General features: G+C 34.1%; 5 protein-coding genes across 11 annotated transcripts in view; 1 reads left to right on the top strand and 4 right to left on the bottom strand.

Annotated features, from left to right (window-relative positions):
- The window catches only part of LOC115447651 (integrin alpha-PS1), a 79,703-nt gene extending 76,394 nt beyond the window's left edge, over positions 1–3,309 (bottom strand). For both annotated transcript variants that reach the window (XM_030174820.2, XM_030174821.2), the window contains exon 1: positions 2,863–3,309. In XM_030174820.2, the coding sequence (XP_030030680.1) occupies positions 2,863–3,035 (173 nt within the window). In that variant the 5' untranslated portion in view covers positions 3,036–3,309. The remainder of the gene's footprint in view (positions 1–2,862) is intronic.
- A 1,642-nt stretch (positions 3,310–4,951) lies between these two features.
- Positions 4,952–14,784, bottom strand: LOC115447629. The gene is made up of 8 exons (XM_030174788.2): positions 14,582–14,784; positions 12,667–12,835; positions 11,061–11,147; positions 9,100–9,300; positions 6,939–7,208; positions 6,513–6,855; positions 6,173–6,429; positions 4,952–5,899 (listed from the first exon to the last, which is right to left on the bottom strand). The coding sequence occupies exons 2-8, from the start codon at positions 12,814–12,816 to the stop codon at positions 5,567–5,569; spliced, it is 1,641 nt and encodes a 546-aa protein (XP_030030648.1). The 5' UTR covers positions 12,817–12,835; positions 14,582–14,784; the 3' UTR covers positions 4,952–5,566.
- A 9,911-nt stretch (positions 14,785–24,695) lies between these two features.
- On the bottom strand, positions 24,696–37,675 carry LOC115447637 (HEAT repeat-containing protein 6). 2 transcript variants are annotated; one of them, XM_030174801.1, is made up of 16 exons: positions 37,361–37,675; positions 37,037–37,285; positions 36,643–36,897; positions 36,214–36,423; positions 35,591–35,875; positions 34,990–35,201; positions 34,595–34,824; positions 33,611–33,918; positions 33,207–33,414; positions 32,821–32,984; positions 32,386–32,508; positions 31,636–31,760; positions 30,252–30,339; positions 28,679–28,903; positions 27,304–27,519; positions 24,696–25,577 (listed from the first exon to the last, which is right to left on the bottom strand). In XM_030174801.1, the coding sequence occupies exons 1-16, from the start codon at positions 37,511–37,513 to the stop codon at positions 25,320–25,322; spliced, it is 3,309 nt and encodes a 1,102-aa protein (XP_030030661.1). In that variant the 5' UTR covers positions 37,514–37,675; the 3' UTR covers positions 24,696–25,319. The 2 variants fall into 2 exon arrangements, with proteins under 2 accessions (XP_030030661.1, XP_037294572.1); XM_037438675.1 differs by lacking the exon at positions 24,696–25,577 and having other exon boundaries at positions 27,402–27,519; positions 28,683–28,903.
- Positions 37,676–41,018: 3,343 nt separating this feature from the next.
- Positions 41,019–46,829, top strand: LOC115447633. 4 transcript variants are annotated; one of them, XM_030174794.1, is made up of 17 exons: positions 41,019–41,542; positions 42,005–42,231; positions 42,339–42,401; positions 42,541–42,755; positions 43,083–43,362; positions 43,449–43,567; positions 43,719–43,991; positions 44,115–44,242; positions 44,522–44,570; positions 44,642–44,734; positions 44,979–45,017; positions 45,170–45,202; positions 45,330–45,485; positions 45,709–45,903; positions 46,161–46,534; positions 46,600–46,661; positions 46,736–46,829. In XM_030174794.1, the coding sequence occupies exons 1-17, from the start codon at positions 41,248–41,250 to the stop codon at positions 46,754–46,756; spliced, it is 2,622 nt and encodes an 873-aa protein (XP_030030654.1). In that variant the 5' UTR covers positions 41,019–41,247; the 3' UTR covers positions 46,757–46,829. The 4 variants fall into 4 exon arrangements, with proteins under 4 accessions (XP_030030654.1, XP_030030653.1, XP_030030656.1 ...); XM_030174793.1 differs by having other exon boundaries at positions 46,600–46,829; XM_030174796.1 differs by lacking the exon at positions 45,330–45,485 and having other exon boundaries at positions 46,600–46,829.
- A 24-nt stretch (positions 46,830–46,853) lies between these two features.
- Positions 46,854–70,481, bottom strand: LOC115447634 (ATP-binding cassette sub-family B member 6, mitochondrial). 2 transcript variants are annotated; one of them, XM_030174798.2, is made up of 17 exons: positions 70,327–70,481; positions 69,735–69,891; positions 58,280–58,424; positions 57,273–57,472; positions 56,923–57,073; positions 54,990–55,161; positions 53,858–54,024; positions 53,193–53,430; positions 52,211–52,386; positions 51,899–51,968; positions 51,163–51,298; positions 49,694–49,901; positions 48,814–48,992; positions 48,322–48,436; positions 47,915–48,055; positions 47,621–47,742; positions 46,854–47,337 (listed from the first exon to the last, which is right to left on the bottom strand). In XM_030174798.2, the coding sequence occupies exons 2-17, from the start codon at positions 69,881–69,883 to the stop codon at positions 47,139–47,141; spliced, it is 2,568 nt and encodes an 855-aa protein (XP_030030658.1). In that variant the 5' UTR covers positions 69,884–69,891; positions 70,327–70,481; the 3' UTR covers positions 46,854–47,138. The 2 variants fall into 2 exon arrangements, with proteins under 2 accessions (XP_030030658.1, XP_030030659.1); XM_030174799.2 differs by lacking the exon at positions 70,327–70,481 and adding an exon at positions 70,099–70,117.
- Between the last annotated feature and the right edge of the window lie 1,608 nt (positions 70,482–72,089).

Genomic DNA, 72,089 nt, shown 5'->3' with positions numbered 1-72,089 from the left:
TAAATAAAGTACATAATATAAATTAACCAATAATTTAGATTCAGGCAAATTCTGGCTATAATAAATCAACGACACATTATAAATTCCCAACCTGTTACTTATAAGTGCATCATGAGCTTCTAAATTTCAGATGACGTCGATAATATTCGAAGTCAATCAGGTAAATACAGAGATTAAGATAACATTACGTCGAATCCGTACGTAATCTTGGACCCTGTATTGCTATCTATGGACAAATTACAACCGTGGCGATGAAATGAGTTGTAGTCCTACTTTGTAAGCATCACCGGCTTATCGAACCATACGTAGGAATTTGCAAACTCTCACACATAATATTTACTTTGTGATGTGTATGTAGTGTATGTAGGAGCGATGGTTGTGTATTAAAACAATTTTAAGGTCACACATAACAAAACAACAATGAAACAATTAATCGACAGACACCAGATAAATCAGTGGTACATACCGGAGGTAATTCATACATAGATTTGCTTATTTCTTATTTATTTACTATATACCATTGGAATAAAGTTGAAAAGTATAGATATTTATTATTTTTCACACTATATAAATTGTCTACGAAAAATAACAATAACGCGCCGGTGTCACGAGCCAAATGGCTTCAGCTGTTTTGGCGCCATTATGCAATGTTGCCAACACACACAAGATAAGATGAGGTAACTATTACGTGATGTAAAAAACACCAGCGTTAATAAATTAAGGAAGAGGGCCGAGATTGTCTGAAACTTTAGTGAATATCCAAACAAGCCAATAGATTATTCTTCAGACATATAATACTTGTTGGCAAAATTGCCAAGTAACTGTAATAAATTTTACGTGCCAAAATGTACCTTATTCCGCAAACTAAAGGACATTAACCTCAAACTATTTTGCGAACTCAAAAGCATTGATAAAGACATAGTGGGAGTGGGTCGAGGATATTTCGTGCCACCCATCGGGGGCGTTGGATTGCTTCCAGTTTACTGTTACATTGGAAAAGTCACGCTAAAAATGTTAACAACGCTGACTCATTTTAAGTTATTTTACAAGAATTCCGCGAAAATTAAATGTACACGCAAACAGTTGATAAACACTGAATCAGCATAGTACATAGATATCAAATACACTTAGTCTGGTAGTATTATAAAATGTTACAAGAGTAACAAAATAATGTTATGGAATATTCTATACGTAACATGAAGGTATAGAAACATTAACAACTAATTAGCCGACTATGACAACTTGATAAGATCATAACAAACTACTCTATATAGCGCTTGCAATTACAGTGAAGCTATACGCGTGGATGTTTACACATAGCTACTTAATATAAACGCATATATTATGCATCTAAATAACACCTTAAAAAAATTGACAACACACACTCTAGCCTTATCTTACTCCAATATACGTTTAGTGTAACATACTTCTCGGAGTGTGTTGCAAATTTATTTCCATTTCTACAACCCGCTCTGAAGAGTATCCCGACTAGTATTTAAACCGAGAAACTCCGTTACCTTCACATATAAGCCATAGGTTAATGAAGGAAATAATGAATAAAGTGTAAGATTTAAAAATGTTTATGAAATCTGTACCTCATAGTAGGTACATTACGCTGTTATCGAGAATCCGAAGACGTTATTATTTTAAGTGTCACTCACGTTGACAGACAATAGATATAAAACAATGAGATAGCTTGAAATAACTCATCGGCACTAGGTCAATTACTGGCGCCGACTACACTCGATTCACTACATTCTCTATTCGTATTTATTTTTATCGGACTTCAATTAAAATTGTCAATTGTTCAATGTATGCAGCAGCTCTACATAATGGTTTGTAGTTAATTTCTTTTAATAAGTTAAATAATATAATTGTTATGCAATTTTTTTTAAACTCGAGATTTATTATCAACTTTAATACCCGAAATTGTACTCTACATACAGCAAATTACATTTTTATGTAGTCAATTAAGTATCATGAATATTTATTTTTCTGATAATAATTCGACACAAAGATAATATAATGATTATAATAATTTCATAGTGCTATATCTGATAAAACAATTGTTACTGCATTATTCATTGAAATGTGGATAAAGTTTATGCATCGATCTGAACTTTTAAAATGCACCTAATTACATAATTAGATAATTATTAATTAAAGGAAACAAAAAAAGAATAGATTCTTGTGATTTAAATACAAAAAATGTACTGTTTACTTCGTTTATCTTCATTAATGTCTTATAAAACAATTGTTACTGCATAATTCATTGAAATATAAATAAAGTTTATGCATCATTCTGGACTCTTAAAATGCACCCAATTACCTTATTAGATAATTAATTAAAGGAAACAGAAAAAATAATACATTCTTGTGATTTAAATACAAAAAATGTACTGTTTACTTCGTTTATCTTCATTAACATTTTATGGAGCACCTCCTCGGTTTAATTAGCCGCCGCAATAATTAAGTTTTTATACGCATTCGCCTGTGTACTGACACAGGAAGATATCTTACACAAAATACCTAAATAATAATAAATCCTTAAATTGAAATTTAATATTTGTTTCATGAAAACACATTTGAAATACGTAATCTTGACTGAATTTTTTTATCAATTACAAAATTAAGTGGTTGTATAAAGTAAGTGGATATTATAAATTACAATAGCTCCGTAAACCGTTGATAAGAAATTCTGATAATTCCGATATGAAGTGCGAACACATATTCTATGATTACATTCACAGAAGTTTGATCGGCGGTGCGATACAGAGCACATGGAACGCCGCGACCTTCACATATGACATCACTACATCTTATTACTTAGATAAGTTTCATTAACAACATAAAACTACTTACCAACTCGTCTTTGTTCCATTTGCGATCGTCAAATGTTCAGCAACAGAGAATCCAAAGTATGAGCCGCTCTTTCCGAACTTTATCACAGGGATCCTCGGTTCCAGATTGAAACCGGTGACACTGTACAAAATACACAAAAATAACACACAACTACACCTAAATTTCGCAGCCATCGCGTACACAGTTCGCAATGTTGTCGTAGAACGTATCGGGTTATCGCACAAATTCACTGTCTCCCAGTTATAATTTGGCACATCGCGATATTCGTAGTAAATAGTTCGTGCCGCCAGCCTGTGACAACGGGACCCCCAGCGCGGTTGCCGTTCGCCGGCTGAGTATTCCCGCTAAACTTTACTCGTATCTTTGCTAGTACACAGTCACGACTCGTCAGTCGTCCTACACACGGTAGAGCGCCGGTGCTCGTGGTAGAGGCGACTGAACTCATAAAATCTTATGGAACGAGTGAATTGTATATAGTGACATCTACCGGCACGCAATATTTCATGATAAGGAAACTAAATAAGAGAACAGTCAGAACAGAACAACGCCATCTATTGTTATCAAAGTTTAGTAAATGGTAGAGCATAATTAATAATAATATCAAGGAGCTCTACAAGATAGCGCTACATTTTTTTAGCTTCTAACTGCTATTTTACTGCTTAATTAAGAATCAATGCAACGATATAACTAATATGAATGTGAACACCTAGTAAATAATGATACAGTATCATACTTACTATATAACAAACAATCAATTAAACTGTAAGGAAACTGCGCGTAAGCAAATTGATACATAAAGATATAACTAGTAACACTTTCTTTTATTTGTAAAAACAGAAAGCTAAAGAATTCTAGTGTGTGTTGTTGCAATGCCAAATTTAGACAATATATCTAAATAACATTTAAGACTATATACATACGTTGGTGTAATAACTTGCACATACCTACATGCAGTGTAAGCGGCTATACGACAGCGAGCTAACCTTCTTTACTTCAAACCACTTTCTACTATCAAGACCATAGGCGCAAATTTAGTCTAAAAACTTGTTAAGTAAGAACAGTACCGTAATATTAATATTATGTAATATGTTATCACTTTCAAGCGTTACATAAGTACCTAAGTACCTGATTGGAACATTATTTATTAAAGTTAAATTAAATTATTTAAGTATATGAATCCATAAAATGTTAAATACTGTTTAGATTCAGCAAAATGTTTACTCTATCAGTTCGTAATCCAGCTTTCATCAGAGAGGAACAGGCAAAAAATACTAGTGTAGTTCATTTCAAAATAGCACAAATATATTATAATGTAGGTACAGTGTATAATATAAGAATCAAAGCTGTTAATTTATTTAATTGCAAAATAATAAATTTTCATATCCCTTACAAGTGCAAAACTGTCACAAGAATCGTAATATGAATTTTTTTTACTATATATGTATGTACTATAAATTATAAGTATTAAGATATGGTAAGCAAAAAACAAAACCAAAAGAAATTATATTTTTTTTAATTAAAGAAGGTAAGTACTATTTATTATTTTTATTTCTGCATTCCTTGAATATGCTAATATACTTGTACCTAACTGAACTAATGTCCACATAAAATCACAATCCTTCAAATCAGCCGTATGCGTATGATACTACACCATATCGATTTTGAAAATCACGGTTAACGATGATTCAGTTCGTGATAACTGACAAAAAATTACCTGAACTGCGAATAATGAACCTTTATAAAGATTTTTTTAAGAAGTTACTTTATATTACGAAAACCGATGAATGGATTTGGATGAATTTATGTGTGAAACATATATACCTAGCTATTACATAGATCGAATTATGTAATAAAATATAGCCTACATTTTACCGCAGAATGATGCACCGGCGGCGCCGCGAACAAAACTTATATTTTGTGTATTTTTTCAAAACTACTAATTGTATTACAACTAATATATAATGTATTGTCTCAGGAAGAGGGATATAAAACATGCTCCAACAGCTCTTTTTATGTAACTAAAAACAAAATACGTTGTTTTGATGGGTATTAGCATTATAAGGTAAGGAATTATAAAAAAAACGCAGGCTCAATTTATTTATCTTTATTGGTAAAAATAGCATACTTAAAATGAAAATGCGAAGATAATATAATAGTCAGTTTTAATATAATTAATCTTCAATGTGACATGGATTCTAGTCTTTTACTACTCTCTCCAGGATATTCAATGAAAAGAATATTTACACATTGCATTTATTGATGTCACAACTTACGAGAGTTTCCATTTAAAATACTGATAATTCTTAAAATATAAGATCAAGTACGGAAGTATCTACGGTTTTAAACCTAACCCCCAAATGGATGTATTCATGAAATACAAGCTTTTAACAAAATAAATTACTGTGTAACTATAATCTTCCAAATGTTCGTGTCCTTGATACAGCAAAACGAGCTCAGATGGCAACAGCTCGTAAGAACAGCGCTTAGAAAGCGTTCAGCGCGAAGCTGAGAGGAGTTCGCAATCGAACTGCCAACTGCATCGGTCCAGCTAGATCTGACCGACTTCCGGTTGCAAACTCGTGACCAATCAATTGGCATTTGACGGAGCCTATGTCGCGCCAGGTAAGTGTTTATTTGGCGTTACAATACTCAGTGAAGCGAGCGCTATCACATGTATTGCAATACCATTCGAGCCGGACATAACTTAAGGCAGGGGATGGAAAGTCAGCTCGGTCTGTGAGTGGGCGAACAGCAGGTTGAGCTGCGAGTCCAAGCCCACGTTGAACACCTTCATCAACTTAGCTTCGGCTTGTCCCGGCTCCTTGCGCACCACGGCCACTCCCGACACCTTCATCAGATGCACTTCCAGGTCAGCCGAACCGCCGCCAGTAGTTGCTAACTTCACGTGGCAAGTGACGTCAACGTGAATGTACTTCTCTACGGCCTTTCCACGCTTCCCTGGAACTTCTACATACTCAGTCTTCTCTTCAACTTGCGGCAAATCAGCTCTAAACACGCTCGCTTCGCCTAACAAGCCCTGTAACAAAAATGTTTCATATAAATAAACATACATACCGAATATATTGCCAAGGTGAAATTATATTTCCTTGGCTAATGTCCAATGTAAATGCAATTAGAAATTGTCCTTCTGCCAAAATTGACATACATGAATAAAAATATAAAAACAAATCATCGAAAAATAACTATTTGAGTATTGAAACCCGCGTTGTACAATCTGGCTGAATGCCAGTTCATGGCGCCATAATATATTAAAGGGGTACATTCAAACGTACGATAGTTGAATACTTACTCCGTTTCCTGTGATTGTGAATTTCATTCCTGGTTGTATTGCGCGTGGTTCCATGCCAATGCCCTCGGGATGCGAGTCGGACCAGAAATAGTTTTCTGGGGCATTCAACGTGTCGGGTTTGAACGTAATACGTTTTCCGTAGCCCATTCCGATAGATTGCAACAGCAAGCTGCGTCCCTCGAAGAGATGGCGACGGCTGCCTGCTGGACGCACACGGTAGTGGAAACCAGGGATGATGCGAGGGTCAACATAAGTGCCTATAAACAAACAGAACCATTAATGTTCGAAATATAAATTTATCGCATAATTTTGTGATATCAATTACGCAATGAACACTCACCAATAGCAGGCAGTTCATATTTCTCAAGTCCAACAATACAATATTGGCATGGAATGTCTTTAATGTCACCGCCGTTGACAGTGATTCTTCTAGAAGAGGACTGGATGCCGGGCTTCAGTTCATAGCCCTTCTTCAGTTGCTTGATGCCGATGGCCACATTAATAACGCGTGTGACAGCGGCATTGCCTCTTCCTTTCTTCAAGATAGCTACACCGGTGACAGGCATCAGTTTCGTAGCACCGTCATTTTCGTACCACTCCACTTTACAGAGGGTGTTGATTTTCACTTTCTTATCAATAGAACCATCTTCATGCACTTTTTGGTCCAACTCAATTTGATTTTTCTATAAATAAAAATAGGTAATGTTATATATTTTCCAAATAAATTATAAATCCAACAAAACAACACTTCTAAAGCGATATTTACCTGCTGCTGAACTACTTCCAAAATGCCCTGAGGTTCATGGTTAGCATCGTAGATAGTAAATTTATCGCCGATCGAAACAGCCTCGATCTCAAACACAAAACCTTCAGGCCTGGAGTCAGTCCAGAAGTAATTATCATTTTCATTGAGCTTGGAGCCAACGGGTTCAAAAGTGAGTCGGCGAGCAAATCCGCGCCCAATCGACTGTAGGGTTAAAGCTTTTCCTCCAAACAAGTACCTCGGCTTCACTGATAGTGGGGGAGCGTCCACGGCCTGAAATATAAAAAATGATATAACATACTGCTCCGTTAAGACATCTACTATCAACAATTCCTATTCACCAGTTACTAACATCAAAATATTTAATAGGGGATTCGTTTATATTTCTACTATAATTATACTTTAATTTACAACAAACGTTATAAACTTGCTTTATTATTGACATTTTGTGGTCTGCTATGATTATTTTTTCATTTAAATTATAATATTTTATCTGTATGTTGAAAGTATTAATGAAAATTAGCACCCGTTTTAGTAATCGCAATCGTAAGACAAAATATTAGATATGAATGAAATCTTTATGAATATGTATTATGATCCCCAAATTGCATCAACTATGAAGCCTTTGCTGAGTCAATGAAAAAATAACCATATCAAAATCACAAAAGAAGTAACTTTCTTTTGCAAATATAATGACATGATTAAGATGGCGTAATGCCCTTATGAATGATACTTATGGTTTACCTATTGTTGACACAACATGCTGCCAGCCATGTCACTTTCGACCTGTCGGGTCACTGCGAGGTTCTTGAAGTTTGTATTGTGAACTCCGCTCTGGGCGGGGGTCTGAAAAACTGGACGATCCACATACCATCGCCTACAACGGCTAGTGCACATAACCAGGCGAAAGACACGCGCAACTTAACAGTGTTGATCGTTGATGATATTTTCATTCTGGAAATGTCAGCAACGGACACCGCTACTCATAGGACTACCCGGTGCTCTAATTGGACCAAACGAACTGGGCTACTGAAACCGACTAGCTGATGATCACGAATTGAATTCGAATTTTGAACTCAGGTCAGGGGAGCTAAAGTTCAGATATTTAGCAACTTTAAACATTTGTCTGTAAGATTGCCTTTACAATATTTTCTTGCATTATATACACCATCTACACAGTATTCAACTAACGAAAATATAAGCTATGAAAATTGTACACTCGTATGAAAATAAAGGTGACTTCCTCTAAAGTTTATGTATGTCGTTGTATTTACAATTGTGAAAATTCTAGAAAAGCGTATAATTTCATGACAACCTTACGCATCGTGCTTTTTTGCAGACTTCGTAACAGCTAATATTTATATTTGAATATTACAATTATTAAATCGTGTGTGGTTAGGAATATGGCACTTCACGAAGATCCTTATTTTTTTCTTTTTTTAATACTTTTAAATAAAATGAATAACCAATTATAAAAAAGTAACATATTTCAAGAATTTTCGCTTAGTCCATGAACATTTTCGTAAGATGCAGAAACTCACCATCCTCTTGATTCTGAAAAGGATAAAGCTTGCAAAAATGTTCTAATATAACCACAATCGATTCTCTTATTTCATCAATATTATAACGCGATAATAGCAATATCTAGCGAAATAGATTTAAATAACAATTAAATGAACCAACCATAATGTTTCACCTGAGAACACATAAACTATCTTATTTCCTTATAATATTTGCACGATATGTTTAAAGTTAGCTAATGGTATGGTCGAATATCAAACTCAAAACATGTGTGATCATCTTTTTTTAGCGTAATCGTTTTTTTCGTAGTCCAGTAGATTAGAATTTTGCCCGATTTTTATATGGATCTTCGAAGTTTTTCTGCTGTTTCAAAGTGGGTAAGCTCCACATAAATGAAACGAAAGCGATTCCAAACAATTTGCATAATATATGTCGATGGTTAAGCGAACATTCAAAGTTACGCGGTGAGGGATCGTCATGATTTTCGTAAAGCTTACAGCGTCAATGAAGACGAAAAGTAAATGGTTATACTCTCTGAACGCAATTCCAGAGTACAAACATGACTTTTGTTTGTATCTGACGATTTCTCACACAGTATGGTAGTGCGTTTATTTAAAACATGAAATTAAATTACTCGTCTCACCTGCATCGGCCTAACTTTGTATCTGAATCCGGTTCTGACTCGTGGATCAATGTAGACTCCGATAACTGGCATTTGGTGCGGCGCAGGTTGCGGCACTTTGTAAACCGCAGGCACGTCCCCGAGAGTGCTGGCATCTAGTAAAACCTCTTTTTCAAAACCGCTTCCCGTCCAGTAACTCTTGCACGGGATGTCGGGTTGCTCCTACGAAAAATTCGCTACTTAAAATCGAGTTCACGTATTCGTATTTTCTTGGTTATTTCACGCACCAATTCATCATCACTACAAATCAATAACTCATCAATATCGTTGAACTCCAGTCCTTCACTGATTGCCTTCATAGCTAACATTTTTACCGAATTTATGTTATAATACTTTTTTTGTTCTTGATTTAATGAGCACAATGACCGTGCTCCTAGACAGTGCCAATTAGAATAAAGGAAGCTATGAAAAATGTATGTTTTGTTCTTTTCTTGGCATCCTATATCCACCACCACGTGATAATGAATACTATTGCCAAGAAAGTATTACAGTGTATTACACCCTTAATGACGTAGGAACAGATATAATTGGACTTTCGAAATCGTAAACAAGATGATGATTTGTAAATATTCCAAATATGTAAAATGTTATAGAAATTAGCCTCGGAAAGATTAAGTATATTATTTAAAACCACAAAATAACTTTGATTTATTTGAAGATATTCACATTTTGAGATATTAAAGATCTTAAAGCAAAGTGAAACCTAGGTTATACAAAAAACATTTTATATACATATTTTTACTATTGCCTATTCTCATATTAATTAAAGAAAAATATAAAATTGGCACAAGCATCAACGTTCAAGGAATTTTATCATGCGCTTCTTTAAACTACAATAAATTCGGCATTGGGTATCAATCTAAACTAATATATACCAATTCATTACGTTCTCTGCGCCATAAAAATATATTGAGTTGTAAATAGTCGCCTGCGCACATTGCATTAAAGAAACGCTGATTTGTTGTTTCGACTCGGAACGAGGTACAAAGTCCACCCGGGAGATTGATCGCGAGCTATTTATACGGTATCCTTCAAACTATTTCGGTCGCTTCGCACAACTTTTCTCAAATTCCGATCGGCCTACACGATTTAGGGAATTCGGAACAAATTCACGAACGAAATGAGAGCATGATTGATTTCATCCGTCGAGGCTGTGACCTCTCAGATTCAATCACATGAAACCTTACGACTTTGTGTGATCGACCTTAAAATGAGGAATAGTGAAGCGTATCTAATGCACAATAAGAAAACAATCATTGAATAGGTAAGTATTTGATTGTTCCAAAAATAAATTGTGCATAAAATTTTAATTTCAGCATTTTAGTAGCTACCATAAATTTCGTGTTTACTAGATCCAATATTATAATCGATAGTTCTGTAAACTTCTGTTTTTTATCATCACAAAGAAAAAATCTTTATACAAATGCTAATTATAGAATTGGCACGATTTTTGTTATGTTTACGATCTTGAAAAAAAAAAACGATAATGTAAACATTGTGTGTTATTTGTTTTAAGTCTAGACGTGACGCTGCAGGGGGTCAGGATTGACGTAAATTGATAACTTAATGTCGAGGGAGTGACACCGTTATATCAGATATATAGCAAATATAGGCGCAGTTTCATCAATTAATTACTCGTAAACAATTCAATACCACGTCTCCAAGGACGGCGTTGTCGTAGGGCAAAGTTTAATATCGATCACGATTGTAGAGCCGTCGTATCCGTTCCCACAAACAGTGCTGATAGTTAAATATTTAAACAAGGCCTTCTTACTTACTATTGCGTCATTCCCTGACAATATTTTCGTATTTGGAGTAACATTTTCTGTCGTCATACTTATCGTAGCGGTGCCGATTGCGGAGTTAAATTGTATGAAATTAAAATGTACAAAAAAGTTATAGAACATAAAATTTGGACTTACTTGAACATCGGCGTCCGGGAATGCTTCCTCGCCATCACTCTCGTAGTCGCTTGGTACAGGGAATGGCTTTGGAGCGACTTCTAATTCCTGTAAAAAATCATTCCATTTACTCCATTGAAGATCTTGCGAGATACATTTTATCGCATGAGATTTAAAAGAAAATTTACAATAGTGATAAGGAAAGGAGGTCAGATACACACACCAGCCCTTGACTCACTAGTCTACTGGACTTGTATGTTAGAACATTTATTTTTAGTTCGTAACATAAGTTATTTTATATAAATATATTTGTTCAATGATAGGCATGAATATATTTAACGTCGCTATATAATTATGAATAAATGGAGTGAGTAATTTTCATTGATCACGTATACAAAGGACTATAAGAATCGGCCTAAATCTGAAACAGCAATGGTAAACAATATACGATGAATCTTGTACTTATATTGAAAGCTATAAAATTAAGCCTGCTCCGAAATATACAACGCCATAGCGCTCTACTATTCTAATTAGTTTATAAAATGTTGTATACATTTAGTAATTGCAACGTGAAAACCTATGTGTGAACGAAAGTTGTGCAGAATAATAAAGTAAAGCTACATTTAATAGATGATTAGAGATGTACGATAGGTAAAGTTGATGGCCTTGTAAAAAACGGAAATAAATATGCATAATATCTATGTTATAAATTAAAATTCAAGATACTCTTGGATGAATAATCGTTTGTAAAATTAAATTCAGTATAATAACTCAAAAATGTTCACACGTTTATGAAAATTAAATAGACCGTTTCTAGTAACTAGGAGAATAGCCTTCAAATTATGTAAATTTTATGTTTATAGGTTATAAAATAATAATTATCAGGAGTAGTATTTTAATATTTTTCTGAATTTTGATTTTCGTTCATACCTAGTAAATCTTTTAAAAATATTTTTTGTATTTTTTTATGAAATCATCAGATATTGAGGAAGGAGAAACTCTGACCCAGCAGTGTGACATCTATAGTCAAATATAAAAATATATTTCCTTTCAAGTAATTGTATAAATTTTATATCAATTGCATAAAAAAATATATACATTCATGAATTGTTACAAATAAAGTCACATTTTTGATCATTTACATTTATGCCATAATAAATTATAATTTTTCCTGTGATATTAATATATATATTTTCCTTTTATTTTGTTTACAGTATTTGAAATAATTTTCCTACTTTAATTCAAGTTATAATATCGTTATTTTACTTGACTGTTACTTGACCTACTTCGCAGTAGGTATTATTTTTTTATTAGTGAACCTCGCGTATAAAATAAATATAGGTATTTCGTAAATTTTGTCACAAATTCTGTGAGCTGTAAATTCGTTAGGTATTTGTATATATTAATCATTATATTATGAATTTAAATTGAATCTGTAAACAGCTAGAGCACTACACTTAATATATAAAAAAATATCTACTTGCACCCATAACAAATGGGCATTACGAGCAACTAAATAATTAAATATAAATCAATTCAAAATTTTTGACCATAAAATATTTCTTTATTAATCGAACATATTCCATATATAACAAATTCGTGAAATAGTTTCTAGTGGCATATTTACCTGGGCTGAAGGCAAGGTCTCGACCAGAGCTACTTCCCCTCCAAGGGCAGTGGAAGTTCCTGCAAGGCGAGCACGCGTCAGGTTCCACAGCCTCTGTAGGGCCAGGGGAGTTTCCTCGGCTTGCATTTCCATGGCTGGGCTAGCGAGCATCTTAGTTAGGTTTCTTTATCTGGTGGAAAGAACGACAGTTTTAATATATTGTCATATATCAAAGAATGTCACAAATTAGTTGATAAAGGTAACTTTGTATAAGTCAATGTATCTATAACAGTTAATCAGTATAGACGTGTGCAATAACTACACGCTAACTTTTCCGCGAATTCAGCCGCGTGTTATTAGGTATTTATTATTTATTTATATTTCTTTGATTACTGGTTAGAATAAAAAATTTGTACTTAACAATAAATTTCTCAAATAAATTGCTCAATAGATTTCATAACAATTACCAAACGGTAGAGTTTGTAGAATATCGAATACCTAACGCATGGAATGAAATGCCACAGGTTAACTGTTACTTTCTATTGAGTATGCATTTAAAACATTATATCTACTTTGTAAAAAATAAAAGGCGGAATTGATTAAAGGTCTTCTGTTAGGTCGTGAAGGGACCCCGGCCTCTAATAAGGAAGCCTTTATTTGTTCCGGCAATATTGAATTTATAAAAAGATGCCAAGTTCACATAAATTTGTTAGGATAGGCACACGTTATATAATAATTTTAAGATACAGAAAATTATAAATCTCAGAATTGTGATTTCATTGAACATTTGACAATCCAAAATTTACCAATATAAGTTTCAGATTATGACAAAGTACCTGCACACTGTAATTGCAGTGAGAGAAACAAAATATTCCTATTAAAAATACAAAACACAAACATAAAGTCTAAAAGGAAAATAAGTTACGGCAAAATATCTTTAGGTAAGACTTGCATTAAAAATATGTACTCGGTTTCCCCGTTATATTATTCATTGCTGTTTTATCACGCTGCACGCCTATTTCATTACTAATCATTGTGTAATATGCATAAAAGCACGTGCGGGTTTCCCTCCAGTTTATTTCGACTCACCAAAACTTTTTATCGACATCCTTTGCCCAACGCTAAGTTCGATTACAAATTTATTTAAATTTGTCGGCGCCTAGCTGAGAGACCTTCATCGCAACGTTAACATCGATATTTGTACAGCTGAAATGTTCGTGCATTTTAGAGGACATCTAGGCTTATTGAATACAAAATTGTAAAGGAAATTTCCATTTATATATTTTTTTTCTGCTAAGTGTTAAGTACTTTATTGATATAACCATGGTATAATAAGTATTGTTCCCAAACAGTAACAGTTTCCTTTTATTTCTAAAGTGCAGTGAACCTTTCTGTCTTGTCAACTTTTTTGTTAAAAAGTCTCCCCATTGTCCAAACTCCCGACATTCCTGGTTTAAACGAGCAGGTACCAAATTTTTTCCCAAAGCTTGGTGTCGAACAAAAACTTGTCCTAAATTCGTAAAATAAGAAAATATTTTATTTCTACGTATACAAAAAACGGACAAATCAAAATGAAATGGAATTTTATTATATTCTTTACATTAAATTAAAAAGGGAAACCCCTCTTTTGATTTTAATAAACCCTCAAATATGAAAATTATAATCAACCCCGTACGAACAAATTTGATCAAATACAACATTCGATTTTACTATAGAAAGTGATTAGATTTAGAACGCCGTAGATTTGTGACCCGATGGAGCCGACGACTAAACTATCGAGAGAGAAAGCGCTTACGATGCAGTTACACGTCGGCCATTTGCTGTATCCCACTATTCCGTTACTTTAACTAGAATATTCCATAATATAATATTCATATCTTGATTTTTTTTAAATTTCATTTCATTATATTTTAATCGCATTCGTTTACTAACTCACCTCGAAGATATGGTAAAATTTGAAAACAGTTGTGGCTGGCACAGATCTCAAGGTTCCTCTCGACTGGACTCCACAGAGCTATAATACAATAAAAATCACAACAGTTACGGCGAACTTGTCACGATGCAAGGCTAGTTAACCGTACTGGAGCGCAGCTTGAACACCACTGAGGGTGAGCGCTCACGATCAAGGTATTTTAAACTTGAACAAACGCTCCCCGGCCGTAGTGCTGACAGGGGAAGAGGATGCCGATATAAGGTCGAAGCGAGACGGCCATAGGAGCACGCAGCGGCCGCGTGTTCCGTTTGCCGCCAGACAGTTACCCACACAGCGGCAAAGAGTTACGCATGCGTCCGTGCTATTGATACGTCGGATACGTCGCCGCGACGTCACTGTCCTCATTTCGGATCAAAGTGCATGTGAGGGCGTGCGCTGGCCGGCGGACACGTCGCACTCCGAGGGCTTCCCGCTTCACGGAAACTTACCAGGAACTTACCCGAAAGTATAAGGATTCATGTTAAAGCAACAGCCGATGAGTAAAAATTATCAGCCAAATTACAGAATCTACAATCTTACTAGGGTACTTATAATGCACTCAAAGAAATAATTGAAAAGTTACTAATACAATCAACTATTCATAAAGAAACAAACACACCTATGCTATTCTACAAGGATAATGCAAAGCAATTCCATAAACAGGGTACTCAAAATTATTATGATAATAGCCTAATTTCGAATATAATGAACAAGTAACAATAACTTACTGCACTAGAGTTAACTGCAGTATTATAATCGCAAAACACTGACAGCATAAAATACGGCCTTTACAGTAACAGGCAAAACCACGCTAGTTTAGTACATAAATCGATAAAATAGTCACGGTAATTTAGTATTCTTCAGTTCAAGGCTATGCTGCAATGTTTCGCGATAAACGTTACCATGGCTGCGAATTTATTCATATTTATGTATCTAAAAAGCTAGGTCAAAATGCAGAGGATGTAAATACGGAAATGATATACAGTCATTTCGGCCCGTCATAATACAATCTAATCAGTCTCATGCAATTGTAGCCAGAAATAAAGTAAGTAATAAGATTCGCAATTCAGTGGAGGCACCTCATGCGGAAACAATGCGATAAGATTCTTTAGTCTACAAGCTTATCATTTAAATCCACAAGGCAGTGTATCTCCACTATCATTCTTATCAACCAAAACAAATAGAAGATATAACATTTTTAAAAGTACACTATGAACTCAGCAAAATGTACTACTCTCACGACGTTTGATAGGTACAGTCACCCATATAAGTAGATGAACAAATTTAAAACTTCAAATCGTCTATACACTTTTGTGTTCTTAATAATATTTTTTTCTTTACAAAAACAAAATATATTTACTTTACTTCACACGAAGAAAAAATATTTCAATTAAAAATAACAAGTAGAGACGATGTAAACTTTTGAATTTGTTCAACTACTTTTTTAGCTGACTGTACTGGAAATAAGGTCAGCAAAAAATAATCGATATTAATTATGTCAAGTCGCAATTGTAAAATTACAATAAATATTAACATATTTTAAACGTTATAAAACCCGGAATAATAATGCAGATTGATATCAATAACCTCATTATATTTTGAGAAACATAACGAATGATGTACGAATATGAAAATATTATTGTTGAATATCAATATTTAGGCTTTGAGTCTGAAGAGAAAGCATCACATTATGCTTGGTCACATATCGGCTCAACAGTAGGTCCGGTGGCTTACAGTTGACACTAACAAGGTTCCTAGAAGTGAATGTTTTATAAACATCACTTCAAATAACAGCCTGACGGTTAAGATTTTTAAACACATAAAAGACTTGAAACATGAGTATGGATAACTGGTTCATAGTAATATGTGGTCATGAACAAGTATTATATTTTTTTTTCTATCGCTATTTAAAGTCGAGTTGGATATGGATTGTACAGTACATGTGCAATGTTCCAAATCGGGGTCAATCATATAAAAAAGATTCGAAATAAAATAATTCAGTTAAATAAAACATACATAATATACTTATTGTTAATATTTTGTAAGGAAACCACGATTAAATCTGAAAAATAGTTTTATTTCAATGTCTAACTATCAGAATCTTAATATTTTGCAAAAATAATCATAAAAAAACCTTAAATTAAAATTTAAGAAAAAACTTAATTAAAAGGCAAAATTGAGACATTGTTTGACCATTTATGTAAATGAGTGGTTAGGTAGTCATTTTGTATAAAAATTCCATGGTTCTTATCATGAAATAAATCCGCTATACTTAAGAATGACGCACGTCAATGTGGTTTTGCCTTTCCAAGTATTTTGAAAGTTAATGGTTTTTAAGGTAATTATTTTCGCGAGGGTAAGAACTGCTCTCTTAATATCGTTAAATGATAGAATATTGTTATACACAGAATTCTGTTTAAAAGGACGGCGATATGTTCTTTCTATGGACGATATATGCTCCCTATTTTACAATAGATATAACTTACTAGTCTTCTTCAAAGCTCAGAATATGTTCTCTCTATGTTTCGTGGTATCAGATTATGATTATTTTGATATAATTTTCTCGGGATTATCTTATCACAAGTACTTCAAGATTTTTTAAAAAAAGTAAACATCAAAATATGTACCTATGAGGTCTTAAATCTGAGTGTTTTTAAATACATGTAGGACATATATAATAAATTTGATCAGTATCAGTTATTTCTCATCATATTACAAAATCAAAATACAAAAACCAAAATGAATACTTAAAATAATCAGAATTCATTGTATTGTTAATAAAGATTTGATGATTCATTTACGACACTTAACAAGGACATGGGCTAATATTTCCGATTGAGTACACTGAAATATGTGTTTTATATATAACGGGATATAAGTATACCGCTTTATACGCCTAATGAGAGCAGCTGTCGCTCATGGACTTTTGAAATGCACCAAGCCTGAGAGATCATTGCTCTGTAAAACCCCTTCAACCGGATTTTGGGAATTATATTCGTATTTATTTTACGTCTGCAGTTTCTTGGTGTAAAAAAACGGGCCCCTGATGACTCGATCATTTGCACTACACCTTAATAATGCAAATTGTTAGAAATTATGGTATAGTTTCAGTAACTATATTTACATCAATATATTATCGTATAAGTGTGAAATAGTTTAATATCCTGTACTCACCATTAGAGATTGAAATATCACGTTCGTCTCACGTGGCAAGATAAAGTTATTCGGTGTGATTTGAACCAAAATTTACTAGCTTATTGTTTTATCTAGCTAACATGTGGAGAAATTAAATACACAATTAGTTTTGCTGTTACATAAAAACAAAAAAAAATTACGTAACCTTTGTATAAACACGGGTTGTTACATCTCTATTTCTTAACAAATCTTTCATATTACTTATTCGGTATTTATGACTATAAGCTTTTATATTGAACGTGGTAATTGTAGCTGTTCTTGCATAATAGGGATATGGCTCTATTACGTTAGCTTTGCAATTAGTGCACAACACACGAGCTTACTCAATAGAAAGCTCTTGCCTTTCATTTCGTACTAGATCGTGAAATATATTTATGTTCATTTTACTGATACACTTGAAATTTTTAGAGAGTAATAGAGGCCCAATCAAGTCTGAGGATGTTATGATTAAATTGTGGCATTATTAAATGTTTCTAACACTAATCTGACGTGACATAATGAACAATATGTAAGTATTAAGATGGAGCTCTTTTTGAGGCTCAAACTTACGGTTTCGACACACAGCGGTCGGCCAGCAGCCTTGTTTAATTTACTAATTGATTTAACTGGTCGAAAACTAGAACTCAGGTAATTATTTTCTAAAAGGCAATAAGTATATCTTCGCACGTTGATAGTCGTAATTTAAGAATATTATTTATTACCAATAAAATATTATTACCAATAAAATATTATATGCAATTGTGAGCTGTGATTATTTACTATCATCACCTTTACGTCTGAAAGTCATGCATCGTTCACCTGAGAAATTAGCAGTCTGTACAATACAAGGCCAAACGTTTAGCTTCGTTAATGTCGAATGTGGTGTTGATCTAAAAAATGTTAAACAGAGATTCATGGTAACCATATTAACTTTAATTTATATTTACTAACTATCTATTAGTCAGTTTGAACCGGCATGTTCTAATAAATCATATAATATGTAAACTACTATTTGAGAATATATTCACGTCTTACGAAATTAACAGGTCAGTATTACCACAATTTTACATTGCACATTTACATGAACTCCTTTTGATATGTACGGACATTCTTCAAATATTGAATCCACGATTACATGCAATATAATACATTCTTGTTTACCATGACAGAGTTAGCGGCATATTATAATATTATAATTGAAAAGTCTATATCAAAACTACATTCTTTTGAAATTTTAAATATCGCTACGTTCTTTCGACTTATATACTTTTCTCTTGTCTTTTAAATTTCAAAAGAATGTAGTTTTGACGTTTTTTAAAATTTTAAATATCGCTACGTTCTTTCGACTTGGAGAGAAATTCGTGTACTATGTGCCAACATTCAAAGTCCAAGCGGAAAAACCGCATCTAATTAGTAGGTAGTCTATTTTATTTACCAAACGGACTGAATTTTTCTGAAATTAAGATTAAACTTTGAACTATACTTTTTATCCCAGAAATTAGTAACTGGGCATGATTTGGTAACAGAATTGTTAACAGTTGAGAATTTTAACAAGAATTTGAGCATAACCTCCTTCGTATATAGTTATGATAAAGTACATACATTATAAAAACACTTTAAATCTTACATCAATCCTAATCCTACACTCAGAATATACAAAGTTTTCCTCAAGAGATGGCTGAAGTCAGACAGGCAACATGTCGTACTTATAATAATCCAAATACTTTTTTGCAACTTACGTGAAAATGTATGGTTCGTTGACCCCACATTGGAGAACAATAAAGACGAGTTAAATAAAAATTTTGCATATTTTGTTTGTCAAAATTTGCTATTTTTTTAATTATTATTAAAATAAAAATACAATTAATTTTGTAAGAAAAAAACATGTATATAAAAAAAAAATGGTAATATTAGGGAAAAATCCGTTATGAAATACAAAATGGGAACATAAACTATAAAAAATAATTGTTGCCGAAACGAAGAAGGAATATAAAAAGATAAAAACAAACCAAGCACGTGATGAGTCAGTGATAGACAAGATGCCTAAAATTATATAATTATAATGAAAATTGTTGACTTCCTCATAATTCGGATGATAACCTATGTGTTCAAAAAGATATCATTTACATATACACAAAATAAATAGCAATGTTGATTTTCTATACTACGCAGGCGTTACGTTTTGGCATACCACATAACTTGGGCACCCATTAACTTAATATTTTAGTTTACCAATTATCCATAATTACCTAGTATTAATATCAATATTATTATTATAATATCAACAAATTCTTGACTATCGTCAATCCATATGTATGCTACTATTGAAATAAATATATTGTACTGACTTTTGCATCGCTATATTGGTAAAACTCATTAAGTACTCGTTATTTCTTCAAAAAAAGATAAGAAAAATTTACTTAATTATTTTTAAGTTTACATTTTATGGCTGCAATTATTATAATTATCTATTATTTGAGAAATCATTCGTCGTCATCTTAATGATTGAACAATATAATCTTTTACGTCCTTTGTTAATATTTAAAAGGGCCAAAGTCATCTGACAGTGGCTATTAGATAAACAAAGAAATAAAGAAATAGTACCTTCGTCAGTAGATAATTACTGATATAGACAGCTGACAAAACGTTTTGCGTAATTTGAGCAGCGGGCCAAGGGGTAAAGACGATGTATTTTGCCAACGTCAAAAGAAAAACAAAACGTTGTACATATAAATTAACCAAAAAAAATACTGTAATATCGACCAAAACACTGCAGGAAATTCATATAATTAAAGCTTAATTTTTTTTAAATAATATATGTTATTAGTGCAAGAATTATTTCAGTCTAGATATATGCATAGAATTAAGGTACGTAAACCAATTCAGTTTTCTCCAATGACCCGACTTCACTTGCAAGCAGTTGGTGTCAAAATGCAAAATAAACCTCCATATTTTTTTACTTTTATCGCATGTACTAGCGGGGGGTAACCCTATTCTTTTATTTACCTTTTTGCTCTGGCCTAGTGCCACTTATTGCGCATTATAACCTGATAAAATAAATAGCACTTAAATATATGTTATCATCTTTTATGAAATATAATGCTGCCAGTCCATGCGATAAACTTGACCATCTCTAGCAACGATCATTATATTTTGGCACTGACAAAGGACTAATTTTTTTTATCATTTGCAGCTCAGAATGTGCAGTGTCACGTTAATTAATAGCCAGCCATAACATAAACATAGAAATAGATAATTTCGTAATATTAAAAAACCAAAATAAACTCACGATTTGCAATAACAACGCATCCCACTTGAAACCGGATGAATCTGAATTTTACACGTAAAAATACTCTTTATCACTCATACGACTGAGAAATAATGTACGTAGGTCATATTTTTACGTTCATAGCTTTTTACATCGACACACAAAAGTTTTTTTTTATTCTGTTCTCGTTAGATGCTATTATAGAATCCATTAATACCATAAACATATGCTAAAGTTTAAAGCAACTTAATACTTATAACGAAAAATCTATGAAAAATATTTATTAGCGGCATAAATTCTGGAATTTATAGGTACAATTTAATTTCATCAAAAAGCAAACTTTTAGTCTATTAGTAGATGTCTCTTTCTCTGTCATTTTGTGTTAAATATTAAAAACAAACGATCATTTTGGTAACAATTATAATAATATTAGTTACAAACAAAACTCCAGTTTGATGATATACACTGTAAATGATAAAATCTTACACATTCCCCAAAAACAGCGAAGCTCGTATAAAGCTCTTCTATTTTTACCCACATCCACGTCACAAATTGGCACAAATAACTGGACACACCCCACATTTTTGTAACACACTTTCTTGTTATTGACATGCAGCCCGTCCTTCAACAAACATGTAAACTAATTAATTATATTATTCACCTAATACAATTTCCAATGATTATAATAGTAATCCAATTATAACTGCATGACTTATGCCCCTAATATCTATAGGTGCGCGTAAACCATTAGTGGTTTACGTCAATGACCTCTTAAACACACTAATTAAAACCGGATCATATCACATGAAATAACATTGTTAAAATTTTACATCCAGAAGTATCCAGTTTTCACAATTCTTTTGTTGTTTTTATACATTTTTATCAACACCAGTGAACCAAGTAAAGTGAAAAGTCAATTACGACCAAGCTCCTTAAATAAACATAGAAATATAACTAAGTATATCCAAATACATCTTAAAACGGATTAATTAGGCTCAAGAGCGGAATTTGATTAAGATTTTTAGAGTTTAAACCAAGTGAAGATTAATCTACATAAGATACCTATCTAACTGCCGCACTCGGAGGAGCCACTAAATGCTAATGATCTTCATTCACAGCGAATTAACGCCTTATATTGTTACCAAACCATGGACTTCAAAAAAAAAGTATTTTAAAAATTGATAATAATTATAATTGAGTGACGTACTACCCCAGTGCGGCCCAGTGCATGTTTTTTTGCACATGCTTACTATTGCTTATTTAATTTCTACTATAGACCATTAAAGCGGCTTGTATTAAATTTAAGAAACAAACCCTACAGCGATAATAAACCATATTTAATGGATTTACAATAATCTATCATTCTTATTATAGGTACTTATGCGTCATTCTGTTCATAAATTTCTCTACATTACGTACAAGAGCAAACAAGAGTGATAAGGATAATTACAAAACACTACTTACAGCTTACAGGTAATTACCCCGCATATAGTTTTTATTTTTCTTGGAGAGAAATTTGACTCTTTCACACTACAATGTTCAACACAACCTAACCCACATATTACTACATTCTTATCTAGATATAATTAGAAAGTCGTTAGGTAGAATTTAACACCTTCATGGCCGTAGATTAAGTATGTCAAAATTTTAAAACCTACATACTTACACACAAACAGGTCGAATACAGAACGCCATTTTTTTCGAATTGGGTGAAAATGTGCATGCGATTGCACATATCCAGTGGGTACAATCAAAGAGAATATTGCACTAATTTAGGGTACAATAATATTATTTAAGAACTAGCCGTATATCGTATTCAATTTAACCTTCTTTTCGATACTTTTTTTTATAATCTTAGTATACACTTCCAAACTACGATACAAATAGAATTCTGCGCAAGATTTCACGTTTTTGGAATCAACGGTTTAAGGTTTCCGTTTTTTTTCTGTAAGTGTTGATAATTATAATTTATAACTTTTATATTCTGTCTCATTCTTCTCTGGCAAAATTCGAGGAGTTTCTTGATTAGCTTTAAAGTAGAACAAGAACTATTGGTCCTGGACCGTCGTTTGAAAGAAGTATTTAAGGACCTCCCCCGAGTATACGGCCTTGTATCAGTTCCATACATTTATGGGCCACAATTACGTCCCGCTCATAATAAATATGCAAATATTTTATGAATAAAATATTTGCATATTTAAAAAATAAATGTTTGGTCTTTTTGAACATTTCAAACGAATAAAATGTTCCTTATTAAATCGTCTATCTTACCTGTGTTGAATGTAAATGAATAATTTATTATGTGTACTTTAGGAGGATAGGATCAACAATTTTAATGGCATTTTAATTATGGAAATAATCAAACAATATGCACATTATAAAATATTTAAACAATCGAAGAAACATATTGTACAAATTATATTTGTTTGTCTGTATGAATTTTAAATTTCGAACAGGTAGCTTCCAAAAATACGGTTAGTGCACCGTTTTTTGTTGGTTCCGCCTTAATTTGAAGCGCGACAAATGCTCGCAAGTATTCACGCTCTACGTAGAGCAGAGTTTTTAAAAATGGCTGCTCAATGTGTCTAATGACTACTACTAATAATAATATAACTACTAATAAATCTAGGCAAATCTTCTAAATCATAAAATGGGTGTTTGTTGAATATTTAAGTATTGATTAAGAACACCGCCTTTAAAGCCTTAACATTCAAAGCTTCTTTTTTTAAATATTGCTTTGTTTCTAATCTATTCGCTATCCTCGCTTTAAAGTTTTACCATAGAAATGACCTTATAAGTATTGATGTTCCTTGCATGTACGCCGTTCAATGTCTATTCTTGGATTGCAGTAGCGTGCCAAACTGTTTCACTGCGGCTGATGCGGCGCGGAACGTGATACATGCAAAAAGCACGCAGACGGCATAAACTTCATATAAATAGACCATAACAAAACTATAGCAATATACACGTTCAGTGCCGTAACAGACACTACTTAATTCCAGACAAGTTGTGCAGACGTAGGAAATATTTACAATTGAAAATGGCAATTCCTATTCGCTTTTCTCGATTTGTAATGGAAAATGTTGACTATCAAGTTCTTGGAGCGTTGTTGCGTACGAATTTTCATGTGTTTCGACTAGGGGCTATATTTCAATAGTTTTCTACACTTCCGATCTTGCCGCAAGTCTTGCAAAGCTTGAAAATTTGTAGTAGTCAACTTGCCGTTGTTTATACGGTAAATATTGCTTATGGAAGTCGACTGTTGTAAATTTGGCAATCTAAAGCTCGTTTAAAAAAAATATCTATTTACACCCCATCCTATGTTCAGAAAGAAAAATAAATTATAATCCCATCCCCGATATTAAAAAAAACTGAACAATTGACTGCCTTTTAGGGTTTTAGCTCTAATTTTGGTCTTTATGCTAATCACTTGTCTGATTGCTTAAATCTACTAACAAAAAAATACATACTTTATGTTTGATCAAATATTTAAAACATTCTTCACGCTTCCATAAAACTAGATAATACCCGTACCTCGGAAAATAAAAAAGTCGGGAAATCGAAAACATTAGGTCTCATATACATAAATGAAAATCAATCAATCAAAATCATTGTAGATGAAAATATTAAAACCAATTGTTTTTTCACTTTCTTTATTTAACGTGTAAATAAGTTATTAAGAAACTTTGTGCTTATCTATAAATGTATGTACGTGATATATTAGTATACATATTAACTTACAAGTTAGATAAGCATCGTATGCATGGTCATCATAATGTTCGAACGTGCCTATATTTTACATATGTTATAAGTATATTATCTTCATACAAACACATTATAATTTATTGAACTTGTTTATTTACCTATCAAAACCATAACAGGTTAGAAAAAATAAATATAACAAACATAAGTTGCACACATGTAACATAAATAATGTTGTTATGACATGGATTTTACAACTACAACTCCCGCGATTACTACGATATAGTAGTAAACACGCGTACCAAAATAAACAAGCTCACGATTTCATTTAATCAGTTTCCATCACATTTAACGGTAAAAAAATAAATAAAAAGATCACTTTCCATTGTATATATTAGTGTGTTATTTATTATTTCTTATCAATATTATTTCAACCCACCAAAACTATAAGTTGAACGCAATTACGCCTTTAACTTATTGTCAACCGATAAAACAATTTACACTGAGGAAGATATCACACAACCTATCTTTACTCATTGACCAAGTTAGATTCCAAAACTATAGGTCCCAAATGAATATATTTTGCAACATAGTCAATGACTGTGTCTGAGCATCATTAGACGCTGTTAAATCCACTGTCACATATTTCGCTGCTTGTAATATTTTCGAACAAGAAGCATTCTCCGGCGGAAGTCTGTGGCATACTTGTGTGAACAGAGCTTTAGCGCAGTCGTAGTGGAAAACCAGTGGATCCAGAATATCACTTAAATCTGACTGAGTGATGAGGCAGCATAAATGTGCCAGGGTGACGCAGAGCTGAAACAAATTATATATCCATAGAAAATGGTCAAGAATATGTGGAGCTCATGGGGTCACCATACTCTCATCAAATATGTACTCCACGTGTACTTAATAAAAACCTTGTCGTCAATATAATAGTGTTTATTGGTTGACTCACAATCACAGACAATATGAATTTAATCAAGTCAAAATGTCGTGTATAAAGACGTCGTGTGCCACGCGGGGTTCGCATCTCATGCTCGAGCCTACGCCGAGCGCCAATGTGTGCGCAGCGTAGGCTTGGGCGCGTAATTTGAATCGGTGATCGCCACAAATATTTGAAAACACTTATATAATGAGGAAAACTTTTATCAACAATGGGTGATAGATGGTAGATGTCTCGTAGGCGAGGGTCGATGTGGGCAGGTAGCACCACGTTGTTTATTTTTTGCTGCTAAGCCAACTGTGAATGTGCAAGCACGGTTTGTATTGATGGGCAAGACATCGAAACCAGTGTAATCCATTTATTTTTTAATTTAACGAATATTGGATAGACCATCACATACTTTCAACTATGCAAATTCCTGCACGCTGATTTCCTACATCTACGATAGCAACACCAATAAAATTACAAGTAAATATTACATTTTTGCGATGTACACCTTGAGTTCGAAATAAACTCAGTAAACCTTCTAATTTCCGTACATCACCGGAAAATATAAAACAATCGGTGGAAATTGATTAAATATTGTCCGCACTGCGGAATTGCGTAGTATACGATATCGATTCTAACCATTTACATTCCATCTGTCAAAATTTACACAGCATATAATTTTTTTCAAGACTTTAAAGGCGTGTATGCAATTATTTGTCGAATATTATATATACAGATTAAAATGGAGAACCGAACTAAAATAGGCACCAAAATATAATATAATTTGTAATATGAAACTGTGGCATACTTTCTCATAAAAAATTAAAAACTATTCAGCGTTATATAATAATGAAAAAATCCCACGTTATTGCGGTGCAAGCAAGTCCTTAGGCAAGTCATAAGAGACAGGCCGGATGTAATAGGAGGAGACGAGCCGAGGTCGGTGTAATGAAGTGCGTCATAACACGTATTTTATCAATAGTTTATTACTCATTACTACACTGGGACTTTATTCTGAGGTTTTCTTATGTTTATGCTAATGTTGGATATTGAAATAAAATTATTCCACGGATTTTATCGCTTTCGTAATCACGGGGCAAACTGACTGATTACCAACACGTAATTCGAAAAGTCAAAGTTACAATATCTACCTACATTTTACAATTATGCTTATAAATATAATACAGTGTAAACTCATAACGCGGCCACGTTAGGTTATCTTTGTGAAATTATTGTGCAATGATGTTCTGTATGCCAATTGAAAGGGGACAGCGTGTTACGTGGTCCGATCCGCGGGTTGGCCAGTGATATTAGATTTTTCTGCTGTGTCAGCTTGGAGTCTGTAATCGTGTTCAGTATACAGCAATAATCCCAACCCCTATTATAACAGCCGGCTAACATCTTGAGACACGAATGTGTGGTGGATTTTTTTTATATTTAAATGTGCGTTTATTTACATTAAAATCCCCTATCACGCGGTTGTGTGTTCAAAATATTTGCTGACTATTAAACATGGACTTAACATTACTGGTGATATGACAGTATATTCTGCCTACCCCTGAAAGGGGAAAAAGGCGAGATGCTACGCATGTATGCCTCATTCCTTGCCTGTTCAATCAAGTTGTCCTTGTGTTTGTACTCGGTGAAGTCGTCGACGTTGGCAGCGTGGTCCATGGCGGCCAGCACGCCGCGCCACGCCGCCGCGAACTGCGCGCCGTACTGCGCACGCGCACGCGCCGCGCGCAGCGACACGGCCGCGTTTATACGCACCTTCAGGTTCTTACACTCGCGCGCCAGGGAGCATAGGCGAGGGAATACTTCATTCTACAACAAAATCCTGCATCAATTTATTGAGAACTAGTTTTTGCCCGCGGCTCCGCCCGCGTTATAAAGTTTTTCAGGCTAAAGTTTTCCGTTATAAAAGTAGTAGTTTCCCGGGAGCCTATGTTCTTCCCAGGGTCTCAAACTGTCTCCATACCAAATTTCATCTTAATACGTTGGGTAGTTTTTGAGTTTAATACGTTCAGGCAGATGCAGCGGGGGACTTTGTTTTATAATATATTTTTTAGAACTTTTTAAGTGAAACATTCCCGTCATACATCATTGTTGCATAACTTTAACCGTTTACGCAGCGCACGCAACGGAAGCTCTCAAAACTCATAATTTTCCCCGTTTTTGCAACATGTTTCATTACTGCTCCGCTCCTATTGGTCATAGCGAGATGATATATAACTTTGAGCACTCCACAAACAAAGGACTATTCAACACAAAAATATTTTTTTCAGTTCGAATCGGTAGTTCCTGAGATTAGACATTACTGCTCCGCTCCTATTGAATATAGCGTGATGATATATAGCCTATAGCACTCCACGAATAAAGGGCTATCCAACGCAAAAAGAATTTTTCAGTTTGGACCGGTAGTTCCTGAGATTAGCCATTACTGCCCCGCTCCTATTGGGTATAGCGTGATGATATATTATAGTCTATAGCACTCCACGAACAAAGGGCTATCCAACGTAAAAAGAATTTTTCAGTTTGGACCGGTAGTTCTTGAGATTAGCCATTACTGCCCCGCTCCTATTGGGTATAGCGTGATGATATATAGCCTATAGCACTCCACGAACAAAGGGCTATCCAACGCAAAAAGAATTTTTCAGTTTGGACCGGTAGTTCCTGAGATTAGCGCGTTCAAACAAACAAACAAACAAACAAACAAACAAACAAACAAACAAACTCTTCAGCTTTATATAATAGTATAGATTATCAATTATTTTACCTCTATTTTTTTTCTAATTACAGTGCAAATATTATAATTAAATATAGGTACTAAATAATAATAATTAAATTACAAATATTTTATTTGTTAAACATACTCATATTTTGAATATGTTACTTTGTTCTATGTGAATATACATAGACATTAGAAAATAATATAAAAACATGTCATCAATAAATAAAAAACTTAATAATGCAATTTCCATACTTGCCAACCGCTAAAACACGAGAAAAGGTGATCGTTCTTCATGGCGTTTCCCATTGCATAGCAAGCGTTCCACCGAACCTTCATATTGGTGACTTTACAAGCGCAGTCCATTAGCTTCTCAATGGCTGTCTCACATAATGGCTTCATGTGCGGATGCCTTTGCAAACGATCTTTCTTTATTAGACGCAACAGATTTCCCAGGGCACGGGTTGCGCTCATTTTAATCTGTCGAACAATATTTACGTCGTACATGATGATACTTAAGATTAGTATTGGAACTTTGGACCTGTGAGTCTGGATAATGTTGGCGACAATATGAATTATATAAACCAAATAAATAATAACCCATAAAGGAAAATTCTGTTAGGTGCAACGAATTGATCCCATACTCCGATAAATGCAGCTGAAAAATTTTAAAACTACGAAAATCTCAAACGTAATAAAATAATGTTTGTTGATAAGAACATAAAAGATTAAAGGCGAATTGAAACTTAAAATTTTTAAGCTACTTTTATAAACATAGAAAATATTCTGCATAAAGCAACATTAAAAGAATAAAAGACCTTTTCATATTATCTTGATATTCAATACAATTTACAATATATGATTTTCCTTCACGAGATAATATGATCCCCACACGAGGCGTAATCCGCACGTGTACAAAATACAATTAATCGGTTTACTGACCCGGACTTAATATCGGTTAGCAATTATTTTGCTTCGACAACTTTTCATCGATATCAAATGACATAAGTAATAACATTTTATGAAAACATCACGATATAACCTATGGAAAATGTAACTTTCCATAGACTTAATTTTATCGAAATAATTTTAAGACGAGACACATTTATTTACTCAATTTATTAAAAATACTAAATAGAGAATTACAAGTAATTAAAACATTACTTTTTAAGCTCTCTTAACTAAATAACCAGATAAATATAGCCTACGTACATTGTTTGATGACATTTCTTTAAATCCCCCATGAGTCAACAACATTACGTGCGTGCGTCATATTGCAGGGGCGTACGAATTATGATTTTTAAATAAATAAGGTTGGGCGAATCACCTGTTGCAATGGTGACGCATAGTCGAAGCAAGAGATTATGAGTTTGTGAGCTAATCAAAAGACCACGACTCGACAAACGTAGTGTAGGAACGCCCTCCAGCTAGGTGGAGTGGCGATCTACGAAAGATAGCTCAAGAACTGGATGCGACAAGCCGAAGACAGGGTAAAATGGCGCATATTGGAGACCTATGTCCAGCAATAGACAAAAATATAGGTTAATGATGATGATGATGATGATGATGAGCAAATCAATGAACACAATTATTATGTAAGATATTACAATAATGGGAAACACTGCCGAAATATTTAACAAAGATATACCAGTAACAATATAATACTCACTTATAAGGTTACTATGTTTTGAAAAATCTAATATCAAAATATGAATTTGGACTTTAGATAATAACCTCTTTCAGTGTCACTAAAAATATGAGACGAAAAAAGTAAAAGCCGGACATCTATATGATAACAGTTAGTAGTACAAATAATGTTTGGGTTTACCTTATCGTTGTCGAGAGCGCATTTAATGCTGACCTCAAGTAAACGAATCAGTAGGTCGTCGTCAATGTCTTCTATATCTGGTTCTTCCCTATAAAGACGAGTTTCGGTTAAATACCGCTCAGGGGTCGTCCATTAATCACGTGATGTTTTAATGATATTTTTAACCCCCCCCCCCCCTCCATACCCAAAATCACGTGTATTTTTTGGTACAAAGTATATTGTAATTTTTAGAGTAAATCGCGCGATCAATGAAAAATAAATACACATGATATTATCCCCCTCTCCCCCCCTTGTGATATTTCGTGATTTTATTTCCGAACTCGGAGGGGTTATTAATCACGTGAGGCTCGAAGGGGGGAGCCCATTTGAGCTTCACGTGATTAATGGTCGACCCCTCATTATACCGTTTCCAATATTTTTTTTATGCAGGCCGATTTCAATAACCAATTGGTTATAGGAATTCCTATGCATAACTTCAGATCAATGTTCACATGTGCTATCGATGCGAAGTTAATTAAAATCGCTTATTGAAATCGCCCGTAAATGACAAAACGAGCCAGTCGCTCACCTGAACTTAAGCGCCAAGAGTGCTTAGTATCAATTAGAGTTTTGAATACAAAATCATGATTAGTAGTAAAATTTGGTTAAGAGCAGTCTTTCGAGCCGAATACAACAGTGATTGCAAACTCCGGTTTTAGGGCAGAAAAAGGCAAAACTATTGTAGAGATGATATTTACTTAGACGGATTCTGACATACACCCTGTATAAACGAACCTTTCACCTTTCGCCTTATCTGTCTGATATGCATTTAATATTAAAAAGACCCATGATTATTCTAATTAAACTACCCAGATAACCTCTTGAACTAAGAAAGGGTCTTAGCAACTCAGAAATGTTTTTAATATAAAACATCCTAATGGGATAAAGTGCTAAATCCATTTAGATAAAGTATTCTATGATAACCTACAGATCAATGTATTATTATTAGACATTGTAATTAGACACAATTAGAGGTCGTTTGTTCTAGAATACGTATAAACGGTATCTGTACTACTGTAAGGGAATTAACAAAAAAAATAAATTGTCATAATGATTTCTTATGTTTACGCGATTTTAGACATTAAAATAAAACTATTTTATGGATTTGAATTTTTATATGGTGAAAACAATTTCTACTAGATAAAAAGTTAAAGAAACTAAAAGAAATCTCTTTTGACAGTTCCGTCTCAATAACTTTAGGACAGGCATACGCTAAGCCGTTAGGCGTACGTTAGTGGAGTCCATGTGTCCGATCACTGCTCACAGTGATAAGGAGAAAGCCAGACATAAAAGCAAATAACATAGTAATTTATAGTAGTATTGATAATAATAACTATCTACTTACGTGTTCAATACAAGCGCATCGCTAAGATTAGCGAGCGCCCACGCGGCTTTGGTTCTCACCACCAACGTCGGCTCCGCTAGACCTCTCAAGATGTTCTCACCACAATCACTCACAAAACACATATCCTGCAAATAAAGTCAATAATTATAAAACCACTAGTGTTGCTTATGGCTACATTAGCGTGAAATGCCTCTTACGCTACAAAAGTTACTAAAACAATAAATGATACACTTACCAACTACTTAAATAATCCATTGGTGTGGAGTGGAAGAAAATTATGGGGATAAAAAAAAAGGCTATGTGTTAATACACCCTATATATCTACTCGGGTTACAATCTACATTTATGCATAATTTCATCCAAACTATAAGTCGTTTTAAACTTTACTTCTAACAAATATATTTACACAAACTGTCGCATTAATAATATTAATAAGAAATAAGACTTAAGATTCTCTAAAAATAAAGTTAGAAGTTGGCGGTTTCGTTCTTCCACGCTGATAAACTTATACAAAAATATCCGTTCGTGCTCGTACTCATCCTAGACATCGCTCAGCGCACGTTAAATACGTAAAATGATGTAGGTTCGACGGCATTCCGCCTGCCTGATACACAACCGAGAGCTATAGAATCTTAACTTTGGTGGCAACATCTACTCGTTTAGAAAATTATCGCCAAGACTTTATCGCTATAAAATATTTTATTTAAAGGTCTTTGGCTATAGAATATAAAAAAAAAAACAAAATCTGACCTCTCTCAGCGTCCGATAGATGACGGCCATAGCGAGCGCGCGCACGGCCGCGGCGCGCACCGCCGCCTCCTCGTCGCTGCACGACCCCACCAACAACGCGCAGCACAGGACTTGCAGCCGCCTCTGCAATTAAAATATTCCGTGTTGGAGATAAGTATTAATATCGCACAGACACAACGTTTTCGAATTGTTTAGTCGACTATATTTTATATCTTCTGCCGGTAGATTTCAAAAACAATCCCAATCGTAATCACCGATCCGATTTTTCGCGATCGTTTGATTACCTATCGGGATCGCTTATTGAAATTTTCAGTATAGTAAACATCATCACGTGCAACATAAATCATGAAACCAACAGAAAACTATTTAAAATTAAAATCGTTTTGACCACGAGTTTCCCCATCTCATTTAGCTTACTTCAAAAACCATATTTACCGGCAATTCTTTAAACGATCTTTCGCCTATATTCGCGATACAGTCGCACACGACCGCCTTGGCGGGGGTATTTTCATGACATTGCAATACTGCCGACAAGGGCGTCACAAGCCCCTCCCACATGGACACGCAGTGATTTAGAGGTGGAGCTTGCTCTGTTAGTTCTGTAAAAAATAATAAAAATGATTGTCAGTTAATATGACGCAAACTTGTGTTTTTAAACGGGTATGAGTCTGCGCATCTCAGACTTGTAAAGACCAAAAATACGCATGAGACATAAACTGCAAGCGTACCGTACACTATTTCAGCGCAACCCCTAGTTCTTACAAAATTCTAAATTACAACAAATGTATTATAGGTTACTTGAAATACATTATACAACTTACCTAATTTTCTAATAGCATCACCGATAATACTGACTGTTCTAGCGGAATGCACCACCACATCTTGATGTTCATGCTGCAGCATCTCACTCAGAATATCTCCCAGTAATACGATGTGCGAGTATAGCAATTCATACAAATGATGGAACGCAATCGCTGATAGAACTTGCAGAGACTCTAGTATTACTGGTATTGTCGATGCTTTACTTCTCTGCAATTAATAAATTTTTAATTTATTTAGAAGTAATTAAAATTAGGGATATATTACTTCAACAAAATTTAAAGATTCTCAGAATATTTATGACTGTTATTGAGAAGACTTGAAATGAAAAAAAAAAAATTTTTTTTGGAGTTTACAAAGCACCTCTAAAACTTGTGGAAATCGATAAAACAAATAAAAACAATACCGTGATTTCATTATCCCTAACAATCCAACCCATATTTTTAAAACAAATATCTAATATCCAACTTTTGAAATATAAACCGCAGTCTTCATTCTGTTCATTATTTGTAGATTGCGTGTTAACTGTGAACATTTCGTCATCCGAGTAACCTTCTTCAAAATCTTCACATTCGTCATCAGTGTTCAATTTCATTTGATTAAAAGTTGTTTCTGCAGTATCCTTTTCTACGGCCTTAATTATTTCATCGGTTTTAGGGTCCACGGATAAGACGCATCCCATTGTAATTAATGCTCCAACTTGTAATGTGTAATCTATAAAAAATAAAAGATTAAAAATTAAAAATAATTAAAAGCGATACCTGTCCAATGAAACTAGTGCATTATACATACAATACTTTGTTAATTTATATATACAACTATACACATTGAAAAATAGAGTTCCTTTGTATCAATGAAATGTAAATGCAGTATTATCGATTTATTTGTGCGCTTGAATATCAATTCATAGGAAGATAAATTTAAGGACTGCCTCGGTGGCGTAGTTGTATTGCACGTCCGGTACAATAGCGCTCTGAGGTCCTGGGTTCGAATCCCGGGTCGGGCAAAGTGATATTTGGGTTTTTCTGCTCAGTATCAGCCCGGAGTCTGGAATTTGTGCCCGATATGGCGATAGGCTCGCCCCCTATCACATCATGGGACGGAACGTACTTGGCGAAAAGTGGGTGCCCTAGTTGCGCCTCTGCATACCCCATCGGGGATAAAATGCGTGATGTTATGTATGTATGTATGTATGTATAAATTTAAGTATGGACACAAATTGTATCACAGTCTGTTTGTTTCAAGATTTTGTGTATAGAAAAAACAAAGCATTAAATAAATTACAATAAAATCCTAAAAAGTATTATAATTTGTGACTTGACAATTATTATTAAAATACAAAAAGTATCTGCAAATAAAACATAAATCTTCATTGATCAAAATATCATACCTCTATGAACAAGGTATTTCCTTGTAGATCTTACTAAATCACTTATCAGTCCTTCTTTCATCTTGTGATAAGGTGTAGCCTGTACAAGGGATGCACAGCATTTAAGTGCAACTATGATAACTGCATGACTCCGTTCAGTGTCTAGTATACTGACTAGAACTTTATGCATACATGTTATCACATAACCCAGTGAAATAGAGAAAGGAATGAATGAAGCATTGTCCCTTTTACTGAAAAATAAGCAAATACATGTAGGATAGAATTTCTCCACATAATATAATTATATACAAAATGTATAATGACAATATTATTGGAGATAGCTATAATTAAAATTTTCATAATACAGTTTAACACTGAATGCGGTAAAAATATAATGTTTATAATATAATGTTTACCTAGTTTCTGCCTGGGACAAATATACTCTGGAACCTGATAAAAGTGCAAGAATAACACTCAGTACACTGGCCCTGCTGCTTGCTATTGGGTCAGTCACAGCACAATAAGCTAATGTCTTTTTAGCTGCTTCATCCGCAGACCAGTTTAGAGGATCAGGTGAATCAGGTAATAATGCCCACCAGTATCCAAATATATCTTTCTTTTCTTTGACCTAAAATAAACAACAAGGTACAATGAATTACAATAAATTGAGAATCTTGTGATAAAGAATGCACTTTATTTTGTTGTAACCCCAACCACCGCCACTGTCCTTTAATGTGTTCGCATTCCTACGGATGTTGTGCATACGCGCCGATACTGTAACTACTCATAATCTATCTAAAGATTACATACATATCTTTTACAATTTAAAGAAATTTACTACTAGCTTTTATGTAAATCTGATTTGTAATAAACTATTTGAATTACACTTTAAGTATGTTCACAAACCCAAACACTATCTAAAAGAAAATTTGTAATTTTCTTTTACAAATTTGTAATTTTCTTTTACATGTTTCACAATACATAATTGTAATATTACAAAATATTAGAGTAACTTACTTTAATCAAAACAAGGAATAAATTTGCTGCACTTTGTCTTACTCTGGATTTCAAAGCAATAAGTTTAGCGTCTCTATTGTTCTCCACATCGGACATATCTGAATCACTAGTCAGAACCCAAGTATTGCTGGCTTTTTGAGGTTCCAAGTAATGCCTACTCGCTGGTTTATACGCAGAGTTGTTCTCAAAATTGTCCACATCTTTCATCAAACTGCGGTCAGAGACGGGTATCTCCTTCTTAAGACTTTCTATTGCATTGTTTCTTTGCTTTCTTAATTTTTGTTTCTATGGAAAAAATATGCTAATTTATTCTGTTGCATCTGATCAATTAGTTCTTAATGATGGCTACAGGACAACATAAACCATTTAATGTTGGCTCTAGAAGCTTAAAATTTTGCATACAAATCTCTTGTACAAAGTTATTAAGCACTAACCCCACTTTATGTCCACTCCTACATGTAGCAATATTTGAAATTTGAATTACTGCCTTATTTCTTATTGAATTTTAATGCTGTTTTTACAAAAGCATTTTGTTTTCTACTAATTGCTGTTACATATTAAAAAAATGTACAAAATCAAACACTGTCAAATACTGTATTGCTGTATAATAGAAGAATCCTTACCTTTCCACCCTTGGTTTGAGGACAATGTGCCACTGGTGTTACCGCAATAGTCTGTTGAGAAGGCATTATTTTCTCTGGTTTAGCAGCTTGGTAGTTTAGACCATATAATATGAAATGTCTGCATATACCTATTACTTCTGGTACTGGAATTGTTATGTTATGATCATTGAAATATAACTGAGATAAAACTCTTAGGGCTGTTATTACAATCTGAAAAAATATATACATTTTATTCTATCTTTTAATAGAAAAATGGTTGAAACAGATTCTTTATAATCATAAGCAATGCTTATAATTAAAATCATAAGCAATCTATAGCATTAATGATAATGTAAATTCATATTTATATATATTGCAAGCATAATCATAGGCAAAAATAAAGCAAGCCCATAATCATGCGTTAAACATTTCTGCATTTATTAAACTCACCTTACAATACAGAGATTGATCCTGTTGCTTTGTACAACCCTTCATAAGGAATGTAACAACTATTTGTGAAATTTTCTCTTTATCAAAAGTACTGAGTAAAGATTCTGAATTTTTATCGTCTGTGATTGTAACTAAACTTGCCACACATTTAAGAGCAAGTAAATATATCTGAGATGAATTTTGCACATGTATGCATTTATTGTTTTCTATTATACTTATGATGATCCCATTAACACCAATCAACTCATCTGTAAACTAATATTAGTGATTTAGAAGACTAGTTCATAGAGCATATATTTTATAATAGCACTAGATCCTTATAATTAATAGCAAAATAAATAAAATGTTAACAGGATATTCAAAGGAAAATTGTCATAACTTTATTGTAGTTTACCTTTTGACCGGCTTGAGGGTGATACTGCAAAATGCATTGCATATTATGAAGGATATCTGGTAAAATTATCTCAGAACATCTCTTGACACACTCTATATGCCATAAAACTACCTTTCCCAAATAGTCAGAGCCAAATTGTAAACTTTGTTTTGTTACAAGGCTGTTTATCAAATGTGATGTTTTTGTGGCTAAAAACTCGTCTGCAGGCTTTACAGCAAGACATAAGGCGGTGATTAAAGTTGTTGCATCCTAAAAATAATAGTACATGGGCGCAAGGTGTATAGAGTGCAAAAGTTCAACAAATTTTACTAGACGGTGACTTACGTTTTTACGAACAAATAGCTCTGCTTTATAAGGTTGAGCGTTGAGTTCGTCTATTAGAGCATTGACCGTAGTTTTATTGTAGTCTTTTAAGTAAAGAAGATTACAAAGTTCGCCGCAAAGCGATGAAAAGTGCTGTGATAAATTAATATCCATGTTAGACTTAATACTTAACGGTATATTTTTAAATAATTTTATAAATCTAAGCAAACATTATTAAAACTAATTTCAATGTTTGTTGTTAAATACAAGAAGAACAATTCAATAATTCTAAATCCTTAATCCACTGTTTTAGGTGACATTTGACGTTTGACGTAGGGTTGTCAGATGGTTTATTGAAATACCTCCAAAACAATATTTATTCGCCAGTAATAAAATTTCTCCATGGTTAAATTTCATGAAGGGTAGACAACTAATACATATCTTTCGTTTTAAAAATATATCCGAATATAAATTTTGACCTAAATTCGCCATCCGAGCGTCTCAATAAACTCCAATTTCAAGATAATTCTGCAAATCTGGCATCAGTGACTTGACGTCCCACATTGACAGTGGCATAATAAATATAAATTTATTGACATTGGTGTAGCACAACAACACAGTGCTTGTAGCCATATATAAAAAAAATACAAAGAAGCGCGGGGAACTTCGGATCGTGGCGGATGTACTTTTTTATATTTCTGATTTTTGTTAAATAAGTTTGTAAATATTTCCTATCATCTGCGTTGTAATTATTTGTAAATTTTGTAGTTTAGTGATTTAGTAATTAGTGTAAATAATATTTTGTCATTTGGTCAAGTAAATATATTATTTATTAAGTAGTAGGCATAATGAATTCACCGCCTGATCTGGGGGCGGGGGGGGGGGGGGGTTGTCCCCTTGGCAGGCAATTTTGTAACAATTGGGTATTTGACAAATTTTTGTAAAGTACTTTAAAATGTTCTAGAGTCTCTAAAGATACGCTTTACAATTATTTTTTTTATATTTAGAGCCATTTTAATAGCAAAAAGACAGTTTTAATAAATACATTTTGTGTTTCCCGCTGAAACGCTAAGTCACGTGACAAATAAATGGTGTGACGTCATGATGTAATAGTCTCAATGTAAACAATACGTGAGATTCGTTTATTATTCAAGATTATAAAAAGGCCAATACAATAAAATACCTTATAAGTAGCACACCTGATGGTATTATTAACTACATTTCTCCTGGTTATGGTGGCAGGATTAGCGATGTATGTTTGGTTGAAAATTGCAACTTTTTAGATCATTGGGAACCTGGTGCGATTATACTAGCTGATAGAGGATTCAAGCATATTGAGCAACTGTTATTACAAAAGAGATGTAGTTTAGTGAGACCGCCAAGTGTATCAGTTAAGTCCAATTAAACCAAAGTTGAAGTTCGAAAAACTAAGGAGATAACAAGTTTACTGATACACATTGAAAGAGTCATCCGACGTCTAAGGGAGTTTTCAATGTTAAGACCTTATTCAGTTGTCAATACAAATTTAATTAAGTTTTTGTACGATTGCATTGTTATTGCATGTGCCTTAATTAATTTACAAGGCTCCTTAATTAAAAACATTTGACGAATAAAAACAAAATTTAGAATAAAATGTTTTATTTTCCTATATTAAGTTATAAAAATAAGTTTTTACAATAGATTGTAAACATTATTCTTCCAAAACATTACAACTTTAGATAAAATACCATTTACTTTGATCTCATCATACTCTATTGATATTACATGGACTATTATTTATGATACATATATAATATATAAAACTTTTTGGCTCATTGGACATTTAATTTCAATAACTGTGTCACTCTTTAAAATACCATCTGGCGATGCAGCTACCATTGGGAATTTTTGGCTGATAATAAAACCACATTCTGCAATCTTGCCATATTTTTTTTCCAACTCCTTTCTTACTACTTCTACCAATGATTTTCCTCTTTTTATGGTTGGAGTATCTGGTACTTTAGCTCCCATTATTAAGGCAACCAAGGATCCAACAGTTGTTTTGCATCGTGAAACATCAAATGCTTTTGATGCTTTTATTCCTGAAAAGAAAATTCATTTTTTAAATGTTAAACTAATGACTGCCTGGTGGCCACATATACATTTATATCCCCACTAGAATGCCCTGTAGAATGGGTGCCCAACACATATGAATGTGAATACAAACATCAAAGACTAGTAAAGCTACAAGACTAATTTACATTTTGAGATTGCATCTCAAATGGAAACATATAATTCAATATATATTACTCTAAGACAGCATTTTCCAACCTTTCTTAGCTGTGGACCACTAAATGAGCAAAGATGATCACCACAGACCTCCTTAAATCACAATAAAATGCTTCTCTTAAGCACAACCTGAAACTTCATATAGCTTTAACATTGAAATCAGCCGACTCTAGATATGTCCACCGACCCCAAGTTGAGAATTTTGCTCTAGAACATTGATTTTAAATATCTTATTAGTTCAATCCTTACAGTATGAAATCACATTTAAAAGGGCAACATCACATTTAAAATACAATCAAATACCTATAAATAAATAATACCTAACTCATGCCATGCTTGAATTTTGTGTTGTGCTCGAGTCAGACTTTCCACAAAATTTATATTTTCTTGTGTAAAAACACCATTAATTTTGGCTAAAAACGTTTCACAGTCACTTCCTTTCTTATACTTGATGCTCTAATAATGTATCGAGAACTGAAGAATGTTGGGCACTTTGTAATCAGCTTGATGTTTTAGGATTTGAGTTAGCATATGAATTAGCATCATCACCATACAACTGTCTTGATGATCTGTAAAAATAGAAATAAAGCATCACAGATAGCCACAATACGAGAAACTTTTCGTTGAAAAGATTTTGCACAAATAACAGGTACCTAATCAGAGTAAGATTCCTCATAAGTTATGATTTTATTGGTAACGTAATAATGCATTATTTGTATTTATAGTCTACAAAGTAAACATGTACCTATCAAATGCATGACACAAAGGTTATTTTATAGCAAAAAAAAGGCTAAGTACATAAATCAGACTGTAATCTATTGTGAATTGAACAAAATATCAGAAAAGGACAGTTTTGTACTTACAATGAAGTTTCCGCGTTCCTAAATTCTGCCGAACAAAAGTCCGGGTTTGAGGCAAAGAAATTTGCGATCATAAAAGACTTAATTTTTGGCAAATTTGCACTGTCAGCTTTAATAAAACCAATTTCCATGTGTTTTTCGGTAAAGTGCACCTTGGACACGAATTAATCATATAAATATTAATGAAACCTGTGAATGAAACGCGCCAAAATCTTTTCGGAATGACAAGACCAAAAGACAAGACATTACATATAATACATCGTGACGTCACGTTCTCTAGTCTTGGTCGTTTGAGACGTTTCTTGTAAATGATGCACAGATTCAAAAACTCTTATTTTTATTTAGGAAAATAAAATATTTAATAATTTTTATTTGTAATTTAAGTCAAATATTCTTAATTAACACCTTAAATTATATAATCTTCAATACCAAATTTATTTATTTCTTTACTATGTCAAATACCCAATTACATCAATAGAAAAAGACCAAACTCCTAAACCACAATACATTTCTGAACTGGTATGAAGACAGACGGCTCGACGTCGACTAGTTTACCAATTAAACGCAGTCGTCGTCTAGTTTATTGGTCTCTGGTCGTCGTTTCGTATGTAAGAAATGTAGATAAAAAGACTGTAAAAAGTATACATTAGTAATAAAATAGAACCTTTAAAAATATGCATAAACCACATATATTATCCATCATGAAGACATTTTAAAAATAAAGCAATTGAAACAAATTTTATTGTAAATGTAATGTTAGTCAATCAAATTTTTTAAGCCATGCCTTTATTGAATAATAGCGAAAAGTGTCTCGGATATAAAAATGCGAAAGTTATTTCACATCATCCTTGGGAAAGAAGAATAAAAGATGAATACGCAAATAAAATTAAACACGCCCATAATTCCATTAATAATCCCGTCTTTCCTAAGGAAAACAAAAAAGGGACTGATAAAAATAGAGCTCAATTTACTGTTATTGGAAACAGAGTAACGAAAGAATTCATATATTGCATACATTTACTTAAAGGACTACACAAGTACAGGAGCAAGAATTTTGAAGCTCCTGTTATACGAGGTAAATTCAAATAATTATTTTTATACCGCCATCAATCTGTAACAAACTTTTCGCTAGATGGGATCACTATCGGCCTATTAACATTTAAGTACGAAAAAAATAATTTTGCAAAACATATTGATTGATATAATAATTAGTCTGTAACCATCTCAATATAACCAAGAATCTATAGACCTCATTTAACAAAATCGTCCCACTAGAAGAAACTAGAGGGAAACTCTAAATCGATAAATGCATACTTACTTACATAATGTCTTAAAATGTACCTTCCCTCGCTTCACAGTAGTTTAATATTTCAATATACCTCTAGCTCTTTAACTATTCCCGGGCACTTCAGTCGCTAATGGCCCTGCTTTTCGCGGTTTAGAAGCTATTTTATATTATTCCTAAACCGGTAGAACTAGAAAAATAATAGTTCTACCATATAATACGGCATTTACTTTAGGATTATAATTTATTCAGGTGTAACAACTGTGGAATGGCCGTACGTGTGGAATGATTTGAAACTTCGATTTGGAGGTCTGGCTTATTGTCTCAAGTCTCAGTGTGCAGTCCTCCTCAATGACAAGTTGCTTGGAGGCGAAAATGAACTTAAAAATTTAATAGAAACAAAATATAGTTACCACATCTGCCCAGATTATTATCAAGAGAGTATAAATCAGTTTGCGACTTTTATTAGGTCATCTGGTGTAAGTTAAAAAAAATCTATAATGTAACAGGTTGTGTTATAATTTATAGTAGATTCAAAACTATACGTATCTAGAAGAACAAAATTTAACTGTATTTTATTTTTCAGAGACCGTGTGCATACATGCATTTTTCTATAAATGATGAACATATTGGTACTATGATATTTATGGTAAGATTTTTTTTTTCATTTCTATAATTCCTATTTTGAATGTATTTAGTACATACATAATTTATATTTGTGTTTTAATTTAAAACTTATAGTATCTTAATTATGTAATAATAACTAATAACTAAATTATTGTATCCAGCTTTACGCAGATTTATTGCCACTTACGAGTGAAAACTTTCTCCGGTTGTGTAAAAGCAAAAAAGGCGGGTATGGAGGCACTCCGGTACATAGGATTGTTAAGGACTGTTGGATTCAATGCGGCGGATATGGTTTAAAAAGCACAGATTTGGCGTGCGAGAATTTTATTGTACCGCACGACAGACGTGGAGTACTTTGCATGGCTAATGACGGCAGGTAAAGTTAGATTCAACCTTAGTTTAACATGCGTTGTATTTCTTTACCAACTAACGGAACCCTGAGTATAATGAGACAAACATTTAATTACGATTCGAATAAATGAGGGTAGGTATACTATCCGGGGTGACAATGTCACTGGCACTGATGCAAACAAGGCTGGGAGTGGGCCAGGGCCGAAACGGAGAGGACATATTATATACGAAATACCTATAGGTGTAGGTAGTTTAAAATTGTCTGACTAACTTCGAAGATCATCTTCGAGAATTTTATCATGTCTTGTCTATATACTTTAGTATATATTTTAATAATAACATAATTTTGCAGGCATATGGACTGCTCAACACAATTTTTCATTCTACTCCAACCGGCTCAATGGATGGCACACAAATATGTTGCGTTTGGTCAATTAATCGAAGGAGAAGGTACCCTACAGAAAATTGAAAATGTGCCTACTTGGTATGAATCTCCAACGTCAGAAATAATAATACACAAAGCAGGCATATTAAATATGGAATGTCAGGATATCGCAATTAATAAAGGAACAGTTGACTACATAGATGGACACATTGAAGATCTTGTAGTATTAGCGAACTTCTTTTATGAGGTAGAAAGACAGTGAATAAATTTTAATTAAAACTATATTCCTAAATATTTGCAATTATTCATGTTACTCTTTTGAATATTCGTCAGATAATATTGGATAAAGTGTTTCAAGAAGTTGAGGCGAGGCGTTTAGCTGCATTAGAAATGCAAGCTGCTGCCACCGACGTATCAGAAAACGAAGCCGCTGGTATTCGCTCTACGCAAAGGTTTCTCTACTGTTGTTGTAATTTTATTTTTTGTTACCAAAGCTGCTACCAGAAATAATTCACAAATTTATGAACATTTGAAGCCAAGCCAGTTACCGAGGAAGGAATAAATTATTGTATTATAAGTTGTAACCCTAACGACTTTTTCTAGATTTCTCCAAAAGAAAGAAGATATAGAAAAACAATTACAGAAGAGTCAAGTGAACGAAACCCGGATAGTATCGCGGTCTTCTCCTACACGTGACAATGAGAATAATGACTTTGACGTTGAAGTATATGACTACGAGCCAGAAGAATATTCTTACCAACACGTATCTTTTGGAGCAACCGCCAGCCCCGTGTTGAAACCAAAGCTGCCTTATTACTTACCTTTAACCGATGTGCCGTATCGAGATGAAGTTGATTCCACACCCGACTTGAGAAAGTAAGAATTTTTTGAATACGTATACAGAATAGTAATATGATAAACTTCTATACTACTATGACATGTTAGACAAATTCGTAAATAATTACATGGCAAAGTGTATACACCGAATAACGCTTTTAGGTTCTTAAGAGGCGACTATTGTCTAGAAAGTGATCTTATCAAAGATGCCTCTAAGAAGATTGTGAAACATTCTCCCTTTCCATCGGAACTTTTCAAATTGGATGATGAAGAATCAGATGTATCTTCTCGTAAGATTTAAAAATCCTGTTAGATACCAATATACTTGTAGCCCTTAGTTGTTTACTCTTAACGGACGTGGAATGTGGAAGTATAGAAATTCTCTAGATGGGAAAGGGATCTTTATTTATTTATCATATGTATATTATTTCGATATGAACTATTATTCCCTATATTATATTTGTGCCTCGCAATCGAGAATCCACCCGTTGCATAATCGTTGACGACGCGACGTCAAAGCAACAAGCATGCAACGAACAACAATAATGAAAAGATGACTTGCTTTCCAGAGGAATCTTTGGAATCTTTTGAAGAAAGAGAAATCAGAAGATATTTAAAGTAAATATAAATAAACAAGTAATCAATTACAAATGGGCGCCAGGAACACTACAAATTCTGATTATTTTTAGGCTAAACGTGGACCGCGTGAGTTTTGCAGGTGACATCGTACGAGGCATCGCAAAAGGAGTTGGGAAGCTCAATATATTTGACGAGTCCAGAAAGTAAAGTCTATTTACTTAACTATTGTTAGTTAAAGACACATCGATTTTTATAACAATATCTGCTGTCAGATTTGTGCATTTCTAAAACTATTTGGTGCTGCGTAGAAGATGCAAGAAGTTTTTTTTTATTATATTTAGCGATAGTATAAAGGATCAAAACAAAATACAAAAAACGACCTATTATCATAATTCTGTTAAAATTATTATAAATGATATATCTGACCTTACCATATTAAAATTTCAGGTCTGAATTGATAAGTGATAACGAACTAAGGAAATTCCGGTAAGACAAAATCATATTACTATACGTATACCCACTTATAATATAAATACAAAACATCTAGTTGTTAATTACCGGTATATTTTAATATGAAATGAGTATTTTTCTCATCAAGATCCATTACCTATAAATAAAATATATCTTGTTTCTTACAGCATGGCATCAGTAGAGTACCGATCACGAGATAAGTAAGTGGTTTTCTGATCACAAATTCTTTCATGGCAACAATTTTAAGTCCAAAATGCTAAAATTAAATGAATAGGTACCTATTTGGATACCAATATTTCATCAATATTTTTTTTCTTTTCTTTTTAGAAAAGTGTCAATAACCGTCCCAGATATAGGTAAAACAGGACACAAAAAAATAAAGCGCCGACAGACAGGCTTTGTAAGGCCGCAAGATTTGGAAAGAGCTATTAGGTCCACTACAATGTTGGCCGAGGAAGAAGACTCTGCCACAGCCATGACTAGGTGGTTATTTTTGATATTTATTTTTTTAAAACCTAAGACACGTTGCGGTAGCGCTTCTTGTTATTTATTAAACTTATTTTATTTTAATAGTCTATAAACATCTACTATCCAGTCAAATTAGCTGAAAAAAATAATTCTTGTGTAGGCATTAATGGAATATTAAAAATTTTAGTACTCTCCGTCCGTCGTCCTAACATCTCCGATATTTTTATTTGTTTATCAGGAAGGTGCGAATAGCCCCTACGGCTGCAGGAACATCATCGCGCACGATTCCTCCACGAAGACCCACCGGTTTCGTGCGAGCTCCCGAGGTCTACGATTCCGACACTGAAGTAAAGAGACAATCTGTTCTTACCAGATTATACGATGATTTGACACACGAAGAACCATTAGTCGGACCTACATTAAAAGATTATAAGTGAGTATGAAACAAGAATAGAAAATAATCAATTGATTATATTATTGGACGTAATATGACCATTCGTATAATTACAGAGACATACAAATTGTCTGGAACAAGGAAAGGCTTTGGAATTCAATATAAATTGTGTGGTGACTTAGTGCTTAGAATTTGTATTTTTGTTTTGTATATAATTTAATTTGTTAAAATAAATTTAATTTACATTTTTGATACTATAGCTTATTATTTCAGTATAGTATTTTGTAACGTTTTAGGCCTATGTCCGAAACCCGCAATAAGAATATGCTACTTCTAACTTTTTCACCAAATTCGCGTATAAAGAGTGACGAAAATACGAGGGAGAGGTACCTTCGGCATTCTGCCAACACAGAGGGAGAATCTTACGAACATGTTCTTAATTTGCAACACGGTAAGAAAGTTGCACGGAAAATATCGTCAGATTACGTAAACACGATAGACCAAATGGAGCAAAAACTCGAGAATTCCATACGAAGCATCGAGTTTGCCAAAATGCGACCTGCCATCTCCGTCACAGAGTATCAGAAAAAGAATCAAAAACACTTGGAAGAAACGAGACGAACCTCCAAATCTCAAGTGCATACCGTTATGAAGCCCAAGGCTAATTTTGGTAAGTTTTGTTTATTTTTTACAAAACATATAGTTTGTTGAGAATTATCTTTTTTCTTTCTATAGGAAAACAACATTCTTCAGGAGGATTACGATTACCTGGGGACACGCCCCTGTATTCCTCAGAAGTAAGATATGTACTTATATTTTTGTTTCGTCATTCTAATGAGAACTAATATAAAAAAAAAACTCTTATTTACAGGAAGATGAACAAGCCTCATGATTACTATTTCTAAAACATTTTAATTAATTTAGATGTATGTACTTTTAGTTTCGAATAAATGTTTCCTTTCAAACATGTTTATCACTAAAAAACCACATCAATCAAAACAATTTAATAACACTGAAATAGCACATAAAATTTCCCATCACAATGTAATATTTAATACTACAAGGTACATCATTGCATCATCACAATCGATACATACACATGGTATTTTGTTGTGCCGCAAGTATACATAAATTGTCACGCGTATATACAAAATCAGTCACAAATGCTCCAACTCGATAGCGATTTGTCATGTCTCACTGTACACCGAATTGACTTTCGGACCGTTGAGTCCGATGTTCCGCGAACCATTGTCTAGCACCCGTTACGTATAGGTTTATAAGTGTCCGTGGCCGTGTCCGTGCCCGTGTCCGTGTCCGAAGGCGCTGCCGCCGTTGACTTGCGGGCGCGGCGGGTTGTTGTTGCCCTCCGCGTTGTTGTCGTTGTTGTTGTTGTTGCCGTTGCCGTTCCTGTTCTCGAGCTGCTGCTGCCACATCGACGCGTAGAAACCACCCTGAGCCAGCAGCGCTTCGTGGCTGGAGACAAATGTTTCCCAATGATCATTTATATTCATGTTCTCTTAAATGTTTCATAATGAGTACATACATAATCGATAAATAATGCTAAATAGGAACAGATATAAAAAAAATTAGGCGAATGTATTATCATTCGTTTTTACATAAGCAAGCATGGATCATAATTTAATGTATCCATAACTTCGGGCGTTGGTTTAAATTTATTTAAATACCTAATGATGCGAGCAACTAAAACTGTCGATCAGTGTACGTCTAACATAAATTATAAGTAATTTATACTCACTTTCCGCGTTCGATGATTTCGCCTTCCTTCAGCACAAGAATTTCATCAGCGTGGATAATCGTCGACAGACGATGTGCGATTATGAGCGTTGTTCTATTAGCGCATACTCGTGCAAGTGCGGACTAGAATCAAAATGTTTTTTCTTTATTTATTCATACACAACCCAGTATAATATGGTACTGCATCACCATTATCTATACCTCATTATTTCTTTGTGATATTCAAAACAATGTCAATACAAGGTATTGGAGATGAATGTTGTAAAAAAAATATTTAAAATTAATTATCACTCACTTGAATATTCCTCTCAGTGTTTGTATCGAGAGCTGATGTAGCCTCGTCTAATAAAACTATGGCTGGATCCTTCAGGATAGTCCTTGCTATAGCTATCCTCTGCTTCTCGCCTCCGCTGAGTCGCAGACCTCTTTCACCAACCTTTAATAATATGACGCGTATTGTCAATATAACAATAATGTTTAAAATTCATTTCTTCAGGCTAATGAAGTTCTGTGATGTTTTTACATCATATTTATATTATTGATTTATGTAATGAGGTACACCAACAGCATACATATCCTTAAGTCTAGAAAACATCGTAAGTAAGCGATTGGCAGATATGCATGCCAATTACAGACATACTTTACACAATAATTAAAATTATGAAATATTTCTCAAAATATATTAAAATATTTGAAACATACTTGTGTGTCATATGCATCGGGGAAAGTTAAAATTCTGTCGTGAATGTCAGCATTCTTAGCGGCAGATATTATATCCGCGGATAAAGCTTCCAATCTTCCATATTGGATGTTGTATCTGTAAAAATCGAAAAAAAACCTTATAAAATATGTTATTTATTAGGCGATATAGTCGCTAAGCGACAGAGCCTTTAAATAAATAAAATAAAAATAGGGAAGGAGCAAATAGGCCGTGCTCATCCCTAGTTGTGGAGGTAAATAAGGTGTTGCCTTTATTCCTGTTGTGTATTCCCTAACTCTATCACTAATTGCCCAAGATACAGACTATATCTAGTTAGGGTATCCCTGGAAATACTGATATAAAATATCTTAGTTTTATATTAATTTATTCTATGCAGAAAGTCAATTCATTCAATAAGTAATTTAAATTTAACTACTATTATGGAACAGTGCTGTCATATTCATAAAAAATCAACTCTAGTATCGCATACTCACCGGACGGTATTGTTGAAGAGCACGGTGTCCTGCGGCACTACGCCGATGTTGGCGCGGAGCGAGGCCTGTGTGACGGTCCGCACGTCCTGTCCGTCCACGAGAACCGCGCCCTCGTTCACGTCGTAAAATCGGAACAACAGGCGCATTATCGTCGACTTGCCGGCGCCACTGGGACCGACCTGTAAAAAAGGAAATTAAATTTTATGAATTTTTTTCTCCGAGAAAATGGCTACATTTTACCTGATGATAAGGACAATAGAGTCCAAATTTTATGTCGAACGTTAACCGGCAAGTAATATAACATCTCTTGGCAAACAAACTAAATAAATAAACGCACATCACGCTCTTAAGGGGTAGGCAGAGGTGCCCACAGAGGCACCCAATTATTGCCTGTGTGTTCCGTTCCATGATATGATAGGGAATGAGCTTGGTGCCATATCGGGCAAACATTTCTAACTCTCTCAGTGATTACCAGAATTAAGCCTTACGTCAATAAACATCAATCAATACCTCTACTTCGATGGCGAAACCGACACATCAGAAAAAAATTTATGAACAGATAATTAATCAGTATAATCCAGTAGTGCCAGTTAGATATAGACTATTATCTTCCTCTCACAATCATACCCAATTATACGGGCAGTACAGTAACAAGATAAGTGGAGTGAAGTGCACATAGATTGAAAAAAAATGTCCATCCTTCACCAGTTGACATAGTTATGCCGGTCTATTAAAAACCTGATATACAAAGCCTGATCCCGAAACGCGACACACTTGGGCCATTATGGCGGGTTTTACACTTTATGTACGGTAGTCGCTATCCGGGTGAACTCAAATATCCTACCACCAGCGTATACCTACAGTCTAAGTGGGTACGTACCAAGGCTACGGTGGTGCCGGGCGCGACCTTGAAGCTGATGTTGCTGAGCACGAGCCTCTCGGGCCCGTAGCCGAACGACACGTGCTTGAACTCCAGCCCGCCGCGCCGCACCAGCAGCTCGGGCGCGCCCGCCGCGTCGCACACGTCCGACTCCACGCGCATCAGCTCGAACATGTTCTCCATGTCCACGAAGTTCTTCTGGATCGCCCTGTCGCCGAACTTTGTGAGCAATCACCGAGACACACGCACACGCACAGCGGGAGAGAGACATACACTCACACACAGCGAGAGAAAGAGATACATTCACACACATATTCCTACGCGTTCACTCTCCAAAGGATGCAAACAAGGACGGAACTAATGGATCCACTTTTAGCCGCGCATATTTCGTCCCATGATGTGATTAATTAAGGGAAAACTACGAAGGTACGAATATTCTTTATCTGGCAGGGTTGAGAATAAGCAAGAGATTTGTTTTAAGGACTACTGTAAAAAGCTGTATGATGCGTAAGATATTAAAGGCGTGTCAGATAGCTTCAGGCCGGCAAAATATTTAATCCAGACATTTTCAATTCTTCCATTACAAAAATATCTGTTCATTATTGTTCATGTTGTATCTAGACTAGATAACACGCTGCTGTGTGAATGATGCGACCAATAAATAAAAACTGATTACCATATGAACAGGCATAACAGACAAGTCCATTGTCTTTTTTTATAACTATCTAAAAGTATAGCGCTCTCATGACAAAGCGGTTTGAGGCATCGTAGGTTGAACGCACGCCTTCTACATAGCACGGAAATATCTACGCGCCTACGACGCCTCTTAACATACCATCACCCATCTATATTATATGCAGTCCTGAATTTGCAAATAGGTCGTATAGGCCGCGGCCTATGGGTGGCATCCTATTAGGGGCGGCAGATTTCAGAGGACGCTCACTCGATTTAATTAATCATTCGTTTATTTAACTTTAGTACCTTCCATAATACAAACAAATGGAAAATTATTAAGTATTTTAGAAACCTACATACATATATATGTACAATGTACATACGTACATAAATAAACTTACCTACATGGGGCGGCGGAAATAAAGTGACCTACTCGCATAAGAAATAAAAAATCCGGAACTGATTGTGTGGAGTATAAAAACTTAGACCATTAACATTAACGTAGTACCTTAGATTTATTACTAAATAAAGTCAATTAACTTTATCTGAATATTATGTAACTGATATGAAATAAGCACGTAATTCCATTCAAAGAATTAACAAAATCAAAAAGTAATTAGATGGTATCATACTCACGTAATGCAAGTAATGTCAATCCATTAATATCAATTATGACAAATTTTATAAAAACCAAATATGTTAAAAATTCAAATATAGTTTAAAATATTATATTTCATACATCTTTACAAGCAAATGAAAATGTTTTTAAAAAATTTGATCATCTTTTAACTTACCTATAATAAGTTCCAAACCAATTGAGGGGCACATACAACTGGACAATATAGGATGCGAAAAGCACATAATCGCCCACTGTCAACTTGTTTGTATCGACTACCATATATACAGCCAGAAGAGAGCCCGCCGTCAAACCTACAAATAAAAAAATATAAATAAAATAGTTACGAGGTACGACATATTTTTATGTGAAACACCGTGAGGCGGCTATGACGCACTTATTGTGATAGACTTCAAATCTTAATTCTATTCCTAGCCCTACAGAACATCGGCAAATTGTAAATGCTCGCGGTAGATGAACACAATGACATTTGGCAAAACCTATGAGCCACATCTTAGTCGTAAAATGCACAACAAAAACACACACATCACGCATTTATCCCCGAAGGGGTATGCAGAAGCGCAACCAGGGCACCCACTTTTCGCCAAGTGTGTTCCGTCCCATGATGTTATAGGGGGCGAGCCTATCGCCATATCGGGCATAAATTCCAGACTCCGGGCTGATACTGAGCAGAAAAACCCAAATATTACTGCCCGACCCGAGATTCGAACCCAGGACTTCAGAGCGCTGCCCTACCACACATGCAGTATAACTACGCCACGGAGGCAGTTAGTCGCAAAACGCGCCCCCAAAATTTTACTATGGCCAGTAACTTATATGCACGTGGTTGGCCACGTGAATACTATGTAAATCACAATCATAATGTGGTACAAAGAATTATCACGGATACTCACCACTGCAAATGATAACATTCTGTATCGTGTTCAACATGTTCAACGTCAATAGAGATTTAAATTCCTCTTTCTGAAAACAACATTATCCTATGTTATCCATAACATTTTTTAATTCTATGACGACACATAAAAGACCGGCCCATAAAGCTACATATCGGATTAATTGAGCACCAGATTAATCTTGAATATTATTAAAGTTTTTAGAATTTGGAAACATAAAATTTGCAAAAGGATTTCATGAAATCAATTTCACTTATTTAGAGTAAGTTTAGAACAGGTATAAATCCCTGCTAGATGTACTGATATAATTACCTGATAATTAACAATAGCCTCCCTATACGACATAACTTCATAAGATTCCGCGCCATAATACTTGACCGTTTCATAATTCAATAGGGAATCGACGGAGCGCGCCTTTTGTTCGTTGTCTGCGAGATTCATTCGACGCTGGAATTTCGTACGCCATTCCGTCACCACAATCGTTGCAACTGAAACAAACGTTAATTTTTAATATAAAATAAACTTTAAATAAATTATAAAGCGGTATCAGAATAGAAATGATAGTTTCAAGCAGGCCGACATAATTATATCGATTGGCGGGGAATAAACATCTCTAGTCAGTCCACACTATCGAAACCCACTTTCATTTACAATCAGATACATTGAGGTCATTTTGTATTTACATTTGCATAATTTGCAGTGAATTTTAAAATTTAGTTTTATAGAGACTTGTAGCTGGAAAGACTATACACGCGAGCGAAGCAGCGTGCAACGACTAGTTTGTAATAAAATCGGCGCCCGCGCCCCACCGGTGGGCTTTTCGATGTCTAATAAATCAGTTATCCGTCCATAGCAAAAAATAAAGTACGTAACGTAAAAATCCTAATAGCTTACAATTCTACTACGTCTAGTCGCAATGTCTATGAATAAAGCGAAAAAAAAAACTAGAAAACTTGTCACACCAGTTCATACTGGTAAAGAGGTGAGGATAGGTCAAGGTAAAATTTTTATATAAATTCATAAAAATCTATACATTTTAACTATTAACTTACTAATTGCTTATGCTAATTTTGTAGTTTTAGAATAATTGAATATTCTTGTAAATTGTCAAAAGATATTTAAAGTTGTTATATAAAGGATGTTATGTAATGTAATCGGTTTCCAACTAAGCAACTAGCGCATTATACATATCATTTCAAGCCTCGTAAAATCAGGTGAATTTATCCAACTAAGAATATAGAAAAAGACGTGCATAAAGTGATGGCATATCGACTAAAATATAAAAAAGACTTACTTATATACAAAACCATAGTAGAGAAGACAATCAATCCGAACCACACGTTAAATTGAGCTACGAAATATATAACGGCAACCAGAATATCGACTAGTGTTGGCGTTATCGAGAACAATATATACGATAGCAGATTATCGATAGAATCCGTGCCTCGGTCCATCACTCGTAATACTTCGCCAGTTTTGCGAGAGAGATGCCAACGCAACGGCAGGTCATGAAGATGTTTGAACAGTTCTAGCTGAAAACAAATGGGACAGTAAGCACGAATTTATACTTTAAACTATTATACTGCCGTGCTAAGCGCAAAAGCGGTATGTCTCAGGGAAACCTTATTTCGAGATATTCGAAGTTTTGTAAATATAGTTTTATAGTTTTGAAGGTAAAACCTATAAAACTATATTTACAAACCTTGAGATAGAGAAACCGTTTTAAGTTTTTTTAACAAGTTCTAAAAAATATACCGATATTTAGGTAAGTTCATTGGAAGGGTGTTTCTTTAAGCTATCTGACGACATAAAAATCAATTTTTGATATTTCAATAATATTTTGAAACTGCAATAATCATCATAGGTGGCTAAATTCGACCGAAAACTAGTAATAGTGAATTAAACAATACTTATAAAATTAAAAGCTGTATATACTTTGCATATTGTTTTTTAGTTTACCTGTATTTCTCGGGTAGTGTATTGCTGTACTTTAATCCACAAGAATGAGCGCAAGTTGTTCAAGAATCCCATGCCACCGGTACCTCCGCCTTGCAAGAACTTGAAGAATACATAGATAAGCACCAAGTCCCATCGGAAGTATAATGGTGGTATCGATAGACTGTCCACTGTGGGTAAAAAGAAAATATTACTCGCCCAATTTGTCTACTATCCTGTTGAAATATAAGTTTGATAGAAGTTTCGCATCGAATAACTAACTCTATAAGACAGTATATAAGTTGCAATATCCCTTATCAGATATAGAATGTAATTACAATTTCGATAAGGCACAGAGTAACACGTTAAATGTTCTGGCTTTTCATCCAGCAATGTAAATACACAAGTCGAGACGATTTACTTTTGGGAGTAAGTGGCATCACTTCTATATCAGTCAACAGGCAATTTATAAAGTTATGGTTAAGGCGCCAAATATTCAGTCGCAAATAAGTCATAGAATTAATTTGTGCATATAATATTAAACACTTGGCAACTGGTACGTATTCTCTTAGTGTATGAGCTAACTCGTACCCAGTAAGTGCATTGCGGCGTCAGCGCTGTACGCCACACCAATGCTTTCATTACACCTATACGATCAGTGCGCAAAGCAATCAGACTTCGTTAGGTCGTTCATGCTCATATCCTATCATCAGTATCATACATAACATCACGCATTTATCCCCGAAGGGGTATGCAGAGGCGCAACTAGGGCACCCACTTTTCGCCAAATATGTTCCGTCCCATGATGTGATAGGGGGCGAGCCTATCGCCATATCGGGCACGAATTCCAGACTCCGGGCTGATACTGAGCAGAAAAACCCAAATATCATTTTGCCCGACCCGGGATTCGAACCCAGGACCTCAGAGCGCTATTGTACCGGACATGCAATACAACTACGCCACCGAGGCAGTCAGACATCATCAGTATCATATCATCAATAAGCAAATTATCAATATATGAATTTTCTCATATGCAGGACTATAAGGGGTTATACAAGGGTTTATAGGTCCCGTAGTAGCCCTTACACTTAGCTTTCATATTCTAATGTGGACTCTACAACAAATAGACTTTTTAATAAAAAAAAATCTACTTTACCTATCTTTTTATTGTATATGGGAACGTAAAGGTTGATAACTCGGCCGGCCACCAGCGCCATGATGCATATGAAAACATATACTTGTAGACAGAAGCTTTTCCGCGGCCACAAGAACGGTAAAAGCGTACGCAGTTTGGAAAACACATTTCTGAACGTAGAGCGATTGTCATCCTGTAGAAATAAAAAAATATTGAAGGTTTATAACATAATTGGTATTAAAAATAATAAGTCCGCAACGAATTTATTAATTAATGCAAAGGAAACGTACTAATAATACCTAACATTTAAAATATCCTTATATTTTTCGATAACTAGATTGCTAAGTAAATTAAAACTTCAATATAATAAGTTGACTAACTTTGATGACGAGCCGTTAGATTATACACGCCCAATGCAATTGATATTGCGCATCTGGCAATTGATCATTACGGAAATCCCATCAGTCATCGATAAATAAAAACTAAAATAAAATGTACTCTACATAAATAAAATCTCACTGGACTGGATGGGTACATGTAAATGTATTGCTCCATATTTGACTCTTATAAACAGTCTGAAAAGCAATAGAAACATTGTTTACATTTTAATGCTAATAGTACGTATTTGATTTGGATTTAGTCTTCAAGGTTACAGTCGTACGGGAATGAATGAGGCTCACAGTAGTCGTTATCAACGGTAGTATTCAGCTTGTATTGTGCCATTAAATTCCACATAGCAAGTTTCTTTTTCAATGCACGAGTTGTTTCCAACTAGAAACTAATATGCAGCGATAAAATTTAACATCTCTACGTTAGTTTGAATATAGACAATAGGGAACCGACCTATGTTTCATTTTATACATTATTCTATATGTAATGGTTAATAATACGAAAAAGAAGCACTCCTGCGAAAACTGCATAAAAATTGGTTAAAAAATAAGCGAGTAATTAATATTTAAAATATTGTAATGTGCAGAAGTGGGCGCGATGTGGGGATACCGCTTCATCTCTTTCTTTCGCACGCGTCTTAATTCCCGATGACGTCACATGTGGTTATTTCGTCCCTTTTCTGTTTCTTGTGAATTACCCCTTCCACCGAAATTCAAAGACTTATAACTTGTAAATTTTTTACCGGATTTTAATAATTCTTTCGGTGTTATAATTTATATTATGTAAATATTTGATAATAGTAAAGAACAAAAAAGAGTCCGGTACCCTATTGCATAAAGCCGCAGTATTGAACATAATCGATAGCGCATATTAAATAGCATTGAACCCATAATAACATGATTGTCTTGTTGGTAATACCACAATTTTAAACACCAATAAGCCTACCGTTGCAGCATCACCAAATTATCCGTATCGTATAAATAATTATTAAACTATATTATATCAAATTCGGTATAATGCAACCACCAACAAAGAATTTCCTCAAGTAGAGTAAGGAAAACATAACATTGAGACAAGCGGTAATAATATGCGTAGTCTTGTATATATAAATAACTATACCGCGACTTTTATCTATATCTCATATCTTTGCACTGAATGCGTTTCAGACTGTTTATAATTATGTACTTGTACGTACACACTTATCTTCAACTGTCGAGTGACATAATATGATAATTGTTGATTAATTTAATCACCTTAATTTTAAATTGTTTCTCTTCTAAAACATTTAAATGATTTTGATATGGACATGACATCTTAACCTATGTAAAAAAAATGGCAGATAAATGACAATATGTGGACAGCAAAAAAATTATTAACATTCAACGAAAAAGTTTTAAATCTCACTTATTGATACGTTCACGTTACGATTCCGTTCTAAATAAAAATATTACTAAAATATTATAGGTAAGTAGCAAACGACTTATCAATAATTATTATTAAATTAAGGATACTCCGGCCGCGTGGCAACGTTGGATTATGAGATTTTATTATTAATTTTCCTTACCCTTGGCGGTATGTTTCTGCGGCCTTCGTCCTCGTTCACTAAATATTCGAACTGATGCATAATGCCCGGCGCTTTCATTCCCAATACAAACATAATCATACAGGACACGTAGCGACCCACGAAGAGAGACATCTCCAGGCGGTCTTGGAGACTGTTAAATAAATTTATCATAAATACACTCATAATTATTAAAGCTATCTGTATTAAAGCAAGCCGGCATAATTGTATCGACGGGCGATGGATAATTAACTCTCGTCAATCTATATTCTATCTCTTCTTATACATGGTGTAATGAACCAGATAAGTGGAGCCAGCCACTTTACCATGCTTTTATAAGTCATTTTACTTACTTTTTCAAATGCCACCACCATCCTTCCTTGTTTATGTTCAAGAACGACAAATTCTCTGAAACAAATATCATAGCCCAGAACACCAACAGTACAAATCCATGGCCTCTTGGTGGAACTGATGGTAGAAGGAATCGCCTCTCAAGAACCGCTAAATAGGCAGATAATGGAAACGCTATTAATGTAACAACTAATGCAACGATCTGAAACAAAACAATGTATAAACATTATAATTATATTACATTCACCAGCCAGCTCTAAATAACTACCCAATTTTGAAATCTTTACAGGGCCTGCTAATTCTAACTAACTAAGAAAACTGTATTTGTTGAAGGTAAACTATAAGGCAAAGGGTGAAATTTGCCGAAGGGGAACCCGACACTACTTATAGGTACTAATGATAACATGAATAAATGAGGTCTGCATATCGTCCTTATGATAATTAAATTTTACATCAATAACGAAAAGGAAGCTGACAGGAATCGGGTTATATGGACCTCTGCTATAAGGTCTTTACTAATAAACCATAATATACAAAGTTTTCTCTCACTTCCTCAGATGCTAAATGTAAAACACTGAAAAACTATTACAGACGTATGCAACGTTTTAGTAAGGGATTTAAAAGATAGGTATCAGGTATGACTTGCACGGAATTACACAACGTAAAAATCAATTAATTAATACATAGATATTTATTTATATTTCTAGAGAAGGCTGGAGGTGTACAATATTATATATTATAAATATCATAACTAATAGAAACAATATGTCCGTATTATGCTGATATTACCTATACATACGACTAAAATATAACAGGGCGTGGTGACTTCACGTCTGAATAATCACTGATAATTATATAACAGGTATTTAATAACCATCGTATCTGTTAGAACTCAGAATTAATACATTAAAATGAGGTAGGTATGTCAAATACAACATTTTTTATGACAAGTGAAAACGTACCGAGTTCGTTTAAATTATAAGCAATTAATAATCGTGAGCATATGTACCATATAACCATAAATATGTCCTCCTTTAAACACGAAAGCTTGCAACAGGAACCTCACAACAGCCAGAACAGGTATGAACAGTGTGAAAAATAACTGCACGGTAAAAAGCCGCGACGATCTAATGTCCATTACTTCCGTTCCATACCTGTGAACAATGAACAACCATCTTAGGGACCATTCAGGTATTATCTAACGCAATTTGGGGGGGAGGTGGTGGTCTTGTAAAACGTTACGATGCGTTACAGAGGCGGGCGGGGGGTAGGGGAGTCAAAAATCTTCATAAATTGCGTCACGTCATACTTGAACGGCCCCTTATTGGTGAATAGGTGGTAATGGAAATTACACGAACTCTTTAAATTGCGCTGGGAATCGCACGAGACATGTAGTGGAACAAGTTCAACTATATTGATTGCGATAGTTACAATTCTATTAAAGAACCAGCTTTTGCATGCTGCTCCGCCCGCGTGACATTATTTTTCTAGGATAAATGTTTTGCTGGGATAAAAAGTAGTCTAGCATTCAAGACTAACATAAATTTCTATTAGTGAAAAAAATCAAAATTGGTTTAGTAGTTTCTGTGTTTCACGCATTCAAACTCTTTAGTTCTTTATATAATTAGCATAGATTTCCTATTTAAAATCTTTCAGTAGTACATAAAGAACAGTACGATAAAGGTGAGTTGACTAATAATGGAGGTCGAATTTATCTAAATACGGATATTATACAGAATAAATTTCATTTTAGTATTAATGAAAATAAAAATAATACAATTCAAGTGTCGGGTTCACGACGAATGTCTAAACCGTTGACCTTAATCATAGATAAAAGGTTTTTTTTCTTAATCATATTAAAAAAAATTATAGAGCTGTTCGTTACTTTAATTTTATTCATTTATTTACAGATACGGATAAAAAAACACAAACTGGTTTCGCTTGGTCACTTAGAAATATATTATGACAACTTGGAATGATATTATCTGAAGGATATGCAAATGTTGACTTCTAAATATAAATAAGTTGCATAAATTAAATTCTTGTTCAGGAACATAATCCTAATTATAATATAAATATCAATTTGTGAAAATGTTTGGATGTTTGTTAGAATTTATAGTAAACGCAGAAACTGCGGAACTGATTCGGATGATATCTGGCACTCTGTTAGACAATGTCCTGGGTTAGCATATAGGATATTTTCATTCTGGTAATTTGCTCCTGGAGTAAATATGTAAATTTTTTAACCTGATATTTAAATAGATGGTGCTGACGTCGTGCATATAGCGTAACGTCTACCTCAAGTAATTTTTGTGGAATTTTATGGCGCAAAGCTTCTGACGCGGGCAATGCCGCGAGCCAAAGTTATTTATTCAATAATAAGTTGTATAATATACGGTCGTTAGTTTGGTATTTGAAGAAATAACGTCTGACATGTTGTGGCTAATATAGTTACAGAACAATGTATGGACCTGATATGTAGTTGCATATCTAGATCCTTATAGATGTTTTTTTTTTCATATTAATATGATTTCTTAAAATTATTAAGCCTAATAAGGTCTGACAAAGCAATATACTGGCAATATATTACCTCATAAGACAGAGATAAAAGATAAGCTAGGCAAACCATTCGTATATTAATGCTTACCTACATCTGAATTGATACAAGCGTCAGGTTAGTAAGGTTTGGTATCAAAATACGGAAGTATTAGCTAACAAACAAATTTATCTTCTGTCAATAAAAAATCAACAGATGCAACGCCGAGTTGTGACTTTTGAAAAACGTGTTATGTAGTTAAAATTGTAATACTGACGTAACCAAAGGTAGCTTTACTAAGAATATGAACGAAGAGTAAAATCATTACCACACATAATATTCTATTAGGTACGCTAGCACGTAGCGGGTTAATTTTCTCAATTATACTCCAAACAAATAAGCTCTATCGCAGATCTAATGCTCTAAAAATAACTTTCTGGTTACTACCAGCTGTGGTTATCTGTCCTTTTAAATTTTATCGTCTAGATAAAAACTATTGATTCTCCTGTGTAAGGGTATTTTAACCCTTAAAATAAGAAAATAAAAATCGGCTTTGATACCAAATTCTATAACATGTTAAGACGCTGAAAATTATAGAAACAGTCGCTTTTATTAGCGATAGGTCTCTCGTATGCGAGGTGCCGTCTAGGTGGGTACTACCGCAATCTTTATTTTACTCGCCAAGCGGCAGTGGACGGACTGTTGTGTCCTAGTTTAAAGGACATTGTAGCCAGCGTAATAACTGGGCATTATGAGGCTAGCATCTATGACTCAGAGTGAGAAGCTCAGTGAAATGCCGCGCAGTACTTTGTAATTCAAATTTCTGTATGATGTTCATAGGCGCCTGGATGGGGGTGCAAATAGGTGCAAGTGCACCCCCCTGCCCAGAAATAAATCACAAAAAATGTAAGTCACTGAATTAATCTGCAACAATGGGAATTATCGACGTAACAAGTTTTTTTATAACAAAGCATTTTTAAAAACCGACAAATGTTGTTTTCGCAACTCACACGCGCAGCATGCTCGTCTCAACATTCAAGTGCAATTAAATCGCATTCACTATATTGGCACATATTTAATACCGTTTCACGTTTGCTTGCCGAAAAGGTTATCAGCCTACGCTATATCACAAATGAATAATGATTAGTGATTTAAAAAGATGTATGGGTGTTGGTAAGGTAACAAACTTTAAATAGGCCTCGTAGTAGGTATTATGTAATCTATATATAAATAATATCAGCCCTGTATTATATACTTGCCTACTGCTGAGCACGGGCCTCCTCTACTACTGAGAGGGATTAGGCCTTAGTCCACCACGCTGGCTTAGTGCGGATTGGTAGACTTCACACACCTTCGAAATTCCTATAGAGAACTTCTCAGATGTGCAGGTTTCCTCACGATGTTTTCCTTCACCGTTAAAAGGAACGATAAATTCACAAACAATACACACATGATTTTAGAAAAGTCAAGAGGTGTGTGCCCTTGGAATTTGAACCTGCGGACATTCGTCTTGGCAGTCCCTTCCACACCCAACTAGGCTATCGCCGCTTTTTATATGTAATAATCTATACTTATATATAAAGCTGAAGAGTGTGTTTATTTGTTCGCACACGTTTATCTCAGGAATTATTAAACCGATTTTGAACATTTTTTCACTAGCTGGAAGTTTCATTACTCCTGAGTGCTGTAGGCTACTTGTACCCGGAATTTTTTCATACCGAATAAACTTTTTCAAGCAGCCGGAGCCGCATGCAAAAGCTAGAGGATTAAAATTATTATTCGCATACAGAGGGAAAAAAATACGTTTTATTTTATTTGTTATTACAGTGGAATTCTAGACGATATCGGCTGGCGGATTTTACGTCAATATCGGAATGAAACAAAAAATGAATGATTCTTTAGTTTAATTTTGGTATTATCTGGTATTAATGAGACCCTGTTAATACAGGCACGTATCATAATTATTATAAATAACGAAAATTCTTTTACTTCAACTGTATTATATTAACGTCACACAAATTAGGTAATTAGATGCATGACATCACATTATAATATAACCTCATAAATAGATTGTGTACGTATATATACATTTTTATCAATGTATCATTTTACTGATAATCACGTTGATAACTTTGAGACACAGGACGTCATGGCTTATCTCAATACGTGACCAAATGCAAAACTTACAATGTAAATTAATTACTTATATCAACACGAATTCAGCAATGATACAGAATGGTAGAAGTGAATTAGTAAGTAATAATTAGATTGTTTTTGTAATCTTTCTCTGAGAATTGTTTAACCATTCTTATCGATGTAATAAAAGCCGGTGGCTTTTACATGTGAGTTACCAATTTGTAGCATTATTGTATACATAACTGTTGGAGATTGTAACCTTCGTCGTGACTTATTATTTTTTATATGTTCTATTTTTAGAACTAATTGTATTTTGTTTGCCATAGTTACTTCTCTTTAGTCCGAAATAAACACTCATGTCAATAACATCTTTTTACTAACTTTATTTAATTACTAAGAACAAATACCATATTTACAACACGTTATCAGCACGAACGCTTAGTTCTTAGATTATTTCACGTTATTTAGTAAAATAAAGGTGAAGATATTTTTTGTGTGACTAGGAAATAGTAATAGTCTGAAAATGTCACATGAATCTGGAGATGTTTCGAGTGTGAAAAATTCCCCGTCGTCGAGCTCATCTTTTACATTTTCATGTTTGAGGAATAAAGATGGATATCCTACATGGAAATTTAAGATGCGCAATTACCTTATGCATGAGGATCTGTGGGAAACAATCGGTGGATACCCAAATGGAGACACAACCCCTGCCTCTACAAAGGTACGCAAAGACGCAAAGGCATTAGCAAAGATATGCTTATCAGTAGAAGGTGCAGCGATAACCCATATAAGATGTGCGAAAACTGCATCTGAGGCATGGACTTGTTTGCAAAAAGCCTTTGAAGATAAGGGAATAGGACGAAGATTATTTTTGGAGCGTAGACTGTACAGGTTGAGTCTATCAGAGTTCAAAAATATTGAACTATATATATACGCAGTTATGTCAACCGCACAGGATCTTGCGGATATTGATGTAGTCATAGAGGACAAGTCTATTGCTGCAATACTTTTGGGAGGTCTAACTCCAAGGTATGAACCTCTCATTATGGCTTTAGAAAATTGCAATGTAGACGTGACTACAGAGTTGGTGAAAACAAAACTGCTTAATGAAATGTCCAAAGATGTGGCTACATCATTAGACTCTGTCTTTCATGCGAAGAAGAAGCCTAAGTCAATAAAGAAGAATATAGTTTGTTATGAGTGCAAGACACCTGGACATAAGAGACCAGACTGTCCACAGAGAAACAAGAAGGAGAAAGGCAATGCGGTAAATACCAATGATACGATATTTACAAGTCTTAATACTTCTGGAAACCCAAGAAAGGATATAATTTATGTAGATTCAGGTTGTACTAGACACATGACTTCTAGACGGGACTGGTTTCAGAATATCTCGATACAGAATCAAGGTACTGTTACTGTCGCAAATGGAGAACAGATTAAGTGCTGCGGAATTGGAAATATTTCAATAAACACGCCCGAGAACGTGGTCAACAATATTAGTGATGTTGCTTTATATACCAGATTTGAAAGCTAGTTTGTTATCTGTATATAAAACTGTTGAAAAGGGTTTTATTTGTGTTTTTGATAAAAATGGATGTAACTTTTATAAATCTGATACTTTTAATTTTACAGGTGAATCTGTTGCTCATGCCTCGCCCTGTGGTGGACTGTACGTTTTAGATGGTACTGTAAATGTTTCCGAGAATGTGGCGGATCATTTTTTGACACAAGATGTGCACTCTGGCTGTCAGGATAGTTATCAAATTTGGCATAAGAGGTTAGGACATTTGTGTCGTATAGGCATGAACCAATTGAAAAATCACAAGGTAGGTATAAAGTATACAGGAGTAGATAAAACTAGTTGTATCGCTTGCGTGGAAGGTAAACAAGCAAGAAAACCTTTCAAAAGGTTAGCGTTTAATAGGGCTACTTCCCCTTTGGAACTGATCCATATGGATTTGATGAGACCGGTGTCTACAACTTCTTTTCAAGGAAATAGATAAATGTTGACAATAGTAGACGATTATACGCGAAAAGTGTTTGCTTATTTTATTTCTTCTAAAACAGAAGTCAAAGATATATTTTGTGTGTTTCAATGTTTTGTTGAAAATCAGTTAGATAAAACAATTAAAGCAATTAGGACTGATGGAGGTAAGGAGTTCGTGAATAAAGAGTTTGTTGATTATCTTGCTTCAAAAGGTATTGAACATCAAACAACGACGCCTTATAGTCCTCAGCAAGTTGGAGTAGCGGAACGCACCCATCGTTCGGTTACAGAAAAGGCAAGAACGTTGCTAGCTGAAAGTTCACTACCGAAAGCATTCTGGGAAGATGCATTCCAAGTTGCCATTTACCTTAAGAATAGGTCTCCTCATCGAGCCTTAGGTGGACAAATTCCTTATGACAAATGGTATGGACGAAAAGGTGATCTTAGCCATCTAAAAGTATTTGGTTGTAGAGCTCTAGTCCATATACCTTCTTGTCACAGGAAGAAATTAGATGTCAAGGCACAGGAAGCAATTTTCGTCGGTTATTCTGAAAATCCAGGCACTTATATTTTTAGGGATCCTGCTAACCCACGAAAAGTTATTATATCCAGAGATGCAACCTTTTTTGAAAATTCCTTTACAGCGCTAAAGCAGAAGCAATCTGTCGCACAGTCAAAATCTATATTGTTATTTGATGAGCAAAAAGAGATTGAGTCTGAGTTTGATCATGACTGTCAATTCTATGACTGTGATGAGAATATCAGTCCGGCGGCTGAAGCAACTTTACCAGTAAATCTAGAAAGTGCAAAAGAGTCAGTGACTCTGGAAGAGCGAGAGTCTCTCAGTGACTTAAGGCTGCCTAGTGTGGAAGAAGTGACAGCGAATTTGGAACAGGAATCGCACCCTGAGCGCAGATACCCTTCCAGAGACAGAAAAACAACAAATTTTTATAAAGCTTACAATACGTCAATGGTAGATTCTAATGAACCTACGACATATTACGAAGCTACTCATGCCGATGATGCTGATAAGTGGCAACACGCTATGGTTGATGAGTATAGTTCCTTAAGGAAACTCCATACATGGAATTTAGTAGATAGACCTAACAAAAGGTTATACCATGTAAATGGATTTACAAAATTAAAAGGGATGCTTATGGTAATATTACCAACTATAAAGCGAGACTCGTCGTCAAAGGTTTTCATCAAGTTGAAAGTGTAGACTACAAGGAGACGTTCGCACCAGTGATTCGTCATTCTTCCCTCCGCACGTTGTTTGCGATAGCTGCAGATATGAAGTTGAGAATGAAGCACTTAGATGTCGATACAGCTTTCCTTAACGGAGATTTAGAAGAAGAAGTTTTCATGGAGCAACCTCTTGGTTTTATTCAAAAGGGTAAAGAAAACAAAGTTTGTTTATTGAAGAAATCTCTTTACGGTCTTAAACAGGCACCGCGAGCTTGGAATAAAAAGTTAAATGAAACGCTTTCTAAAATAGGTTTCATAGGAACTCCTTCCGAACCTTGTGTGTATACTAAACTTTTGGTAAAGAACTTGTAATATTAGGAATCTTTGTTGATGACATAATAGTCTTCTTTAATTCTGATTTGACATTTGACACTGTCAAGAATGATTTGTCGAAATATTTTTCATTAAAAGATCTCGGAATACTGAAATGTTATTTGGGACTACAAGTTGAAAGTGATTCCGAGAGTATAAGGTTGAACCAGCGAAATTATATTCTTTCTATATTAGAAAAATTTAATATGAAGGATTGTAAGGCCGTGGATACTCCATTAATTAAAAAGAATATGGAAAAAGAATGGATGGTCAAGTCGGTGAGTCTTATCCTTATCAAAACTTAATAGGATGCCTCATGTATCTAGCGGTAAACACACGACCAGACATCGCTTACGCCACGAGCTATTTAAGTCAATTTAATACGTGTTTTACTAAAGAACACTGGAATGCTGCTAAAAGGATTCTGCAATACCTAAAAGGTACCCTAAACTATTCATTGGTTTACAGGAAGAATAGAGAACCTTTAAAGGGTTTTTGTGACGCAGACTGGGCAAACTGTCCAATCGACAGAAGGTCATACACCGGTTATGTTTACAAGTTAAGTGGAGGTCCAGTATCATGGGAATCCAAGAAGCAACCTACTGTTGCGTTAAGTTCGACCGAGTCAGAATATATGGCATTAGCGTCTGCCACGAAGGAAGCGTGTTACTTACGTCGGTTTATATACGAGATAACAGGTATACTTTGTTCAGTTAACTTAGCTTCTGACAGCCAAAGTGCCATTAATCTTGTTCGAAATCCTGTACACCACAGCAGGACGAAGCATATAGATACTAGGTTTCACTTTATTGGGGAAAAGGTATCTAATAATATTGTTAAGTTAGAATATATAAAAGTAACGATATGCCTGCTGATGTACTAACGAAGGCCCTCGGACCTCTAGCACACAAACGATGTGTAGTTAACTTAGGTTTAGAAACTTAATTATTTTATTTGTTTTGTTTCTGTCACAACTGCGATTAAGGGCGGCTGTTGGAGATTGTAACCTTCGTCGTGACTTATTATTTTTTATATGTTCTATTTTTTAGAACTAATTGTATTTTGTTTGCCATAGTTACTTCTCTTTAGTCCGAAATAAACACTCATGTCAATAACATCTTTTTACTAACTTTATTTAATTACTAAGAACAAATACCATATTTACAACAATAACGATATCTATAAATTATCTAAATAATTAAATGAATATAATATACCTATAATGCTATATCCGTTTCAACTCCTTTTGCAGTATAATATTTGTGTGCCTAATATTTTATCGACGGATTCCAAAATTTTAATCGTTTGTGGAACATGCACACAATATTAGTTCGTACTTTGTAATATTTGTGTTTATTGAGAGAGCGACGAAATAATGATATAATATTTATATTAGATAGCTATTTATCTCTCTTTCATGGTAAAGCTAAAGGTTAACTAATCAAAAAATTCCCACAACATACCGCGAATATTATACAATATCGGGTCGACACATTGAAATGATAATAATTGAAAGATTATAATTCAGAGATAATACATAGCTCAAATTCGCGATACCGCCCGCTTGAATATGGTAGATAGTCGCGAATTCCCGACGTTTTCAGAAAACGCATATTTCATTTCCAAAATGGGAATCAAAGTAGCATTATTATGAAGCATCGACGCGAAACTGTCTAGCATATTATACTCCCAAAATGCTAGAAAATAGTAACAAACTCCAGCGTTTTTCATCTTCATGGAAAGTGGAGCCTGCGGTACAGACCAATGTATAGAGTTGCAGTTAAACGGATACTGAAACATCCTCTGCACGGAGACCTGCCTATTTTATTGATTTTATTGCTAGCAAGACATAATAGCAAATAGCAAGTTAGAAATAAAGTTTTAACTGTTGAAATTATTTTCAATAACTATAGCTGCCACAGAATATTTGTAAAAAATCTGACGGCGCGGCGCGTCGAAGCACCGCAAGGCGCGTATATCATAATAATATTATCTCGTTGGAGATTGGAAGTATTATTAAACATAATGAAATTATCCAGTATAGAATACTCAAGTAAAACTAGATTCATATTTAAATATTTGTTCTTATGGCAAGAAAAAATATGTGTATACTTATGAAATATTTATTTTATTTAAATTATTCAATATTAACATGGAAATGAGAAACGTCGGTACAAAGTTAATCAGTTTTAAAGTGAGCAAGCCAATCAGACAATATTTCGCAATTCGCGATATTGTTGTTTGTTTATTATTTGCATAACTAATAACACTTACCAAACTTGTTTAAAGAGAAAAAAAATACAATGTTGGCCTTGATATTACACGTGTATAAAAAATTGGCATCGAAGTGTCGACAATTATAATTATAATAAAAAATAAAGGCGCCTGTTCGACCTATGAACGTACCACAATGTCTTTATTCCCGATGGAATTAGATAGAGCTTTACGCTTCGCCAAGTTTGTATCCTTCTTACGATGTTAATTGTGATAGTGAGCGGATTAGTCACCAAAATTCTTTTTTAGTATATTTTTTCTGCAATACTGGATACTAACATAAATTTTATGTTTGCCGACGAAGAAACCTATGGAATTTTGTGAACAATTTCTGCTTTTTTTTGTTTCGTTCTAAGGAGAAACACCCCAATGAATTGCGAAAAAAAAAGGAAAATGTCTGTTGAATAGCGTCTAAGATTTTACAAATAATTAAATCGTAAAAAGGTGCCATTTATTATTGCGTTAATATAGCGAATATCATAATTTAAAGCTGCTAAAATAAAAATAACAAATAAATGTTTGTGGAACTGACACGTAGCATTTTGACTATTACGCTACATACCGCCAGAAGTAATAAATTTGTTAAAATTCCAATTCAGTTAATATAAACAAGGTAAGTATACAAAGAGACTTTGAAAAAGTTTTGGAAGATAACTAGAGCTGAAAACCTATCATAATTCATCAAACAACATACATTGTTTTAGTATCACAAAATTATGAAACTGAGCACCCACAAAATAGAATTCTATAATTTGCAAGCAATGTGTAAAAATATGTCAGTATATATTTTTTAATTTTAGAATAATAATGTGCCAATGTTGATTAACAATGTATCTTCTTATTGGCCTGATTGGATTTTTAAAAAAAGAAAACATTTCTCAGCATTCAATTTTGAAAAAAATTATGCTTTTAGAAACAACAAATTACACTCTGAGTTGTTTGTATGGCAATCAGTACATATTAATAAACTACTCAGATGCACTTTAATATTAAACAAGTACTATTTAAATGTAATAAATCACAATAAAGGTTTGCATGTTGTTAAAACGATTCTATATATAAATACTATATTTGTTGTAAATATAGAATCTGTTAAACCTTATCACTAAAGAAGATAAGCTACTACTTGGAACACATATAGATCTGTCTGTGAAATGTGCATGATAATTCCTATAAGATAAGGATTAGTTTGAATTAGTTTCTTTATTATGAATATATATCAGTTAAGTATATCCTAATTGATTATAATTGACATACAGACATCCTTTGTCTATGTTTATAGTCAATATGAATAGAGAAACCCACTGTTATTTATAACTGCTTGTGTACTCTATTTGTAGCATTACTTGTTTCCTTTGTTTTTCCAAAGTGTAACAACCTAGGATGTCAAATGATAAAACATTGACTACAAACATTCAACTGATGATATCAAGGATAAAACATTCACCACTAAAATTTACAATATGTATTCATGAAACACTAACACATGGAATAAATTTACTATAGGAACATAGTTCATAAAAATAATTCTGATATATTTGAATTATTCATAGAAAAGAATTGTTATTAACTGGTTTTATACTTGTTTAGTAATATTTAACTCAAATACTGCAAGTTTACATTTTTTATAGAATAACAAAAGTTTAAGAATCAAAGAAAAAATTAATAGCTTTGCTTAATACTTTTGATATAGTTGTAAGACATATTTGATAAATAATTATTAATTTTCAAAATTTTCCTTCAGGAAAAATATGCATAAGTTTTTTTGAAAATTGATCTGACTGAAACTAGCATTTGAAAGCTTCGTATGACCTTAAAAAAATGTTATTCAATATTGTGCAAGAGATAATATAAAAATTACTTCATTTAAAGAAAACAATATTTACAGCTTCACAAAGAATAAAATCACCACAGTATAATACAAAGAAATAAACAAAATTGTTTGATTAAATGTAAAAATTTACAAACCTTTTGTACATTATAATCTGTATTAGTCCAAAAGTAAGTAGAAACCCTCCAATAAGAATGGCTGACACTGTTTCCATAAAACATTGTGAAATACCATGATCCACCCATATCTCATTGAGGGTAACATTTGGAGGGCAGTACTCCATCATGGTTATTACTGAAACAAAAAGATGTAATGTGAACAAGTGAAGAGAAGAATGGTTATAGAAAAAAGGGTAAGGATATAAAAGTAATTACACCAAAAAAATCCCTGCTAATTATTTCTAACATAATGTAAATTACGTGATTACGTGAGGTTAACTGCGAATAAAAATGAAACCGTATTATTCATTTTATATACCCATTGAAATTTTATTTCACTCACAGCGTATGTGCGTTTTTTACACCATAGGATGCGTTTAATATTTTTTTCTTAGGTACGATTCAAATGTTATGCCATGATAATGTATAAATCGACTTTAAATCGTAACCTTGAATATGTAGACACTGTCATTTATGCAATAAACCATTGTCCACTATTTATTCTGACTATGCGTTATAATCAACGTAGAACACAAAAAAAAATATAATAAATACTTTTTATTTATCTTACCGTTAATATTTTATAAGGGCGCACGAGCATGGATTTCAACGTAAACTTTACAGCGCCTGCCGGTTAACTCATAATCCTTATCAAAATGCCTTAATCACTAAAATAAATTCGCATTTCGCAACTTCAATAATAAATTTGACAATTCATTATGTCAAAAATCAATGTCAAAATTCATAAAAGCATAGATATTTTTTGTTTTTTTGTATGAGAAACCGGCTATGGTCAAGGACAATGCTGCCAAGTCACAAATAACAAAAGCTACAGACAATGTAAAATTGAGATTGTATTATGGACTGCGTCCACCAGTCGGGCAATCGGGGCAGGTTGGTTCGTCTCCTAACATACAAATCCGCCTTTGCATATCATTATGTACAGAAGGAAGTTCATTGGGGATGATTCTCAATGGGGTGGATTGGCGAAGCAAGTCACTTTGCGTGCTTGTTTGTTTTTATTTTGTTACAAATAACTAACTCACTTGTAAGTATTTTTCCATTATTGTTGCACATGGACATTTAAAACACAATAACGTTAAATTCAAGGATAACACGTTTTCCATTCTGTAAAGAACATGGTAAAATTATAAAAAATATAATGTGAACCATATATTATATTTAAAAAAAAACGATCTAAAAGTAGTAGCACTGTGTACTAAAGTAGTATTACACACCGTTACTTAACCCTGTAGAATGTTTTAGATTTTTTTTTTAATATTTTAAAACCACCTGTATATTAAGTACTTACATTCTGCAATAAAAGATTTCTATTTCTTATTAATTTATTATATTGCTTTGTAATAAATCATTGTTATATACGTATTACAATATGACGTAACTTGCTATATAAAAACCTAGTTTTTATTTATATGACATTCTCTTCGGATTCAATATTATATCGTAATTGCTATAAGAATAATAATTGACAGTGTGATGGTGATATTTAAATACTTACGACCAAAGATTACGACTTAGTACTTCATTACCATTTTTCTTACAGGCCTCGCAGTCCCCACCGAGGAGATAAGCGAATGGGATACTACATAACCCCCGGTTTAACGAGTGCAGAGTCCTAGAGGAAAGTGGGGGATGGAGGAGAACCCATACTAGGATGGATGGAGCGCAAAGGGAGGGGAAATGTTCGCGGTCCCTTATATGTCTCAATGTGTACTACAACCAAGAGGTATATACACTGAACTATGTGCTTAGGGCCGCGGCAAATGTCCCCCATGCATACATGCGTGCATTTGGTGTGAGGACCAAGCGCACAAGAATTGCCTCGGGGGGGTATCACCATTATTTGCGTCAAATTTAATAATATTAGTACATAATGTAATATTACATTTATTATTACACACTGCACGGTTGCGAACCGCCCCGTCTCGATTCGTCGCAATGGACGCAAGCTTTAGGGAACTATATCATAAAATCCTTACCGCAAATTTATTTGGTCCATAGTACCGTGATCCGTACACATTGAGCCAATAGGTATGCTCCAGATACTTACGAACAAGTAACCTAGGAATAATACTTAGTTTGTAGTAATAATACTATCCACACTCAGCGTTACGATTATATTATCAAATAACTATACACACATCTGAGATATAATCGATTTACATCTTGAAAATCGATTATACTTAATATACTTGTGAAAGGGTTCAGTCATTCAGATGGGGTCACGCACACTCGTTGCATCGTGTATTGCCTTTTAGAAATCAGACATGTAGCGGAAATCGTGCAAGCGGGTCAAGAGGCAGAATATGTGCA

Source organism: Manduca sexta, chromosome 14 (assembly GCF_014839805.1).
Source record: "Manduca sexta isolate Smith_Timp_Sample1 chromosome 14, JHU_Msex_v1.0, whole genome shotgun sequence".
NCBI classification, from domain to species: domain Eukaryota; kingdom Metazoa; phylum Arthropoda; class Insecta; order Lepidoptera; family Sphingidae; genus Manduca; species Manduca sexta.
Note: the sequence above shows the minus strand (reverse complement) of the source record. Positions and strands in the feature narration are given on the sequence as shown.

Bases quoted from the DNA above. Each gene is read 5' to 3' on its own strand.
- LOC115447629 (XM_030174788.2), bottom strand. From the start codon at position 12,816: ATGCTCGCTAGCCCAGCCATGGAAATGCAAGCCGAGGAAACTCCCCTG. The intron at 9,301-11,060 runs GTAAGTCCAAAT...AATTTTTCGTAG, and splicing joins TCCCGGACGCCGATGTTCAA to GAGCAACCCGACATCCCGTG. The intron at 7,209-9,099 runs GTGAGACGAGTA...TTTATATTTCAG, and splicing joins ACAAAGTTAGGCCGATGCAG to GCCGTGGACGCTCCCCCACT.
- LOC115447637 (XM_030174801.1), bottom strand. From the start codon at position 37,513: ATGGATATTAATTTATCACAGCACTTTTCATCGCTTTGCGGCGAACTT. The intron at 34,825-34,989 runs GTAAACATTATA...CTTATTTTTCAG, and splicing joins TTGTCCCAGGCAGAAACTAG to TAAAAGGGACAATGCTTCAT. The intron at 30,340-31,635 runs GTAAGTAGATAG...TCGTCTTTATAG, and splicing joins GATGCGCTTGTATTGAACAC to GGAAGAACCAGATATAGAAG.
- LOC115447633 (XM_030174793.1), top strand. From the start codon at position 41,248: ATGCCTTTATTGAATAATAGCGAAAAGTGTCTCGGATATAAAAATGCG. The intron at 43,363-43,448 runs GTAGAAAGACAG...AATATTCGTCAG, and splicing joins TAGCGAACTTCTTTTATGAG to ATAATATTGGATAAAGTGTT. The intron at 46,535-46,599 runs GTAAGTTTTGTT...TTCTTTCTATAG, and splicing joins GAAGCCCAAGGCTAATTTTG to GAAAACAACATTCTTCAGGA.
- LOC115447634 (XM_030174798.2), bottom strand. From the start codon at position 69,883: ATGATGGAGTACTGCCCTCCAAATGTTACCCTCAATGAGATATGGGTG. The intron at 47,743-47,914 runs GTGAGTGATAAT...TTTTGATTCTAG, and splicing joins ACACTGAGAGGAATATTCAA to TCCGCACTTGCACGAGTATG. The intron at 47,338-47,620 runs GTGAGTATAAAT...ATTTGTCTCCAG, and splicing joins GAAATCATCGAACGCGGAAA to CCACGAAGCGCTGCTGGCTC.